At 37.6% G+C, this 72,089-nt stretch overlaps 1 protein-coding gene across 1 annotated transcript; it reads left to right on the top strand.

The window, feature by feature from the left end:
• The first annotated feature begins 31,065 nt into the window (after positions 1-31,065).
• On the top strand, positions 31,066-64,838 carry LOC143878974 (uncharacterized). Its single transcript, XM_077381187.1, has 4 exons — positions 31,066-32,472; positions 32,947-34,902; positions 62,291-63,482; positions 64,471-64,838. Exons 1-4 carry the CDS (start codon positions 31,066-31,068, stop codon positions 64,542-64,544), a joined length of 4,629 nt encoding a protein of 1,542 aa, XP_077237302.1. The 3' UTR covers positions 64,545-64,838.
• Positions 64,839-72,089: the final 7,251 nt, after the last annotated feature.

Here is a 72,089-nt window from a genome sequence, read left to right as displayed (position 1 = left end):
CCATCATGTCTTGCTACTGTAGAAGTTTCAATTCATTTCGAATTCATTTGCAATAATTTCACTTGTAAAATCACTCATATGGTTTAAAACTGATAAAATTCATTGAAAATCCGAAATTAATTAAAAATCATCACAAAGTTTCTAAAGAACCTTAAAATTCTGTCACATATTAATTCCTTAATCCATCGAAACAGAAATTTTAGGATTTTTAGATTTCCCTAGAAAAATGGCCAGCGCATCCACAAACGTATCCCAATTGCAACCGATCTTTGACAATTTGAATATTTAAGCTATAGCATGTTGTTGGCTCCGAGGTTACTGTCCACGGAAATCCTGAGATATGCCAGGCAATAAGATGCTATAACCTAAGTATTAAATTGCACAAGGAAAGAGCGCACGATTCCCTTCCATGGATGCTATTCTGGGCCGAAATTGGTGAACCCTAGAACCATTGGTATTCCTTAAATGTCCAGAAACCGAAAATCCTTGAAATCTGAAATTAATTAACTTCAAGAACTGAAATCGATTCATCTCGTGTCTTTCGGAACCGTTGGATTACGATTTCTGTCATAAGAACCCTTAGAGCCCAATTTAGGAACACTGGTGTCGTGTCTTGTCCTAAGTTTTAGGGAGTCTTAGGTTTTAGGGAGTCCTAGAGTTAGGAGTCCAGCCTCATCACGGATGTTTGCTATGGATAGCAACGGTGCCATAGGTCTAGTTACACTAGTCACCAACTCTTTCCCTAGGACAAGCATAGTAAGCTAGGATGTAGGCGAACCTGCATTAGTCTAAGGAACAACTTGCATTTAGATAGGATCATATAGCATCTTAGATGAAATCCTAGGATAATAAAATCCTCAACTTGAATTAAATAACTTCTCTTAAAACTATTGAAACAGTCAATCCCGTCTAGGTCGGTGTCTTAGTTGAGTTAGGCATAAGTAGCTTAGCTTAGGTGCACCGAACTACGTCGACTCTGATCCCAGTGAGGCTTGGGTACGTAGGCAGCTTGGATGTCTGATGGCATACCAACCGCGAGTCGGCTCCACAACAAATTGTGGGATTTTGTATATTAATTTTCTTATAAATGCTTAATTAAATCACTTAGGATTTTTCCATGAAATTAGAATTTTAGGAGAACTTTCATTTAGATTGAATTCAAATAAATTAAGAAATCAAGTCACACACTTAGGATCTACATTGAAATTAGATTTTAGGATGCATGTCACTTAGTTCGCACATTAACAGAGAGTTGAATGAGCCATTTAAAATAAATTTAAAAGAGTTAGCTTTTGGAATCGAAGACCGATTATCGGGCAGGAATGGTGCATGTGGTGGATAACTCCCCATACCTTCCATTCTCGTAACCAGGTAGCGAGTCTAGATTTCTGGTTAGTTATGGGTCCTATATCCCACATCTAGGTGGCGACTCTGTCAGTCTCTTTTGTGTGGAATTTGGATTGCCTTAGTGATCCCAAGTTCACATAAAAGATGAATTAAAATCAATAATTAAAATGCACACGCCAATCGCGTGGGTACGAGAGACCAAGAGAGAGCGTGGCGGCTCGTGCCCACCCCTCTCGCGGGATCGGGTCCCACAGACACCAAATAGTTGCATCAAACCAGGGGCATTCGCTCAATTCAGGTTCGAGAAAGATGCCCCATCCAAAAAACCAGGCTTGCAAAATGCCATCGCTTTCCTCCACATTGGTTCTTCGTCACCACAAACAACCATTAATACATACCATTGCATTTCATATTGACAGATTTCTGCGGAGGAAACACTTGCCAACTCCAAGTGGTTTTCCATCACCCCTTCAGCCCTGTATTGGAGTCGCCAGATGCTCTCATGGATTATTAAACTCAAATCTTCTTGCAGCTCATTGAATAAAAGGTGGAATCCTAACTTGGATTTCTATTTTTTTCATGTTGATCTGATGATGGTAAATAAATTTACATGTGTTCTTTTAGTTTTCTTTATAAATCTGTTTCGTTGAAGCAGCATACTTTGTTTGTTTTTATAGCCGATATGTACTCAACTCATCTCAACTAAGCCTTTGTCCCAAACTAGTTGGGGTCGGCATATGAATCCTTTACAAAAATAGCCGATATGTAACAATATATAAATAACGGCAAAGGAGCTTGAGTACATATCTGAAGCTTCGTAGAGTTGAAATGAATTAGCACCTAGCTTTTCCAAATCTTCACTACAAATCCATTTATCTCATTCTCCCACTTCACCAAGTATTGCTGATATTTTCCACTGTCTCATACTCATAGTCTTCACCCACATTACTCGCTCAATTTAGTCATGTTTCTTATGAATTTGCTAGTCTATATCATTCACAATCTCAACTTCGAATTTCGACAAATCTCCATGGTAGTATGACAGATCTTGGGTATGAACTAGGGCTGAAGTATTAGGATTTCAGAAAAAAAAAATTCAGGTTTAAGGACTGATAGTAGTTTTCAAAGGGAAACAAATTGTAGGCTGAGGTTTACATCACTGGTGCAGTGCTAAAGTGTAAAGGCTGCAAGGGCAGGGTTTTACGTAAAACGTTAGAATGACAGATCGGTTGACTATTAAGGGGTATGGGCAGATTTTCAACTACAGATTTACAATGGATAAGGATGCCAATGAATTGTTCTCTTTTTTTTTATCTAACGTAGATGTCATCTTCATTCGATTAATAAAATACTTAGAAATTATTATTCCACTTTTTTGAAGCTCCTTTGCTGTTATAAATAATGGCAAAGGAGCTCAACATTTATGTACCAGCACCGTGAGAGGAGTGCCAGAAAATATAAATCATACTTTCATAGTGTTTTTTTATGCATCTTTTTTACTCTCATTTAGGTTCCTCATTAAAGGCATTGGTATAATAATTATCTTTGCATGTTGATTCGTAATAACATAGGGATGTCCCCACAAAAGGGAGACGCCTCATGAATTCTCTCTACTCATATCTTCCTCTTTTACTCCTCATTCTTCCTCTTCCCTTTGTATTTCACATAGTTAACCTTGATACGAGTTCCATTAGAATGCAAAAGAATTTTTTTTTTTAAATACACGTGTTTTGGAAACCATAGCCAATTTTGTTCCATGATGTCATTAGAGAGACAAGCAAAATATCAATAACATGAACCTGTAGTATTTAAAGGACTTTCTTACTAGCTTTATCAACAACTGTGAAATTTACTCTGCGGAAAGAAGCCTTCCACTAATCAAAATTGCTCTTGATCGTAAAATGGATTCCACTCATGAATTGCTGCATACCAAAAAAAATATATCCAACAACTTAAAATTAGCATGACTTTTAAAAATAAAAAGGAAATTAAAAAGATCAGCAAAACAATGCAAAACAATTCAATCCCTAAATGAAAACCTAAACCATTCAAAGCCATTCAAACCATAAATGAAAATATTTACACCCTCTCAAACCCTAAATGAAACCCTTTAAAACCCATAAACCCCAAACCGATTGAAACCCTAAATGAGATCATTGTTCCCATTTAAAGCCCTCAACGAAACCCTTTGAAACACAAAATCAAAGCCCAACCATTGAAAACCTAGAAACCCTATATCAAAATATTTTGTTTCTAACAATTAATGGTTCCAGCTCATTAAAACCCTAAAATTTCTAAATCCATCCAAATGAAACCCCTTGCAAAGCATTTCAAAGGCTTCAAAACTACATACTCATGCAAATCCCTCTCACAAACTACCAAAGAGGTACTTAAAACAGGTTCAGATACCAACAAACATGGTTCGTGGTGTGTGAGATCCAACCCATCACGAAAAAAACCCAAAATAAACAAAACCCTAGATGAAATGTTTAAAAATTACCTTTCTATAGTGGACGAAACTGATTTCCGGCAAGAGGGGATGCTTTCCGGTGAGTAGGTCCTACGTCAGCGAGATTGAAGACGACGTACAACGGTGAGAAGTTTCGTTTCTCCATCGAGAAGAGAGGCTCGTTTGAGAAGAGAATGGTAAAAAAAAAACAGTGTAAAAAGTAAAAAACGAGAGTAAGAAGGAAAACGTAAAATAAGGGTATATTTGTCTTAAAAGACATTTTCTCTCACCTCACACCCCTTATTTTATAATTTTCAAATCACTACCCTTTATTAACAATTTACATAAAACTTTGCATTTTTTAATCATTTTTCCTAGAAAATATCTACTGGTGCACAGATTTAGGTAGCGAAGGTTGAATTCATTGCCGGTGGGGTGGTCAATTCAATCGTTGCCATAAATACGAGTCGCTTCGTTCATCCAATCGTTTTGTTGGTAAGCGGAGTAAATCTTCTATACGTGGTTTCTAGAACTGCTGCATCAGTAAAGATGGTGGTATGTTGTTTGAGGAGACAAGGGCAAAAAAGAAATTCCCCAATAAGGCCAACAATTGAATGGTTTGGATCTTCGAATAAGGTGGCCCTCCCTTTTTTCTTTTCTCAATCTCTCTCAATAAAACAAAATAAAAAATCAAAACAGTACAGACGTGCTCATCCTCGCCAAAAGAGGGTGTTGGGATCCCTTTTTCTCATTGGTGCAAAGCCAAGTCTAGGGAGACATGGGCAAACTAGAAATTCCCTAATGGGGCCAACACTTGAATGGTTTGGATCTTCGAATAAGGTGGCCCTTTCTTTTCTTTTTTTTAAATATCTCTTTATCTCTCTCAATAAAACAAAATAAAAAATCAAAGCAGCACAGACATCCTCACCACTACTACGGATGCAACATGGGTCTTGCCCAACCTGATGGAATAAGCTCGGGTTGGGTTGGCATTTCTTTGGGTTGGGTTGGGGCTAAGAAAAGTCAAAGCAGTTAAATTTTGGGTTGGGTTAGTGTTGACGCCTTGGGCAACTTGACCCAACCCTAGCCCTACACCATCCCACAACCCACCCACTTAATTTTACCATGATTTTATTGCAATTTCAAAATACTAAGTTTTAACTTTTTGGAAAAATTATTAAAAAAATGCAAAGTTTTACTTATACTGTGAACAAAGGGCAGGGATTTTAAATTTATAAAAGAGGGGCTGTCAGGTATGAAATTTTGGGTTTTAGGACAAATATACCCCCTTACATTTCCCACCACTTTTTGAGCTCTAATCTCTATGTATTCTCACCTACTCATTTGACCTTTTTGTTTTCTTCTTCCCTACGCTTTTCCAACGTGAAAACTCCATTGGCAAGTTATTCAAGCTCCATTGCCATTGTAGTTTCCAAGATAAAACTTCATTGCCAACGTTTCCAAGCTCCATTGCCATTGTAGTGTTGAAAAAAAACTCCATTTGCAACGTGATAAAGCCCCATTGCCATTGTAGTTTTGGAAAAAAAAAACTCCATTGCCAACGTGATAAAGCTAGGTTTCTACTGGTTTCCGTCAGATTTCCGACGTTTGTTTCGGACTTCTGACTCAGAAGTCCGAACCAACCTTCGGATTTCCAACGGAAACCAGTCGATTTGTCATTTCAACTGGCTTCCATTCGGAAGTCCGGCCATTGGTTCGGATTTCTGACTCGGAGTTTAAGGCAGGGTTCCCTAGTCGTTCTGGGGTATAAAATGTGGTTCCCTAGTGGTTCTGGCGTAGAAAATGTGGTTCCCTATTGGTTCCGGGGTATAAAATGTGGTTCCCTAGTAGTTCCGGGGTAGAAAATGTGGTTCCCTAGTGGTTCCGGGGTAGAAAATGTGGTTCCCTAGTGGTTTCGGGGTAGAAAATGTGGTTCCCCAGTGGTTCCGGGGTATAAACTGTGGTTCCCTCGTGGTTCCGGGGTATAAAATCTAGTTCCCTAGTGGTTCCGGGGTAGAAAATGTGGTTCCCTAGTGGTTCTGTGGTATAAGATGTGGTTCCTTAGTGGTTCCGGGGTAGAAAATGTGGTTTCCTAGTAGTTCCGGGGTAGAAAATGTGGTCCCCTATTGGTTCCGGGATATAAAATGTGGTTCCCTAGTGGTTCCGGGGTAGAAAATGTCGTTCCGTAGTTGTTCCGGGGTATAAAATGTGGTTCCCTAGTAGTTCCATGGTATAAGATGTGGTTCCCTAGTGGTTCCGGGGTATAAGATGTGGTTCCCTAGTGGTTCTGGGGTATAAAATGTGGTTCCCTAGTGGTTTCGGGGCATAAGATGTGGTTCCCTAGTGGTTCTAGGGTATAAAATGTGGTTCCCTAGTGGTTCCGGGGTAAAAAAGCTGGTTCCCTAATGGTTTCGTGGTATAAGATGTGGTTTCCCAGTGGTTCTGGGGTATAAAATGTGGTTCCCTAGTGGTTCCGAGGTATAAAATGTGGTTCCCTAGTAGTTCCGGGGTATAAAATGTGGTTCCTAATGGTTCCGGGGTATAAAATGTGGCTCGGAAGTCCCCGTCGGACTTCCGAATATAATCCAGAAGCATAACCCATTCTACTGTCTCCGAGTCGGACTTCCGAACAATGATTCAGACTTCGAATCAAAGACAGAAGAATACCCCATTCTACTAGTTCCTAAGTGGTTCCGGAGCCTATGTAATGGTTCCAAAAGATTTAAAACACTCATGATCAGTTTCAAAATACTATTAGAATGTCGCAATCACAAGTAGCACTGTTGGAACCATCATTTAGACTCTTGGAACCACTTAACACCTCCGAACAACTATAATATGGTTCCCAAGTGGTTTCGGAGCCTATGTAATGGTTCCAAAAGGTTTAAAACACTCATGATCAGTTTTAAAATACTATTAGAATGTCCCAATCACAAGTCTGGACGGTAAACTTCATTTTCAAAAATATGGGTGGGGCCTAAATTGGGCCTTAATGTTACTGAACGGAACACACCATAGGATGATCCAAACCATGGACGGTACGCTTCAATTTGAAAAATATCGGTGGGGCCTACGATTGGGCCTTAATGTTACTGTACGACCAACTCCATAGGATTATCCAAACCATGGATGGCTTGGATCATCCTATGTTGTGGACGGGCCTTAATGTTACTGTACGACCAACTCCATACGATGATCCAAACCACTCATTTGATGGGCCACAATGTAAATAGGTTGTGCCCCAAAAATCATTTCAATAGGATGATCACAACCCTACAATCTATAGAGGTTGCATAAGCTGTAGTTTCTATTTAGATCGGAGGGTTACAATCAGCCTATGGAAATGATATTTTGGGACGCAACCTATTTACGTTTATAGCCCATCAAGTGGACGGTTTGGATTATCCTATGGTGTGGTATGGGCGGGGCCTACGTTGTTGAAAGATGGGCCCACCATTTACAATGGGCATTAGGAAGTCTGAACAAAGCGTCCAAAACTATGTTCGGAAGATCACATCTTATACCCAGGAAGTCCGAACAGAGTTTGTTCCAAAAGATCACATCTTATACCCCGGAACCACTAGGGAACCACATTTTATACCCCAGAACTACTAGGGCACATCTTATACCACGGAACCACTAGGGAATCACATTTTCTACCCCGGAACCACTAGGGAACCACATCTTATACCACGGAACCACTAGGGAACCACTAGGGAACCACTAGGGAACCACATTTTCTACCCCAGAACCACTATGGAACTACATTTGACACCCCAGAACATTTTATACAAGGGAACCACATTTTATACCCCAGAACCACTAGGGAACCACATCTTATACCACGGAACCACTAGGGAACCATATTTTCTACCCCGGAACCACTAGGGAACCACATCTTATACCACGGAACCATTAGGGAACCACATTTTCTACCCCGGAACCACTAGGGAACCACATCTTATACCCCGGAACCACTAGGGAACCACATGTTATACCACGAAACCACTAGGGAACCACATTTTATACTCCGGAACCACTAGGGAACCACATTTTAGACCCCGGAACCATTAGGGAACCACATCTTCTACCCCGGAACCACTAGGGAACCATATTTTCTACCCCGGAACCACTAGGGAACCACATTTTATACTCTGGAACCACTAGGGAACCACATTTTATACCCCGGAACCACTAGGGAACCACATTTTCTACCCTGGAACCACTAGGGAACCACATTTTATACCCCGGAACCACTTGGGAACCACATTCCAAGAGGTTACATAGTGGTTCCAACACTCTAAATTGTGGTTCCAAGAGTCCAACCTGTGTTTGGTACATTATAATAGTATTTTAGTAGTTTTAAAAGTCATCATGGGTCTATCATTGGTGTTTAAACCTATTGGAACCATTAAGTAGGCCTCAGAACCACTATTTAGTGGTTAAATAGTGGTTCCAAGACTGTAAATTATGGTTTCGAAGTGGTTGGTACATTGTAATACTACTTTATTAGTCTTCGAAGGGATAATGACTGTATAATTGGTGTTTGGAACATATTGGAACCATTACGTAGGCCTCGGACCACAATTTAGTGGTTCCGAGAGGTTACATAGTGGTTCCAACACTCTAAATTGTGGTTCCAAGAGTCAAACTTGTGTTTTGTACAATATAATAATATTTTAGTGGTTTTAAAAGTCATCATGGCTCTATCATTGGTGTTTAAACCTATTGGAACCATTAAGTAGGCCTCGGAACAACTATTTAGTGGTTAAATAGTGGTTCCAAGACTGTAAATTATGGTTCCGAAGTGGTTGGTACATTGTAATACTACTTTATTAGTCTTCGAAGGGATAATGACTGTATCATTAGTGTTTGGAACATATTGGAACCATTATATAGGCCTTGGAACCACAATTTAGTGGTTCCGAGAGGTTACATAGTGGTTACAAGACTCAAAATTGTGGTTCCAAGAGTCCAACTTGTGTTTGGTACGTTATAACAGTATTTTAGTGGTTTTAAAAGTCATCATGGCTGTATCATTGGTATTTAAAACCTATTGGAACCATTACTCAGGCCTCGGAACCACAATTTAGTGGTTCCGAGGAGGTTAAATAGTGGTTCCAATACTGTAATTTATGGTTCCTAAGTGGTTGGTACATTGTAATAATACTTTATTGGTTTTCAAAAGGATCATGACTTTATCATTGGTGTTTGGAACATATTGGAACCATTACGTAGGCCTCGGAACCACAATTTAGTGGTTCCGAGAGATTACATAGCGGTTCCAAAACTCTAAATTATGGTTCCAAGAGTACAAGTTGTGGTTGGAACATTGTAACAGTATTAAATTGGTGTAATAGCTGATCATAAGTGTATCATTCGTGTTTTAAACATGTAGGAACTATTACGTAGGCCTCGGAACCACTAAAAATAGTGGTTCCAAGAGTGTAAATTATGGTTCCAAGAGCCTACTAGTGTTTGGTACATTTTAATAGTATTGTATTGGTTGTAAAAGTGATTATGAGTGTATCATTGGTGTTGTAAACATGTTGGAACCATTATGTATGCGTCGGAACCATAATTTAGTAGTTCTGAGGAGTTAAATATTGGTTCTATGAATGTAAAGTATGGTTTCAAGAGTCCAAGTAGTGGTTGGTACATTGTAATGGTGATCATGAGTGTATCATTGCTGTGTTAAACATGTTGGAACCATTATGTATGCCTCGGAACCATAATTTAGTTCCGAGGGGTTTAAATATTTGTTCCATGAGTGTAAAGTATGGTTCCAAGAGTCCAACTAGTGGTTGGTACATTTTAATAGTGATCATGAGTATATCATTGGTGTTGTAAACATCTTGGAACCATTCTGTATGCCTCAGAACCATAATTTAGTGGTTCCGAGGGGTTAAATATTGGTTCCATGAGTGTAAAGTAAGGTTCCAAGAGTCCAACTAGTGGTTGGTACATTGTAATAGTGATCATGAGTGTATCATTGCTGTGTTAAACCCCTCCAAACCCCATACCCGAATCCAAACACTACCAAAAACACATTGGGCCCACATTGTTTGGATCATCCAAGGCGTATTTGATGGGCCCTCACATATATAGGGTGTGCCGAAAAAATCAGCTCCATCGGATCATCCTAACCCTTCAATTTGAGGATGTACCATCAGCTCCTAACCCTACTCGGAAGTCCGAACAAATTTTCGGACATCCAAATGGAGTCCAATACAATGCCCATTCTACTGGACTCCATTCGGAAGTCCGAAACTTTTTTCGGACTTCCGAGTCGGACTTCCGAATGGAGTCCAGTAGAATGGGCATTCTATATATGGAGGGCCCATCAAATGAACGCTTTGGATGATCGAAACAATGTGGACCCACTGTGTTTTTGGTAGTGTTTGGATTCGGGTATGGGGTTTGGAGGGTTGTATGGGGTCTTCATTAGCATTGACAATGTTTCAAAAGAGGGGGCCTACCTTATACAAATTGAACCACAGGGGGTTTACTTGTAACTTTCTAAACATTAGGGGTTAAGTTGGATGTGTACAGTCCTTGTACAAAATGGAGGGTTAGGATCTTCATGTGGAGATATGCGGGTACATCCTATATACGTCATGGTCCAACAAATGAACGGTTTGGATCATCCTTTGAAGTGAGCCCCACTGTTTGCAGCATATAAAATTCATGCAGAGAGAGAGAGATGAGTAAAAAGAAGGTTTTTAAAAGACAAGGGTATTCTTGTCATTTTCCGTCCCTGACAAGACCTGACATGAGAGAGAGATGGGTAAAAAGAAGGCTTTTAAAGGAGAAGGGTATTCTTGTCATTTCCCTTCCCAGACAAGACCTGACAGCCCCTCTTTCATTGTTTTGAAATGTCGACCCTTCATTCACAATTTTAAAAAAACTTTGCATTTTTTTAATAAATTTTCCAAAAAATAAAAATAACTGGCCACAAGAAAGATTAAAAAATGGCTTCGATTACTATCATCCATCAAACATTATAGGGAAAATTATTACAAAAATGCAAAGTTTTAGTGAAATTGTGAATTAAGGGTAGACATTTCAAATTCATGAAAAAGAGGCTGTCTAGTACGGTCAGAGAGTGGAATGGACGAAATTATCCTTTTATATTATTAAAATAAGCCGTCACTTTTGCCCTTTCCTCTTACCGAGGCAAACCCTTCCTTTTCCTTCCCCCTCTGTTGATGACGTAGTGTGTCCCCACCCCCCTTGAATCATGTTAGTGCACGTTTCCCACATTTAGACTCTCTCTCTCTCTCCCTCTCTCTCTCTCTCTCTCCACTACAGGAACAGTTGATGGCCCCCAAAATTCTCCCCCTTGGTGCCCAAATCCAACCCCCCACTATGACAGTGTACCGTCCAGACCATAGGATGATCCAAGCGGTCCATTTGATAGGCCACACCGTAAATAGGTTGTGTCCCAAAAAACCATTCCCATATGATGATCCTAGCCCTCAGATATAAAGAGAAATTGCTTATTATGGAAACCTCTATTGATTGGAGGGTTGTGATCATCCTATGCAAATGATTTTTGGGGTACAAGCCATTAACGTTACGGCCCATCAAATGGACGGCTCGAATCATCCTATAGTCTGGACGGTATACTTCAGTTTCAAAAATATGGGTAGGGCCTAAATTGGGCCTTAATGTTATTGTAAGAACCACACCATAGGATGATCCAAACCATGGACGGCTTGGACCATCCTATGTTGTGGACAGTACGCTTCAATTTGAAAAATATCGGTGGGGCCTACGATTGGGCGTTAATGTTGCTGTACGACCAACTCTATAGGATTATCCAAACCATGGACGGCTTGGATCATCCTATGTTGTGGACGGGCCTTAATGTTACTGTACGACCAACTCCATAGGATGATCCAAACCATTCATTTGATGGACCACAATGTAAATAAGTTGTGCCCCAAAAATCATTTCCATAGGATGATCACAACCGTACAATCTATAGAGGTTGCATAAGATGTAGTTTCTATTTAGATCGGAGGGCTAGGAACAACCTATTGAAATGATATTTTGGGACGCAACCTATTTACGTTTATGGCCCATCAAATGGACGGTTTGGATTATCCTATGGTGTGGTATGGGCGGGGCCTGCGTTGTTCAAAGATGGGCCCACCATTTACATTGTTACAACCACTTTAGAATGTTAGAACCACTATTGAACCTCTCAGAACCACTAAATTGTGGTTCCGAGGCCTACGTAATGGTTCCAAGATGTTTAAAACACCAATGATACACTCATGATCAATTTTACAACAATACAATACTATTACAATGTAGGAACCACTACTTGCACTCTTGAAACCATACTTTACACTCATTGAACAACTATTTAACCCCTCGGAACCAGTAAATTATGGTTCTGAGGCATACATAATGGTCCCAAGTTGTTTAAGATACCAATGATACACTCATGATCAATATTACAATCTAGGAACCACCACATTCCCTCTTGGAACCATATGTACACTCTTGGAACAACTATGTAACCTCTCGGAACCACTAAATTGTGGTTCTGAAGCCTACGTAAGATGTTTAAAACACCAATGATACACTCATGATCAATTTTACAACCAATACAATACTATTATAATGTAGGCACCACTACTTGCACTCTTAAAACCATACTTTACACTCATGGAACCACTCTTTAACCCCTCAGAACCAGTAAATTATGGTTCCAAGGCATACATAATGGTTCCAAGATGTTTAAGGCAGCAATGATACACTCATGATCACTATTACAATGGAGGAACCACCACATTCACTCTTCGAACCACTATGTAACCTCTCAGAACCACTATATTGTGATTCTGAGGCCTACATAATGGTTCCAAGATGTTTAAAATGCCAATGATACAGCCATGACCACTTTGACAACCAATAAAATATTATTACAATGTAACAACCACTTTGGAACCTTAATTTACAGTCTTGGAACCACTATGTAACCTCGCGGAACCAACTAAATTATGGTTCCGTGGCCTACATAATGGTTCTAATATGTTTAAAACACCAATGATACAGTCATGATCACTTTTACAACCACTAAAATACTATTACAATGTACCAACTACTTCTTAGACTCTTGGAACCATAATTTACACCCTTGGAACCACTATGTAACCTCTCGGAATCACTAAATTGTGGTTCCGAGGCCTACACAATGGTTCCAATATGTTTAAACAATCATGATCACTTTTCCAACCAATAAAGTAGTATTAAAATGTACCAACCACTACTTGGACTCTTAGAACCATAATTTACACTCTTGGGACCACTATGTAACCTCTCAGAACCACTAAATTGTGGTTTCGAGGCCTACGTAATGGTTTCAATATGTTTAAAACACCAATTATATAGTCATGATCACTTTTACAACCACTAAATACTATTATAATGTACCAACCACTACTTGGACTCTTGGAACCATAATTTACAGTCTTGGAACCACTATGTAACCTCTCAGAACCACTAAATTGTGGTTCTGAGGCCTACATAATGGTTCCAATATGTTTAAAACACCATTGATACAGTCATGATCACTTTTACAACCAGTAAAATACTATTACAATGTACCAACCACTACTTGGACTCTTGGAACCACTATGTAACCTCTCGGAACCACTAAATTAGTGGTTCCGAGGCCTACGTAATGGTTCCAATATGTTTAAAACACCAATGATACAGTAATCACCACTTTGACAACCAATAAAGTAGTATTACAATGTACCAAACACTTTGGTATCATAATTTACAGCCTTGGAACCATTATGTAACCTCTCAGAACCACTAAATTGTGGTTCCGAGGCCTACATAATGGTTCCAATATGTTTAAAACACCAATGATGCAATCATGATCACTTTTACAACAACTAAAATACTATTACAATGTACCAACCACTACTTGGACTCTTGGAACCATAATTTACACTCTTGGAACCACTATGTAACCTCTCGGCATCACTAAATTGTGGTTTCGAGGGCTACGTAATGGTTCCAAGATGTTTAAAGCACCAATGATACAATCATGATCACTTTGAAAACCAATAAGGTAGTATTACAATGTACCAACCACTTTGGAACCATAATTTACAGTCTTGGAACCACTATTTAACCTCCTAAAAACTACTAAATTGTGGTTCCGAGGCCTAAGTAATGGCTCCAAGAGTCCAAGTATACATACGATGTCCATTCAGGCTTCGCTCTATATACAGACAGAGAGAGAGAGAGAGAAATAGAGGGAGAGAGAGAGAGAGAGAGAGAGAGAGAGAGAGAGAGAGAGAGAGAGATAAACATGGTAATAACCAAACAAAGAGGTTGGTAGATACTATGAAAATAAACCAAAGCACAAATAATATGAAAACATGAAAAGGAGATGTAAACCCTATTCAAGTAGAGGAGCATGGACCTACTTGGAGCTATGTTTATCACCCAAGTTCAAATTTGTGACAAGTAATGTTGTTTTTTTTCAAAATACAATGGGATTGGAGCTTGCAAAAGATGGCAATGGCTGCAATGGCTGTTGATGAGCACATTTATGTGTGAATTGTAGGTAGAAAAATCATGTAATTCTCTCATTTAAAGCGGTGCTACTAATGTATTTTCCTTATTTTTTTTGTCTCAGGGTTATTTATGGATTATCGTGGAAAATGGAGCTAAAGCGATGAAATTCTAAAGAAAGATTCAAGAGCGGAAACATTTGTTGGATCAACACCATTGTGGCTCATCATTTGAAGGATTTGGATTATTTTACGATCCACCGATTGGTTGGTTCAAAATAGCCTTGGGAAGTCATTTTAGGAGTGCAACTAATTTAAATGGTGGGTTATAAAGTGGACGATCCAGATTATGCTATGACATGGGCTTGCAAGAATACTCTATTCATTATGGTCCATTAAATTGAATGGCTTGGATTAGCCCACGAAAATGATTCTTGGGGGCACAACTAATTCGCAGGTTGATCCAACAAATGGACGGTTTTGATCACTCAAGAAGTGGGCGCGCATATGCTCATACATGGAACCCATTTGGGCGTGTTTTTTTTTTAGAAGCCACCAACATATGTGTTTGCAAATAAATTGGATGGTTTGGATGACACTAAGGTGCCCACCGCGTACTCTCTCTCTCTCCTCCATATTGGCAATCCACTATTTTCCCCTATTTCGTCTCTGTCTCTCTCCCCCTAAACCAACACAGTTTGCACCGTTTGGATCATCCATGTGATGAGCTGCTAAATGGGGGGTTCGGATTAACAAAATCAATGGTTAGGATCATCTATAATGGGTTGTTTGGATGAACAAAATTCAAGGGCTGTTATTAAATGGGTTGTGCATGGATCAGATGATTATAAAATGGCATACATGCATATTAATGGGAAGGTGACAACAAGGACTTTTGTTCGTATAGAAACTTGTTTTTTATAGCTTGATGGGGGCCCACTATATATATATATATATATATATATATATATATATATATATATATGTGCATGGCATGAATTGTTGCCCAAGTGGAGTTAACCAAGAAGGAAAAATACTATAAATTGCAAGGACGGTGGTAATGAATTTGATACTTTGTTTTCTTCTAAGATGGGCCCCACGTTACTACTTTCACACGGATTGATTACATGGTGTAAAATGGTGGTGCCAATATCGAATTTGCCAAATGATATAAGTGAAGGAATTGTATGTTGCCCACATAGTATTATCATGAGAAGGAGAAGGAGTGTCATTATCAAGAGAAGACAATTAAATTTTGGTTAATTTAGGATGGAGCCTGCCAACGAATTTCTTTTAGAAACTTCTCCACCGAATGACCTTCACTCTTTGTATTGCAATAAAGGGTCATTGCCTATTTATTCATGGTAGTTGGAATAGCAACTAGCCATTTGCTCTCAACTAATAAAAGGAAAACTTGAAATTTCAAAGAAGGCAAGAAGCCATATTCCATAGTTGGGTGACGTCCAGCACTATTTATGAATGTATCACTTCAGTTTCAACGTGGCTGACATAGTGCCTTTCCAACGGCAGAAACGTTAAAATGGAAGTTGCTGAAATTACATAGATGCGAAGTTATTGCTTGGAAGAGGAGAATAGAAAGATTTTTCCTCTTCAAATTGAAGTGAAGAACATAAAAGAACCGACTCTCCTCTCATTCTCTTCTCTCTCTAGAATTCTCTACCACTCTCAAGCTCTCTCTCTTAGGGTTCTTGTTCTCTTTTTCTTTTTCAAGTTTTTATCTCTTCAACCAAGGATCAACCATCCAAGGCTCCACTCCAAGGTGACATCAAGAGACGGAGAAGGACAAGTTGGCCGTTGCTCGAAGGAGAAAAAGACTAAGTGTTCTTTAATTTCTGTTATTTCTTTCAATCCTAGTTAACTGTATTTTTGTTTAATTTTAATTAAAAGAGAAAATACTTTGTGTTTGATTTTTCTTTTCAAGTTCTTAATGGCAATTCTCTTGTCTATTCTCTCTATTTTCTTTGTTTCTTTCCCCTTCTCCATGAATAACTAAATCCATCTACTTGGGGTTTAGATGAAGCCATAGGGAAGGAGAAAGATGATTAATTAAAACCAGTGGCTTATATAACAACTTATGTAAGGATTTGTATTTGTTGGATCCCAATCACGTATGCCACTGGCTTTCCCCACTCGTATAAGTGATTGCCGATAAATAAATATAATTTCTTATATAATATCTTTAAATTGAGTAGTATATTTGATAAAACACTCATGGGCAATGACATCAATAGATCTTATTCCCCATAGACTAAATTTATCAAATACACTATCCAATACAGAAATTGGTTTAATTAATCAATCCAATCCAAACCCATGGTGGATTCTAACCCTGAGTAATCTTTTATATTGAATTAAGTTTTTTACACTATTCCAAATTACTTTCGTAATTTTTCAATTAACTTAGGCCTTTAGAATTTTAGTTTTCTAATTAAATTAGATAAGTAGTTAATCAAGATCATTAGAATTTTGGTACACTTTGCCTAAATTAAGATTTCTAAATCAAGATCGTAGTTGAATTTGATTCTTAGATTGAATAGAATACACGCTTATATATAGTGTTGGCTCCGAGGTCTAAGTCCACGGAAATCCTGAGTCCATTCCAGGCAACATTATATCATAGCTAGTATTCTAATCGGTACAAGAATAGGATTGACAACTAGATTTCTCTTCCCTGAGTTCGACCCGTATTTACACGATCCGTGCACTTGCGGTTATTTTATTATTCAAACAAGTTTTTGGCGCCGCTGCCGGGGAAGAGAGTTGCATTAGAATCTTAATTATTCGAAGTGTTAGATTAGTAGTTATTTTTATTTTAGTTATATTTTTTTGTTTCTTGGCTATCCATCTCTCTTACTTGGTTTTCCTGTGTTTATGAGTGAAGGTTGGGTCCGGAACTCGGCCAATCGACTAGAAAGAGCAAACCGGTTAGAGACGGAGGAAGACATCGAACCAAATCCAAATCAAGTAGCCATGGCGGAAGAACAAGAGCCGCCCAAGAGTTTGCGCGATCGCTTCTATCCGGCCCGAACCGCGCAACCTTCTTGCATTAGATTGCCGGTTGCACAGGGCAATAATTTTGAGCTAAAATCGCAATTTATTTCTTTGCTTCCTCATTTTCATGGCCTCCCTTCGGAGGATGCTTATTTATTTTTGCGTGAGTTTGAAGATGTATGTGCTTTGATTAAGTTGCAACAACTTACCGATGATGCGGTAAAGTTGCGGTTTATTACGTTTTCATTCAAGGATGGAGCCAAAAAGTGGCTCTATGGCTTACCAACGAACTCCATCACCACTTGGGAGGAGTTCGCCGTCGCTTTCCTAAAAAAGTTTTTTCCATTACATAAAACTAATAAGCTTAGGAACGATATTTTACAATTCAAACAAAAGCCATTAGAGTCATTTTCTAAGTTTATGGAGAGGTTGAAAGACCTACTCCAAGAGTGTCCTCACCATGGAATTGATTTGTGGCACTTATGCCAAATTGTTTATGAGGGCATAGATTACCAAACAAAGCAACTTCTTGAATCCATGTGTCCTAACGGTTTTACATCTTTCACGGATGAGGCCGCGGCATGGAACTTCTTACTTGATTTGGCAGAAAAAACAAGAGAGTGGGAATCCACTCAAGACGGTGAGAGAGCCACTTCAAGTAAGGGATTTCTAATAGAGGGTGCCGTGGCAAAAGAGGCCCATCTTGATAGCCTAATCAAAAAGCTAGAAGCAATAGTTGTCAAAGGACCTTCACAGGTCCATCAAATTGCACATAATGTTCCTATGTGCAATTGGTGTCAAGCCACGGACCATGTCATGGAAGAGTGCCCAACTCTTGCTAAATTTGGTAATTCTAATGAAAATGCAAGTGCCATGTTTTTAAATAATCCATATAGTAGCACTTATAATCCGGGATGGAGGAATCATCCTAACTTTTCTTGGAATCAAGGGAATTATCAAGGAGGGCCATCAAATTTCCAAGGTCAAGGCCAATTTGTCCAACCTAGGCCCACCTTCCCTTCTATGCATGTTCGACCACCCCTAACCACAACCCCACCTTTTCAAAACCCAATTTTAAATAATGTTTCAAATCAGCAACCACCGGGTTTTCAAAAACAAGGGGAGTCGGCACGCATAGCTTCCTTAGAAAAGAGCATAGAACTTCTCACTAGCACTTTCATGACAAGCCAACACAATATGGAGAAGCAAATCTCCCAACTTGCCATGGCTTTGCATGAAAGGGAAAAGGGGAAGATGCCAAGTCAACTCGTTCCTAATCCAAGGAACGTGAATATGAATGTGAATCAACAGGTACCGCAAAATCAGTTGAATGTCATTCAACCAATTCTGCCACTGCAAGAGCCCTCCAATGAATGTAATGTCGTATATGCTTTAAGGAGTGGTAAAGATTACCACAATGAGGAGGTCAGATCTGAACCTTCTATAGATCCACAAGATACATCCAAAGAGGTAAGAAAAGACTCCCCTCTGTGGGAGCCAGATCCCGCGAGAGGGGCGTGGGGCGCGAGCCGCCGCGCGCTCTCTCTTGGTCTCTCGTACCCACGCGATTGGCGTGTGCATTTTATTTGTGATTTGAATTCGTCTTTCCTGTGGACTTGGGATCACTAAGGCAATCCGAATTCCACACGAAAGAGACTGACAGAGTCGCCACCTAGATGTGGGATCTAGGACCCGTATTTAACCAGAAATCTAGACTCGCTACCTGGTTACGAGAATGGAAGGTATGGGGAGTTATCCGCCACATGCACCATTCCTGCCCGATAATCGGTCTTCGATTCCAAAAGTTAACTCTTTTAAATTTATTTTAAATGGCTCATTCAACTCTATGTTAATGTGTGAACTAAGTGACATGCATCCTAGCATCTAATTTCAATATGAATCCTAGATGTGTATCTTGATTTATTAATTTGTCTGGATTCATTCTAAGTGAAAGTTCTCCTAGAATTCTAATTTCATGGAAAGCCCTAACTGATTTGATTAAGTATTTACAAGAAAATTAATATACAAAACACCACAATTTGTTATGGTGCCGACTCGCGGGTGGTATGCCATCAGACATCCAAGCTGCCTACGTACCCAAGCCTCACTGGGATCAGAGTCGACGTAGTTCGGTGCACCTAAGCTAAGCTACATATGCCTAACTCAACTAGGACACCGACTTAGACGGATTTGACTGTTTCAACAGTTTTAAGAGGAATTATTTAATTCAAGTTGAGGATTTTATTATCTTAGGATTTCATCTAAGATGCTATATGATTCTTATCTGAATGCAAGTTGTCCCTTAGACTAATGCAGGTTTGCCTACATCCTAGTTTACTAGGCTTGTCCTAGGGAAAGATCGGGTGACTAGTGTAACTAGACCTATGGTACGGTTGCTATACATAGCAAGCGTCCGTGATGAGGCTGGACTCCTAACTCTAGGACTCCCTAAAACTTAGGACACGACACAACACTAGTGTTCCTAAATTGGGCTCTAATGGTTCTTAGATTGGAAACCATAATCCAATGGTTCCGGAAGACTCGAGACAAATCAATTCAAATTCTTGAAGTTAATTAATTTCAGATTTCCTGGATTTTCGATTTATGGACACTTGAGGATTACCAATGGTTCTAGGGTTCACCAATTTCGGCCCAGAATAGCATCCAAAGAAGGGAATCGTGCGTTCTTTCCTTGCGCAATTTAATACTTAGGTTATAACATCTTATTGCCTGGCATATCTCAGGATTTCCGTGGACAGTAACCTCGGAGCCAACAACATGCTATAGCTTAAGTATTCAAATTGTCAAAGATCGGTTGCAATTGGGATACGATTATGGATGCACTGACCATTTTTCCAGGGAATTCTAATGATCCTAAGATTTCTGTTTCAATGGATTAAGGAGTTAATGTGTGACAGAGATTTAAGGTTCTTTAGAAATATTCAGATGATTTTCAATTAATTTCGGATTTTCAATGAATTTTATCAATTTTAAACATATGAGTGATTTTACAAGTGAAATTGTAGCAAACGAATTCGAAATGAGTTGAAATTTCTACAGCAGCAAGATATGATGAAATGTAGCTTACGGAAAGAGTTTTACAGATTTTTACATTAAGCTCATATTTAATTTCGATTTAACAATTGATTGACCAGATTGCACAAATAACACAGAAACCACTAGAAATATGAATCTAAATTCAATGAAATTTCTACATTAATAAGATATAAGTAAAAATAACATACTGAGAAATTTTCATGAATTTTGGAAACCATTTACTATCAGTTTCAGATTTTTTAATTTTCAGACCAGATTATGAATTAACCCTACATCCCATATGAAAACAGATCCAAATCACTTGAAACTTTTACAGTAACTAGAAATGTGAGATTGAAGACTACTGTAAAAATTTTAAGAATTTTAGTTGTGATCTGATGTCAGTAACAATTCCTCCAAAAGCTGGTAAATTTCAAAGAAAGCATAAAATAATATACCAAACAAATTCTCAAAATTCTCAAAATTTCATGGTAGAATGTACTGGTATCATATTAGTTTCCCACGAAATTTCATTAATTTTGGAATTCATTTAGTATATATTTTATTTTCGAAACACTCATGGAGATCATGATTTTGAGCATACATATTTAATTTTCAACTAAATCCAATTAAATACTAAAAATCATGCAAATATACCAAATAATTCTAGAAAAATCTAAAAATTAAGTACCTACCTGTGATCGAAATCCTCGCCGAATCCGAGAGCCGAAAAATTCGAAAATCGCACCGCCGCTTGATCCGCTTCCGCTTTCTTTCTCTTTTTCTTTGTTTTATTTTCTTTTATATTTTTTTTATATGGAACAAGGGAGAGAGATGGGGAGAAACAAATAAGGAGAGAAAGTAGATAATGATAGTGTGAGAGTGAGAGAGTGAGAGATATTGAGGGAGAGAAAGAGAAAACTATCCAAAAACAATGTGTTGTTTTTTTTTTTCCTCCTCTCATCACCTCTCTTTATATAGTGAAAAACTTAGTGGAGAGGTGGAAATAAACAATGAGAATGGTGGGTGTGGTGGAGAATAATGGAAATAAACAATGAGAATGGTGGGTGTGGTGGAGAATAATGGAATATATAATGGTAATGGTGGGAATTGTGGTGGGGAATAATGGAATATATAATGTGAATGGTGGGTGTGGTGGAGAATAATGGAAATAAACAATGGTAATTGTGGGAATGGTGGTGGGAATAATGGAATATATAATGGTAATGGTGGGAATGGTGGTGGGAATAATGGAATATATAATGGTAATTGTGGGAATGGTGGTGGGAATAATGGAATATATAATGGTAATGGTGGGAATGGTGGTGGGGATAATGGAATATATAATGGTAATGGTGGGAATGGTGGTGGGGATAATGGAATATATAATGGTAATGGAGATAATGGTGTTATTTTAAAGGGAAAAATGAAGTTAGTGGAAATGGTAGAGAAAGTTAAGTCATGCTAATGGTGAGTCCCACATCAGCGGGTTCCGCACAAGCGGGTCCCACATCAGCGGGCCCTACACAAGCGGGTCCCACATCAGCGGGTCCCACACAAACGGGTCCCACACTAGCAGGTCCCACACTAGCAGGTCCCACACCAGCAGGTCCCACACAAACGGGTCCCACACTAGCAGGTCCCACACTAGCAGGTCCCACACCAGCGGGTCCCACACAAACGGGTACAAATTCTCCCTAGTTTAGATTTTTCTGAATAATCCTTCTCAACATTTAGCGGGAAAATGCGAAACACGACGGAAATGACCAAAAATATTTAGAAATGTAACAAACGGATGCGGGAAAGAAAGACATTGGAAAACCGACGGAAAACAAACCCTAATTTCTTTATCGATTAAGGTAGAGCAAAATGGGGTGTCTACAGATGCCCCTCTTTGGTAGAGATGACGTAGTCATCGAATACCAAAGTCAAAATGACAGAGCCATTTTGCGTAGCTTTAATCGACAAAAGACTCTACACAAAACGGAGCCTAGACGCAAACATTTACTACCTAATGCAAGACCCTAAATGAAATCCTAGAATTAGAACATAATAAGAAATCCTGATGCGGTGCCGTTCACAAACGGGCAACGAGAGAATGAGATACCAGTTTCGAATGGATTCCGAAGAGAAAGAACAAAGATCGTTCTCAAGCGGTTTTTAAAAGAAAATGAGACATCTTTCACAAGCGGGCTCAAGGAGGATAAGAGACCATTCACAAATGGACTCAGAAAATGAGGTACCGTTTACAAACGGGCTCAAAGAGAACACGGGACCATTCACAAATGGACTCGAGAAACGAGGCACCGTTCACAAACGGGCTCAAGGAGAACATGAGACCATTCACAAATGGACTCAGAAAATGAGGTACCGTTCACAAACGGGCTTAAGGAGAGGACGAGACCATTCACAAATGGACTCGAGAAACGAGGCACTGTTCACAAACGTGCTCAAGGAGAACATGAGACCATTCACAAATAGACTCAGAAAATGAGGTACCGCTCACAAACGGGCTCAAAGAGAAGACGAGACCATTCACAAATGGACTCGAGAAACGAGGCACCGTTCACAAACGGGTTTAAGGAGAAGACGAGACCATTCACAAATGGACTCGAGAAACGAGGCACCGTTCACAAACGGGCTCAAGGAGAATAAGAGACCATTCACAAATGGACTCAGAAAATGAGGTACCGTTCACAAACGGGCTCAAGGAGAAGACGAGACCATTCACAAATGGACTCGAGAAACGAGGCACCGTTCACAAACGGGCTTAAGGAGAAGACGAGACCATTCACAAATGGACTCGAGAAACGAGGCACCGTTCACAAACGGGCTCAAGGAGAACATGAGACCATTCATAAATGGACTCGAGAAATGAGGCACCGTTCACAAACGGGCTCAAAGAAACAAGATAGCTTCAACAACGAAGAATTTAGAGATTTTTCATAAACTTGAATTTGACGTAGGATTGGATTTGATGAATTTTTGATTTTTCAGAAATAAGGCACCGTCCACAAACGGGCTCAAGGAGGACATGAGATCATTCACAAATGGACTCAGAAAAATGAGACACCGTTCACAAACGGGTTCAAGGAGAAGACGGGACCATTCACAAATGGACTCGAGAAACGAGGCACCGTTCACAAACGGGCTCAAAGAAACAAGATAGCTTTGATTGATGAATTCAACAATGAAGAATTTAGAGTTTTTTCATGAACTTGAATTTGACATAGGATTGGATTTGATGAATTTTTGATTTTTCAGAAATAAGGCACCGTCCACAAACGGGCTCAAGGAGGACATGAGACCATAAATGGACTCAGAAAAATGAGACACCGTTCACAAACGGGTTCAAGGAGAAGATGAGACCATTTAGAAATGGACTCGAGAAAAGAGGCACCGTTCACAAACAGGCTCAAAGAAACAAGATAGCTTTGATTGATGAATTCAACAACGAAGAATTTAGAGATTTTTCATGAACTTGAATTTGACATAGGATTGGATTTGATGAATTTTTGATTTTTTGAACTTAATGAAATCGGGGATGTTACAGATCGTGCTTGACAAAGATATCGGAAACTAGGACTTTGACGAATGATGAAACGGCAAACCGTGACGAATGATGAAACGGCAAACCAAAGAACCATTATTAACAAGAATGGATTAGAAACACTTTTATGAAACTTCAACAAGATTTTTCTCAAAGAGACTGCTGGTCTTGTCTTTGGGGATTTGGATGACTGAAACCTTGAACAAGACACTTAAAATTGGTAATCTAGAACAACGGCTCTCTTGGATATAATCATGGAAAAGTGGGACTTGCCTCTTGATAGGTGTTTAGATAAACATTTCTTGACCAAGATAGTATTTAACTAACTGGAAGGAAATTCTGAATTTTAACGGTTCATCTTTCTGAGAAATTGGCTCGACCATCATTGCATCTGAGGCTCTTCCAAGCTTAAGATGCCTTCCTGGAGTATGATCTTTTTACGGAAGCTGGGCTTTCTGATGTTTCTACTTCTGAATTCTTCTGGGTTGATCATCTTTGAAATGAAGCTGTTTGACTGGATTCTCAAGCTCTTTCAGGTACAATCGCAGGGAGCTGACAAAGCCGGGCCTCCTTCACCGAGACAGTTGCATCATTTTGGACACAAGGACGACGATTGACTCTTTTTAAAGAGAAAACTTAGATAAAAGACACTACTCAAAGGATTGAGGAGCTCTGAAGGAATGAACATAGAATAACAACGATTGATTAACTATACTGACAGACACAGTAATGCTTCTGACTTAGTTAACGTTTTATTTGGTAAGTCTATCCTTTCAAGGAATATTTTTTTCAATTGGTAAACACTGGACTTTTTCCTTAAAACAGTAATGCCTCAATGATTTAATTACAACTCCTAGGATTGCTTAGCTCCAATGCCCCCCAGTTTTGAGGATGTCACTTGAATTTGCTTGAACTTCAGTTGATCTTCAGTCCTGATACCGGCTGTAGCCTTCTTACAATGATTCTCTTACCATGACCAAGTCACCTCTTCAGGGTTTTTAACTTGGCGGACCGTGGTAGCCTTAACTTTTGCCTGAACCGCCCTTCTAGGTTTTCGATTCAGCAGGCTATCCCCTTAGCTTTTGCCTGAACCGCCCTTCTAGGTTTTCGATTCAGCAGGCTATCCCCTTAGCTTTTGCCTAAGCCGCCCTTTCGCGTTTTCAACTTAGCAGGGGAACGATCTTAAATTTTGCCTAGACCGCCCTTTCAGGTTTTCAGTCTAGCAGATCTTCAAACTCCGTTCCTTTTTTTTTTCACTTTTTGTGTTTTCGGTACCTAGATCAATAATTCTGAACACTGGAAGGACTTTATAGGTAGGATAGGGTTTTTCAAAGAATGGCTTAAGGCTCGACAAAGATTTCGACCGAACCTATGAATAGGTTGCATACATATCCCAAGATAGGAATCAGGTCGTGTGTAGTTCAGGGCGAATGCCCCTAGTTTGAAGATAAATTGTTTGAAGGTTAATTGATTTTTTCCTTTTTTTCTTTCTTTCTGGAATGATTGACCTCTCTTCTTTTGGAACTGGTCCCTCTTTTTTTTTTTTCTTTTTTTTTGGAACGATTACATTTCTTTTCCTTTTTTCTTTTTTTTTGAATCGACCGAACTCGGTTTAACCGAGCTGCCTACGTACCCCAGTGTAGGGATCAGGTCTCGCGTAGTTCGGGGCGAATGCCCCTAGTTTGATGGGTTTTCAAGAAAATTTTATTTAGGCTCGAAGGGTTTGCAAACCAGTATTCTTTTGACGTTGGGTTCTGATTTTGGGATTTATTCGGCCAAAGGAGGCCTTCCGATGTTCAGATTGGGAGTCGATCTAGTTTACTAGAGTCCCTCTGGTACTGATTATTTTTTTTTTTTATTTTTTTTTTCACGGAGCTTGACGGCATTTCCAGGTAAGATAATGGATCTTCTTCTTTCAAGATTCTAATGCGTGCTTTAGACTTTCATAGAGCGAAACTTGTTCTTTGACATCCTCCATCTATGGATTCGTACTCTTGATATCTGATGATCACTTTTCAATGCTTGCTCTTGAACTTCTTATCTCGAATTTGATGGCTTCATGTTATGAATTTGAGAACCAAGGTCATTGATTGGTAATATGAAAGTTGTTTCCACTCCATGCCCCTTGCATAGCATATGATATTCACTTCATTCTTTCTTGAACCTTCTATCTGGGTCTTTCTCTTGGCATTAATGGTAACACTTACCGGACCATCTTTTTATCCTCAAAATGGGTTTACCAATTCTTCACACTCTTCAGAGGGTAATGTATTTTCAATCGGCATTTACTGGATCAAGGTTTCAGTGCCAGTGTTTACCACTTTAATTTCATCTTTGAAAGGCTGAGATTGGCGCTCCTCCTCTTGTTCAAGTAATCGTTGTGACTCAAGTGGAGTTTCGTCAATTTTGTCCTCATTTGATGAGGGAGTCTTATTTTAAGATCAGAAGCACACTTAAGAAACAGACACCAATGAACTTTTGGAACTGAAATTTTTATTTAAAGAAATGGCTATTACATCTGATGACCTATCCTGAACATTCTTAGGATTCACAACTCTAAATAAAAAAGAGAAGCAGAAGATATCTTGCCTGGACTAGGCATTGACCTTGAAATGTAAGACCGGACTCAACAATTGTACTGACCATGATTACTGATTCGCATAGGGGAACGCCCCTAGTTCAAGGATTATGATAGTGAACTCTGAAGGACTTAGCAAAATATTCTTGAAAAAGGTTGCCCTTAGAGTAAGAAAAGACCAAGGGTACAAGCAAGATTGGATCATCTGGACCAGGCATGATCAGATCATGAGATTGCATAATCGAAAGATTGTGAGATTCTGCTCCTGCCAGTTAGGGGATGGCATGAAGATACGATCGAATCGTATGACAGAAGAATGAAAGACGCACGATCAAGAGATTAGATGAGATAGTATAAGATTGCTTTCAACGGATAGATCATGAATGACTAATCCTATGAGATCTTTGGAAATGATGGGATTTATATCCTAACCCCAAAGGAAAAGTTTTTAGTCTTCGCACATTTTAACAGTGTTACCTGAAGGCATCAACCCTAATCCTAATCTAGCGGAGTGGAGAGAGGATCTCGACTCATGACTTTGTTTGTGTACCTAGGACCGATCGTAGCCATTGGAAGATGGACTACGGCCTAATCTAGACACAAATGGGTAAGATATCCTAAACTAGGCTCACACATGTGGTGCACATGTGTTCGTATACTGCATGCATGTGTGGGTTAATCTAGGGGTAAGGCCAAGAGTCCCCTTAGCGCGAATCCATGTTCGATATACTGTACCAGTGTCCGGCGTATCAGTACGTGAACAAGAGATCCGTTTACGCACCATAAAGGTACTAGGCTAAGGGTGGAATGCTTCTCTAGCACAGAGGCACCAGGTGATGAAATCCCAGTCAACCATGCTAGATAACACTCCGGGTTCCTAAAATAGGACGTGTGTGCATGTGAAATGCAAGGGTTTAGATGCAAGTGATGTAAGTGTGTGCAATAAGTTCGCGCAATCTATGATGCCTTCAGGTTTTGTTAAATTAAGTTCGAGTAAAATGTGATGAGAAAATAAAACGAGACAAACTAATCTAACAAGTATAGAGTTTTTATGAGCCAGTTAAATTAAATTCAAATGAATTATCTTTTGAAATTTTAATGAAGTTAGGTGGTCCCCAGCAGAGTCGCCAGACTGTGGGAGCCAGATCCCGCGAGAGGGGCGTGGGGCGCGAGCCGCCGCGCGCTCTCTCTTGGTCTCTCGTACCCACGCGATTGGCGTGTGCATTTTATTTGTGATTTGAATTCATCTTTCCTGTGGACTTGGGATCACTAAGGCAATCCGAATTCCACACGAAAGAGACTGACAGAGTCGCCACCTAGATGTGGGATCTAGGACCCGTATTTAACCAGAAATCTAGACTCGCTACCTGGTTACGAGAATGGAAGGTATGGGGAGTTATCCGCCACATGCACCATTCCTGCCCGATAATCGGTCTTCGATTCCAAAAGTTAACTCTTTTAAATTTATTTTAAATGGCTCATTCAACTCTATGTTAATGTGTGAACTAAGTGACATGCATCCTAGCATCTAATTTCAATATGAATCCTAGATGTGTATCTTGATTTATTAATTTGTCTGGATTCATTCTAAGTGAAAGTTCTCCTAGAATTCTAATTTCATGGAAAGCCCTAACTGATTTGATTAAGTATTTACAAGAAAATTAATATACAAAACACCACAATTTGTTATGGTGCCGACTCGCGGGTGGTATGCCATCAGACATCCAAGCTGCCTACGTACCCAAGCCTCACTGGGATCAGAGTCGACGTAGTTCGGTGCACCTAAGCTAAGCTACATATGCCTAACTCAACTAGGACACCGACTTAGACGGATTTGACTGTTTCAACAGTTTTAAGAGGAATTATTTAATTCAAGTTGAGGATTTTATTATCTTAGGATTTCATCTAAGATGCTATATGATTCTTATCTGAATGCAAGTTGTCCCTTAGACTAATGCAGGTTTGCCTACATCCTAGTTTACTAGGCTTGTCCTAGGGAAAGATCGGGTGACTAGTGTAACTAGACCTATGGTACGGTTGCTATACATAGCAAGCGTCCGTGATGAGGCTGGACTCCTAACTCTAGGACTCCCTAAAACTTAGGACACGACACAACACTAGTGTTCCTAAATTGGGCTCTAATGGTTCTTAGATTGGAAACCATAATCCAATGGTTCCGGAAGACTCGAGACAAATCAATTCAAATTCTTGAAGTTAATTAATTTCAGATTTCCTGGATTTTCGATTTATGGACACTTGAGGATTACCAATGGTTCTAGGGTTCACCAATTTCGGCCCAGAATAGCATCCAAAGAAGGGAATCGTGCGTTCTTTCCTTGCGCAATTTAATACTTAGGTTATAACATCTTATTGCCTGGCATATCTCAGGATTTCCGTGGACAGTAACCTCGGAGCCAACAACATGCTATAGCTTAAGTATTCAAATTGTCAAAGATCGGTTGCAATTGGGATACGATTATGGATGCACTGACCATTTTTCCAGGGAATTCTAATGATCCTAAGATTTCTGTTTCAATGGATTAAGGAGTTAATGTGTGACAGAGATTTAAGGTTCTTTAGAAATATTCAGATGATTTTCAATTAATTTCGGATTTTCAATGAATTTTATCAATTTTAAACATATGAGTGATTTTACAAGTGAAATTGTAGCAAACGAATTCGAAATGAGTTGAAATTTCTACAGCAGCAAGATATGATGAAATGTAGCTTACGGAAAGAGTTTTACAGATTTTTACATTAAGCTCATATTTAATTTCGATTTAACAATTGATTGACCAGATTGCACAAATAACACAGAAACCACTAGAAATATGAATCTAAATTCAATGAAATTTCTACATTAATAAGATATAAGTAAAAATAACATACTGAGAAATTTTCATGAATTTTGGAAACCATTTACTATCAGTTTCAGATTTTTTAATTTTCAGACCAGATTATGAATTAACCCTACATCCCATATGAAAACAGATCCAAATCACTTGAAACTTTTACAGTAACTAGAAATGTGAGATTGAAGACTACTGTAAAAATTTTAAGAATTTTAGTTGTGATATGATGTCAGTAACAATTCCTCCAAAAGCTGGTAAATTTCAAAGAAAGCATAAAATAATATACCAAACAAATTCTCAAAATTCTCAAAATTTCATGGTAGAATGTACTGGTATCATATTAGTTTCCCACGAAATTTCATTAATTTTGGAATTCATTTAGTATATATTTTATTTTCGAAACACTCATGGAGATCATGATTTTGAGCATACATATTTAATTTTCAACTAAATCCAATTAAATACTAAAAATCATGCAAATATACCAAATAATTCTAGAAAAATCTAAAAATTAAGTACCTACCTGTGATCGAAATCCTCGCCGAATCCGAGAGCCGAAAAATTCGAAAATCGCACCGCCGCTTGATCCGCTTCCGCTTTCTTTCTCTTTTTCTTTGTTTTATTTTCTTTTATATTTTTTTTATATGGAACAAGGGAGAGAGATGGGGAGAAACAAATAAGGAGAGAAAGTAGATAATGATAGTGTGAGAGTGAGAGAGTGAGAGATATTGAGGGAGAGAAAGAGAAAACTATCCAAAAACAATGTGTTGTTTTTTTTTTTCCTCCTCTCATCACCTCTCTTTATATAGTGAAAAACTTAGTGGAGAGGTGGAAATAAACAATGAGAATGGTGGGTGTGGTGGAGAATAATGGAAATAAACAATGAGAATGGTGGGTGTGGTGGAGAATAATGGAATATATAATGGTAATGGTGGGAATTGTGGTGGGGAATAATGGAATATATAATGTGAATGGTGGGTGTGGTGGAGAATAATGGAAATAAACAATGGTAATTGTGGGAATGGTGGTGGGAATAATGGAATATATAATGGTAATGGTGGGAATGGTGGTGGGAATAATGGAATATATAATGGTAATTGTGGGAATGGTGGTGGGAATAATGGAATATATAATGGTAATGGTGGGAATGGTGGTGGGGATAATGGAATATATAATGGTAATGGTGGGAATGGTGGTGGGGATAATGGAATATATAATGGTAATGGAGATAATGGTGTTATTTTAAAGGGAAAAATGAAGTTAGTGGAAATGGTAGAGAAAGTTAAGTCATGCTAATGGTGAGTCCCACATCAGCGGGTTCCGCACAAGCGGGTCCCACATCAGCGGGCCCTACACAAGCGGGTCCCACATCAGCGGGTCCCACACAAACGGGTCCCACACTAGCAGGTCCCACACTAGCAGGTCCCACACCAGCAGGTCCCACACAAACGGGTCCCACACTAGCAGGTCCCACACTAGCAGGTCCCACACCAGCGGGTCCCACACAAACGGGTACAAATTCTCCCTAGTTTAGATTTTTCTGAATAATCCTTCTCAACATTTAGCGGGAAAATGCGAAACACGACGGAAATGACCAAAAATATTTAGAAATGTAACAAACGGATGCGGGAAAGAAAGACATTGGAAAACCGACGGAAAACAAACCCTAATTTCTTTATCGATTAAGGTAGAGCAAAATGGGGTGTCTACACCCTCCAACAGGGTCGATTGTGGAACCCAAACAGGTAAGTGAAGAGCAAGCAGTTTCTCCTGAAAAGGAGAATGTGCCTAAAGCTCCTTTTCCAAGGAGACTTGCTAATAATAAAAAGGTGGATGCCATGGATAAAATATTAAATGTGTTTAAGCAAGTGCAAATTAACATTCCCTTATTAGATGCGATTTCCCAAGTCCCTACTTATGCCAAAGTGTTGAAGGATTTGTGCACACAAAAGCGCACAACTAATGTGCCCAAGAAGGCTTTCTTGGCCACAAATATAAGTTCCATTTTATCTCAACAGATGGTGGCTAAGTATAAGGACCCGGGATGTCCCACTATTTCTTGCACTATTGGTAACACTAAAATTGAGCATGCTCTTTTAGATTTGGGTGCTAGTGTGAACCTCTTGCCATTTTCTGTATATATGCAATTAGGACTAAGAGACCTCAAACCAACCACCGTCACTCTCCAATTGGCGGATAGATCCATAAAGACACCTAAAGGGATGGTTGAGGATGTGTTAATTAAAGTAGGAGATTTTCTTTTTCCAGTCGATTTTATCGTGTTAGATACGGAACCTGTTGCTAATATCAAGGATCAAATCCCTATCATTCTTGGGAGGCCTTTCCTTGCTACTAGCAATGCTCTCATTAACTGTAGAAATGGCCTAATGAAACTCTCCTTTGGTAATACTTCAGTAGATTTTAATGTTTTTAGATTAGGTAAGCAACCCAATTTTCATGAAGATATTAATATGTTGCATGCCTTTCCTGAAGATGTTATAACTAATTTTGAAATCAACTTTGATGCAGGTTATCAAGAATGCTTGGATGCACTAGGAGATGATGGAGGAGATGATTTCTTTTCCAAAGCTTTTGCCATTCAAAACGTAGAGCCGGTGGGACCACTAGCCACATCGCTTCCAAAGCTTTCCATTGAAGAGGCCCCACAGCTAGACTTGAAGCCGCTTCCCTCTACTTTACGTTATGCTTTTCTTGGTGATAATTGTACTTTGCCTGTAATAATTGCTGCGGATCTAACCTCCACTCAAGAGGAGGAACTCATTAAATTGCTAAAAGATAACAAGGAAGCCATAGGTTGGACAATGGCCGACATCAAAGGAATTAGCCCTTCGATTGTGCAACATCACATCCACCTCATTGAGGGTTCCAAACCTTCAAGGGAACCTCAAAGAAGGGCTAATCCTGTGATGAAGGAAGCCATCCAAAAAGAGATTTTAAAATGGTTAGATAATGGGGTCATTTATCCCATCTCGGATAGCCAATGGGTGAGTCCCGTCCAAGTAGTGCCTAAGAAGTCGGGAGTTACCGTTATACAATCCCCCACCAATGAACTTATTCCTACTCGTATTCAAACAGGGTGGCGGGTTTGTATTGACTACCGAAAGCTTAATGCCGCTACTTGGAAGGATCACTTTCCTTTGCCTTTTATTGATCAAATGTTAGAAAGGTTAGCGGGTCGTGAGTATTATTGCTTTCTTGATGGATATTCCGGTTATAACCAAATTCCCATAGCTCCTGAAGATCAAGAGAAAACGACATTCACATGCCCCTTTGGAACATTTGCTTATAGACGCATGCATTTTGGGTTATGCAATGCACCGACAACTTTCCAAAGATGCATGATGAGTATCTTTTCTGACATGGTGGAGACCTTCTTAGAGGTTTTTATCGATGATTTTTCTATTCATGGCTCCACCTATGCCGAATGTTTACATCACTTAAAATTGGTCTTAGAAAGGAGTAGAGAAAAGAACCTTGTCCTCAATTGGGAAAAGTGTCATTTTATGGTAAAAGAGGGCATCGTTCTAGGACATGTGATGTCTAAAGAGGGAATTAAGGTTGATAGAGCCAAGGTAGATCTCATTGTCCATCTTCCACCGCCCAAAAGTGTGAAGGATATTCGATCATTTTTAGGCCATGCGGGCTTTTACCGGCGTTTTATAAAAGATTTTTCTAAAAATGCTAGGCCTCTAACCAACTTGTTAGCAAAAGATCAAAAATTTGAGTTTTCCAAAGAATGCTTCGATTCTTTTGAGTGTTTAAAAAATGAGTTAACTACGGCTCCCATCATTCAAGCACCAAATTGGGCCGAACCGTTTGAAATTATGTGTGATGCTTCTGACTTTGCCATAGGAGCCGTTTTGGGCCAAAGATTCAATAAATTACCGCATGTCATCTATTATGCAAGTAGGACTCTCAATGATGCACAACTCAACTACACCACTACGGAAAAAGAATTTCTAGCGGTTGTGTTTGCATTAGAAAAATTTAGGTCCTACTTGATTGGATCGCATGTGATAATTTATACCGACCATTCGGCAATCAAGTATCTTGTTGGAAAGAAGGATGCTAAAGCTCGCCTCATTCGGTGGGTTTTACTTCTTCAAGAGTTTGATTTGGAGATTAGAGATAAAAAGGGTACGGAAAACTTGGTTGCCGATCACTTATCTAGACTTCCTAATGCAAAGAATGACGAAGGACCAATTAATGAATATTTCCCTGATGAGCAATTATTTGCTATTTTTAGTGAGCCATGGTATGCGGATATTGTGAATTACTTGGCTACAGGTGCTACACCGGATCATTGGTCCAACCAAGACAAATACCGGTTTCACTCACAGGTAAAGTATTTCTTTTGGGATGACCCCTATTTGTTCAAAACTTGTTCGGATCAAATTATCAGACGATGTGTGTCCGATCATGAGCACCAATCGATTCTATCTTTTTGCCATGATCAAGCCTGTAGTGGCCACTTTAGTGCAAAGAAAACCGCGCACAAAGTTTTACAGTGTGGTTTCTATTGGCCAAGTCTTTTTAGGGATGCTTTTGATTTTTGTAAGGCATGTAGATCTTGTCAGTCATTAGGTAGAGTTACTAAGCGAAATATGATGCCCCTCAACCCAATCTTAGTGGTAGAAATCTTCGATGTGTGGGGTATTGATTTTATGGGTCCGTTTCCCAATTCTTTTGGCAACTTGTATATTTTGTTAGGAGTAGATTATGTGTCAAAATGGATTGAAGCCATTGCTTGCAAATCCAATGACCACAAGGTGGTGGTCAAGTTTTTGAAAGAAAACATCCTCTCGCGCTTTGGTACTCCTCGTGCGATCATTAGTGATAGGGGTAAACACTTTTGTAATAGACCTTTTGAAGCTCTTATGAAGAAATATGGTATTACTCATAAGTTGTCTACACCTTATCACCCACAAACGAGTAGCCAAGTGGAGGTTTCAAATAGGCAAATTAAGCAAATTTTGGAAAAGACAGTGAATCCAAACCGCAAAGATTGGTCCATTAGATTAGTGGATGCCTTGTGGGCTCATAGGACGGCATTCAAGACTGATCTTGGTCAGTCTCCTTACCGCCTTGTGTATGGCAAAGCTTGTCACCTCCCAGTTGAATTGGAACATAAAGCTTTTTGGGCTATTAAGAAACTAAACTTTGATTTGTCTTCTGCAGGTGTTCAAAGGAGATTACAACTTTCCGAATTGGAGGAGTTGCGCAATGAAGCGTACGAGAATGCAAAGATCTATAAAGAGAAGACAAAAGCTTTTCATGACAAACATATTTTGAGAAAATCGTTTCAAGAGGGCGAAAAAGTACTTCTCTACAATTCAAGATTGCATATCTTTCCAGGTAAGTTAAGATCCCGTTGGGATGGACCATACATTGTTAATAAAGTTTTCTCCCATGGTGCGGTCGAGATTCTAAATCCAAGCAATGGTGAGATTTTTAAAGTTAATGGTCAAAGATTAAAGCCATTTATTAAGTTTTCAAAGCCGGATATGGAAGAGGTCATGGATCTCCATGAACCTTCCTATTCGAATCATGCCTAAACAAATACGGTACGTACCCTCCTTTCTATTTTTAGTCCTCATATTTTTATTTCTATTTTTAGTGCCTTGAGGACAATGCATAAATCAAGTATGGGGGGGTAGCTTTTGGAAACTTTCTTTTCTAATCTTTTCTATAGTTAAAGTTAGAAATTTTCTTTTCCTTTTGTTTTTAGTATTTTTCTCAAATTAGAAAGAACTTGGTATTCTTAGAAAGAAAGTTGTTTTCCTATTTTAAGAAAGAAAATTAGTGGATATTTTAATTTTGGAATTTGAAAAATTAGAAAGAATACTTTCCTTTCTTAGTTTTGTTTTCTTTTGGAATCTTTCTTTTAAAAGGATTTGAATAAGAAATAGAAATAGAAACTTGCTTTTTATATGGTATGGATAAAAAGGAAAGAAAGGTTGAAACAAAAGAAAGAAAGAATGATTTTTAGAAAGTTTGCTTCTTGATTATAGTTTTGATTTGTAGCCTTTTTGACTTGAGCTATTATGTCTGAAGGGTTTTTATGCCTAGTTCCTTAAAGCCAACTGGCTTGAGAGCAACTGACTGAAAACTCCATACATGGGTCAATTAGAAAGCTTAATAAATCAAAGCATTGCACATAATCAAAGGTAAAGCTTGAACTCATATGCATCAATGTCTATGATATATGCAAATCAAAGATTAGTCGGACACTGCTTAGTAGCCTGGGTGTCTGGTGCATGCCCTGCATGTCATTCACGCCAAAAGCAGTAGATGATTACAAAAAAGTGAGTTCTATTCTTAGAAAGTATGGAAAAGTGAAAAGTAGGGTGGGCCATATAAATTTGCAATTTTCTACGAAGTTTCCGAATCAAATTTCTTTTATGGTACGATTACATTAGAGGCAAGTTTAAGGGAGTAAAGTAGGACAAATTCAAAAGAGGATTCCATGATTAACATATTTTTCTAATTTTTCCAACTTGGGATAGGATGTAAAGTTTTAGTATGGGGGTATTCTTGTTCTTCTATTTTGAGCAATTTATCAAAGCAAAAGGATTAGAAATTTTTGGTTTTATTCTATAGTGTGATTTGGAAAGAAAAGTTTGTTTCTAGAATTTTGTGTGTATATTCTCTACAAACACTCACGAGACAAAACTCGTCCACTAGGGTAACCTAGGGGTTTAAAGGCTTGTTGCACGTGCTAAGTGCAATCGTGATTCCTACGAAAGTGAGTTAGGATTTTGTTTTTGTTTAGTTTCTATGTTTTTTTTTTTTTTTTTTTTAGTTTTTCTTTTGGTTTGCTTGAGGACAAGCAAAGCTTAAGTATGGGGGAATCTGATGAGCACATTTATGTGTGAATTGTAGGTAGAAAAATCATGTAATTCTCTCATTTAAAGCGGTGCTACTAATGTATTTTCCTTATTTTTTTTGTCTCAGGGTTATTTATGGATTATCGTGGAAAATGGAGCTAAAGCGATGAAATTCTAAAGAAAGATTCAAGAGCGGAAACATTTGTTGGATCAACACCATTGTGGCTCATCATTTGAAGGATTTGGATTATTTTACGATCCACCGATTGGTTGGTTCAAAATAGCCTTGGGAAGTCATTTTAGGAGTGCAACTAATTTAAATGGTGGGTTATAAAGTGGACGATCCAGATTATGCTATGACATGGGCTTGCAAGAATACTCTATTCATTATGGTCCATTAAATTGAATGGCTTGGATTAGCCCACGAAAATGATTCTTGGGGGCACAACTAATTCGCAGGTTGATCCAACAAATGGACGGTTTTGATCACTCAAGAAGTGGGCGCGCATATGCTCATACATGGAACCCATTTGGGCGTGTTTTTTTTTTAGAAGCCACCAACATATGTGTTTGCAAATAAATTGGATGGTTTGGATGACACTAAGGTGCCCACCGCGTACTCTCTCTCTCTCCTCCATATTGGCAATCCACTATTTTCCCCTATTTCGTCTCTGTCTCTCTCCCCCTAAACCAACACAGTTTGCACCGTTTGGATCATCCATGTGATGAGCTGCTAAATGGGGGGTTCGGATTAACAAAATCAATGGTTAGGATCATCTATAATGGGTTGTTTGGATGAACAAAATTCAAGGGCTGTTATTAAATGGGTTGTGCATGGATCAGATGATTATAAAATGGCATACATGCATATTAATGGGAAGGTGACAACAAGGACTTTTGTTCGTATAGAAACTTGTTTTTTATAGCTTGATGGGGGCCCACTATATATATATATATATATATATATATATATGTGCATGGCATGAATTGTTGCCCAAGTGGAGTTAACCAAGAAGGAAAAATACTATAAATTGCAAGGACGGTGGTAATGAATTTGATACTTTGTTTTCTTCTAAGATGGGCCCCACGTTACTACTTTCACACGGATTGATTACATGGTGTAAAATGGTGGTGCCAATATCGAATTTGCCAAATGATATAAGTGAAGGAATTGTATGTTGCCCACATAGTATTATCATGAGAAGGAGAAGGAGTGTCATTATCAAGAGAAGACAATTAAATTTTGGTTAATTTAGGATGGAGCCTGCCAACGAATTTCTTTTAGAAACTTCTCCACCGAATGACCTTCACTCTTTGTATTGCAATAAAGGGTCATTGCCTATTTATTCATGGTAGTTGGAATAGCAACTAGCCATTTGCTCTCAACTAATAAAAGGAAAACTTGAAATTTCAAAGAAGGCAAGAAGCCATATTCCATAGTTGGGTGACGTCCAGCACTATTTATGAATGTATCACTTCAGTTTCAACGTGGCTGACATAGTGCCTTTCCAACGGCAGAAACGTTAAAATGGAAGTTGCTGAAATTACATAGATGCGAAGTTATTGCTTGGAAGAGGAGAATAGAAAGATTTTTCCTCTTCAAATTGAAGTGAAGAACATAAAAGAACCGACTCTCCTCTCATTCTCTTCTCTCTCTAGAATTCTCTACCACTCTCAAGCTCTCTCTCTTAGGGTTCTTGTTCTCTTTTTCTTTTTCAAGTTTTTATCTCTTCAACCAAGGATCAACCATCCAAGGCTCCACTCCAAGGTGACATCAAGAGACGGAGAAGGACAAGTTGGCCGTTGCTCGAAGGAGAAAAAGACTAAGTGTTCTTTAATTTCTGTTATTTTTTTCAATCCTAGTTAACTGTATTTTTGTTTAATTTTAATTAAAAGAGAAAATACTTTGTGTTTGATTTTTCTTTTCAAGTTCTTAATGGCAATTCTCTTGTCTATTCTCTCTATTTTCTTTGTTTCTTTCCCCTTCTCCATGAATAACTAAATCCATCTACTTGGGGTTTAGATGAAGCCATAGGGAAGGAGAAAGATGATTAATTAAAACCAGTGGCTTATATAACAACTTATGTAAGGATTTGTATTTGTTGGATCCCAATCACGTATGCCACTGGCTTTCCCCACTCGTATAAGTGATTGCCGATAAATAAATATAATTTCTTATATAATATCTTTAAATTGAGTAGTATATTTGATAAAACACTCATGGGCAATGACATCAATAGATCTTATTCCCCATAGACTAAATTTATCAAATACACTATCCAATACAGAAATTGGTTTAATTAATCAATCCAATCCAAACCCATGGTGGATTCTAATCCTGAGTAATCTTTTATATTGAATTAAGTTTTTTACACTATTCCAAATTACTTTCGTAATTTTTCAATTAACTTAGGCCTTTAGAATTTTAGTTTTCTAATTAAATTAGATAAGTAGTTAATCAAGATCATTAGAATTTTGGTACACTTTGCCTAAATTAAGATTTCTAAATCAAGATCGTAGTTGAATTTGATTCTTAGATTGAATAGAATACACGCTTATATATAGTGTTGGCTCCGAGGTCTAAGTCCACGGAAATCCTGAGTCCATTCCAGGCAACATTATATCATAGCTAGTATTCTAATCGGTACAAGAATAGGATTGACAACTAGATTTCTCTTCCCTGAGTTCGACCCGTATTTACACGATCCGTGCACTTGCGGTTATTTTATTATTCAAACAGCTGTTTTTTCACGTTGGATGGGTTGGGGAAGAAGAAAGAAAAAGGTGAAGTAGGTAGGTGAAAATAGCTTAGGGATTAGAGCCCAAAAAGATGGAGGGAAAAAGCAGGGGGTATATTTGTCCTAAAAGCCATATTTTCTCACCTGACAACCCTTTTTTTATAAAATTGAAATGTCTACCCTTGATTCAAAATATAACTAAAACTTTGCATTTTTTTAAATAATTTTCCCTAACCTTTTTTTTTGTTTTCATCTCCGACCAACACCCCTAATTCGTTCCACCGCCCAACCTGTTTAATAACTGCACTACCATGTACCGAAAGACACAACCTCTCATAGTTTTTAGACATTTTTCATCCCATGTCCCAGTCAACCCCAACCCCCCGAGCCAAAGCCGCGACAGGCACTATATGCCAGAAAAGTAAACCTTATAAGCATGCAAGGATCTTATGTTCTCACAGAGTGTTAGGGGTAAAATTGGTATATCCGGTACCGACCCTCAAAGACATTCTCCACTACTCGACCAGGACAAATCAACCACCACAAGCAACACTCGTTAACGAATCACGCCCTCAACATTTCTCCTTTGTACGCTAGCGAACTTCAAAAGGAGCCAAACACAATCACGGGAATCTCGCCATTATGCGACCAATCCGGGTTACCATTTCACACAAGGCACGACATTCAAATTCAAAACATCCCGCCTAGGCCACCATCCGAGATCTCCGCCTAGAATCACCGGAAATCATATCTCTGCAATCTCATCCTCCATCCATCACGCCCCACTTGGGCTAAATCAAAGGGTTGATTGATATCTTCAAGATCGTGGACCTCCACCCATATAAATAGGAGCCTACACACTCAAGCAAAGGAATTTTTTTTGGAATCAACTCTCCTTCTCCTTCTCCTTCTCCTTCTTTGCTCTGGTAACTTGTCTTGGCCCTCCCCCGGTCCATCGTCCATTTCTGTGATTGTCTATCTTTGACTTGAGTGTCGAAGTGGCCGTCCAGAGCCACAACTCCGGGCCCGCTGACGCTTTTTCTGTGAGCGCAGGATTACAAGTTCTGTCAGGTTAGTACGTGTAGTCAGATTTTGGACGTCATCAGATTGGCGCCATCCGTGGGATCCATCGATGCCAAAATCGAGAGCTCCCTTTCAACCTAACGGTGGAATGGTTACGAGAAGCCAGCCTAGCCAGCAAGACCAAGAACAGCTTGCGGAGATAGGAGAGATGGTTGTCTCCGGCGACGCTCCGGTTACTATGACCACCCTCAACCAGTTCACACAACAACGTGGAGACGTCGCAGCCGCCCTCTAACAAGTACTTCAAAGAATCCCTCCTCAACCGACAGCACCACCCCCGCCTGTAAACCCGCCGGGTGAAGGAACCCCTCCTGCCGAGATTTCAAAGGAGCAAGAATCCTCAGAATGACGAAATCCTCGAAAGCAAAGACCCTGCCAGCATCAGCAAGGATCTGCATCAATCACTAGCCCGCCACCCGACCATCGTCGTGATAATCGTCATCGAAGACGGAATGACCCAACGGTGGAACCAACATTAATAGATTTCACTCATCAGATTGATGGTCAGGTACCTCCACCGAGAAGAAGCCCATCAAGAAACGACCAGGCGGAAAAAAAACCCCACTATCATGGCTGATCTCCAACGCCAGATAAGAGAACTCCAACAGCAAATGAAGGCGCCTTGTTGTAGACACCCTGTAAGCCCAATGGTTTCCACCTTGGCATTCCCATCTTATTTTGATGATTCCAATACACAAGTGATTTATGATCACTAATGTGTTTGATTGTCTAAGTTGTAGATCACATTGGTACTAAGATAACATTGCTTAGATTGAGGCCAAGAAGATCTCATTGGACCACATCACGAAGGCCAAAGACATCGAAGTCCAAAACAAATGAAGACTTGAAGAATCCATTGAAGATCAAGTTATATTAGATTGTAAAAGATCCAATCTTAGTTTTAGATTTTAGAGGCATAATTAAGCAAATAAACAAACACCCTAAATAACTAAGTGATTGTCCTTGTGGAGTTCCAACACCTTGGAACCCTCATAGCAATCCCAACTCGGTGGTAAGTTGGAAGCCTAAAAACATGAAGTGAAAATCTGCTCAGCATAGGCTTCTCGAAACTCCGAGAGAAATTCTCGGAACTCCGAGAAATGGTCCATTAGATTTTTTTTTCAAATTCTGTTTGTATTCTCGGAACTTCGAGAATTCTCGGAACTCCGAGAACACTACAACGGTCGGATTTTTAGCCGTTGCGATTTTTCCTGGAATTACAACAACGCCATTGAACGGTCATATTTGGTTTTTCCTATATATATGGGTATTCCAAACATTCAAACCATGAATCCTAACACTCTTAAACTCCATTTGAACATCCAAAGAGTGAATCAAACTTGATTATGCCTCTCATCCTCTAAAGCTTAGGATTTGGATCATAGGCTAAATTTGTACATCTTCTACAACTCTTGTAAACCCTTGTGAGGGATTTTTTGTTCTTTCTTTCTTACTCAAAGAACTTGTATCGGGCGAGTGTTCGGAGAAGCGTAGCCCACTCTTCGTGGTGAAGATTGCCACCAAGGTTAAAGCTAATCGGAAGTTGTAATCGGCACCGATCTTCGCCGAAGTTAAGAAGATCACATAGTGAAGCCATCAACGAGTTTGGTTGGTGGAGTGGAGTAGGCCTCACGTTTGGAGGACCGAACCACTTTAAATCTCGGGTGCAATCTCTCTTACTCGTGCTCTTTATTTTGCATTTGCACTTTAGATTTAACTTGTGTGCTTGAATTTTATTGTTGCTCTCTTAATTTCCTAAATTGGGTTTGAGTTTTTAAAAGAGTTAAAACTCGTTAGTAACCTAATTTCTCACTCCTCATAAGTTGACGTACTCGGGACCACCCTTGGAATTTCACTTGGTATCAAAGCAAAGGCTCTTAAAAGATTTTCTTTTCTATAAATCTTTGGAAAAATTTTAAAAAAAATTTCAACAAGGGAAAGATCATAAGATCTTTGGCAACTTTCTAATTGTGAAATGGCGGATAGAAATGGAACCGGACTTCCTGAGGGCCATTCCACAACTAGACCTCCCTTCTTTAATGGGTCCAATTATGGACATTGGAAGACAAGGATGCGCATCTATCTTCTTTCGATAGATGTGGACCTTTGGCACATTGTTGAAAATGGATACATGTTGCCTTCCAAACCATTTGAAGAATGAAATGTAGTAGAAAAAAGGCATGCAAATTTAAATTACAAAGCTATAAATTCTTTGTTTTGCGCCTTATCTACGGAGGAGTTTAATCGAGTTGCTCTTTTTTATTCCGCCAAGGTTATTTGGGATACACTTGCCGTTACCCATGAGGGAACATCTCAAGTTAAGGATTCCAAAATAAACTTGTTAAAGAGCAAATATGAAATGTTTAGAATGGATCAAAACGAAAGCATTTCCAAAATGTATACCCGTTTTTCTAAAATTTCTAATGAACTAGCAAATCTTGGTAAATCTTATCCTACTGATGAGCTTATGAGTAAGTTGCTTAGGTCTCTTCCTCCATATTGGGATCCAAAGGTAACCGCCATACAAGAATCAAAGAATCTCAAGACGCTAACCATGGAGGAACTTGTAGGATCTCTCATCACACATGAGATGCTCCTCACTAGCCGACAAGAGGAGAAGAAGCCGAAAGAGAAAGAAAAAGAGAGTCGATCTCTAGCTCTTAAAGCCTCTAAAGCGAACTCATCATCCTCTAGCGAAGCGGATAGCGATGAAGAAGAATCTTTAAGAAAATTTAAAAGCTTATGGAGAAAGAAACATAAAAAGGATAAACCGAAGAAGAAAGAAGAAAGTGAAGTAGAAGGAGGAATAAGGTGCTATAATTGCAAGAAGACCGGACACAAAAGACCGGATTGTCCACTTCTCAAGTCATCTTCCTCAAAATATAAGGGAAAGAAGGAATGGAAGAAACATAAAGCTCTTGCCGCCGGATAGGATGCTACTAGCACCTCGGGAAAGAGTTCAAGCGAAGGGGAGAAAAGAAAGACGATCTTTGCTTCATGGCACTCACCCATGAAGATGAGGTAGACTCTAACCCCTCATGTTATTCATCTAGTAGTGATAGTGAAAAAATATCATATGATGAATTGTGCTCAACCTTGCACTCTCAAATTTTTAAAAATAAAGTTCAAAAGAAATCCATTTCAAAATTAGAAAATGAACTTAATTTTTTCAAAAATAAATCTTCTTCCAAATCTCAAGCACAACTTGAAAATTTTAAACTTGAGATTGAAACCCTTAAGGGTTGTTTGGATGAGAAAACTTGCCAAATTGCAAAACTCCAAGATGTGGCAAGCTCTTTCAAATCTTATGAAGATGAATTTAATATTTTCTAAATCAAATAACCCATCTTCATAATGAAAATGAAAGGTTAAAATTATGTCTCCATGGATTCTTAAATGGTGACAAAATTATTGACATAATCTTAAAGAAGACTAGTCAAAGACCTAAACATGCATATGATAGGACTAGTTTATCTAACCCTCATGTTAGATGCCATTATTGTTTCCGGCTAAGGAATGGGAAATCTTTCTCCTGTTACATGAATCAAATGTTTCATTTCATCCGGGAAAAGCCATCTCTTTCTCAAATGAAAAAGTGGTTTCTAGAAAAGAAAGGAATTTGCAGGAATTCCTTTGTAATAAGATTCGAATTCCTTTGTTACCAAAATTATCTTGTCATACCCCAATTAGGTATTATGGGGTACCATAATGGGGTCTTTGACCCCTGGAACTGGAAGGGCATAATGCGGAAATTAGGTGGTGTTTTTTTGTGGATCGCCATTTCCAGTATTGCTCCTATTGGACTTCTTATGTCAGGATATGGATCGAATAATAAATATTCCTTTTCAGGTGGTCTACGAGCTGCTGCTCAATCTATTAGTTATGAAATACCATTAACTAATGTGCATCTAAGATTAGGGATAATGGTGGAACCAAGAAATCTTGGGTTCCCAAAGCCCCCATATGATTTTCATCATTTATGCTTAGATTAGGGGCTTTTGCTTTAAAATTGAATATCTTTTTCAAAGTTAATTAAATATCCCCTCTTATATTGAATAAAAATTCTAAATAGGGGGAGTTCTAGGTTTGTCTTTTTCCTTGAAAAAGGTGGAGCTTTAAATTGAATATTTCATCCATTTGTTTCTCTTTTACCCCAATCTTTTTTATTGATGCTAAAGGGGGAGAGAATTCTAGTGTAAGGAAAATATGAATGCTTTTATTGGAAAATCTCTTGTGCTTGTCATCATCAAAAAGGGGGAGATTGTAAGCCCAATGGTTTCCACCTTGGCATTCCCATCTTATTTTGATGATTCCAATACACAAGTGATTTATGATCACTAATGTATTTGATTGTCTAAGTTGTAGATCACATTGGTACTAAGACAACATTGCTTGGATTGAGGCCAAGAAGATCTCATTAGACCACATCATGAAGGCCAAAGACATCAAAGTCCAAAACAAATGAAGACTTGAAGAATCCATTGAAGATCAAGTTATATTAGATTGTAAAAGATCCAATCTTAGTTTTAGATTTTAGAGGCATAATTAAGCAAATAAACAAACACCCTAAATAACTAAGTGATTGTCCTTGTGGAGTTCCAACACCTTGGAACCCTCATAGCAATCCCAACTCGGTGGTAAGTTGGAAGCCTAAAAACATGAAGTGAAAATCTGCTCAGCATAGGCTTCTCGGAACTCAGAGAGAAATTCTCGGAACTCCGAGAAATGGTCCAGTAGATTTTTTTTTCAACTTCTGTTTGTATTCCCGGAACTCCGAGATTTATTCTCGGAACTCCGAGAACACTACAACGGTCGGATTTTTAGCCGTTGCGATTTTTCCTAGAATTACAACAATGCCATTTAACGGTCATATTTGGTTTTTCCTATATATATGGGCATTCCAAACATTCAAACCATGAATCCTAACACTCTTAAACTCCATTTGAACATCCAAAGAGTGAATCAAACTTAATTATGCCTCTCATCCTCTAAAGCTTAGGATTTGGATCATAGGCTAAATTTGTACATCTTCTACAACTCTTGTAAACCCTTGTGAGGGATTTTCTGTTCTTTCTTTCTTACTCAAAGAACTTGTATCGGGCGAGTGTTCGGAGAAGCGTAGCCCACTCTCCGTGGTGAAGATTGCCACCAAGGTTAAAGGTAATCGGAAGTTGTAATCGGCACCGATCTTCGCCGAAGTTAAGAAGATCACATAGTGAAGCCATCAACGGGTTTGGTTGGTGGAGTGGAGTAGGCCTCACATTTGGAGGACCGAACCACTTTAAATCTCGGGTGCAATCTCTCTTACTCTTGCTCTTTATTTGCATTTGCACTTTAGATTTAACTTCTGTGCTTGAATTTTATTGTTGATCTCTTAATTTCCAAAATTGGGTTTGAGTTTTCAAAAGAATTAAAACTCGGTAGAAACCTAATTTCTCACTCCTCATAAGTTGCCGTACTCGGGATCATCCTTGGAATTTCACACCCCCATTTTGCTACGCTTTAAAAAGTGAAAGATTCGGTAGTATCATCGAGTCTTGAGTTCGTATTCAGCATTAGATTAGGCATCTATGCATTTTAGGGTAGATTTCACCTCATTATGGGAGTTTTGAAGTTGATTATCGATCCTGAAGATCTCTAGGGGGTTCCTTTGGCCTCTGGAAGATGAAAGTTTAAGTTTCCAAGCAAATGAAAAAACCTACTATTTTTAGAATTTTCGGGGTTTCCCTCATTTTTGCCTATTTTGCACTGCAGGGGTATTTTGGTCATTCCCGATGTGTCTCGTTTGACCCCCGAGTTATATTTGAGAAATCTTGAGTTATTTTAGAAATTTTGAAAAAGCTGCTATTTTTAGAAACTCATGAGGCTTCCACATTTTCATCATCTTATGGATACTTCAATCATTTCTCATATGTCCAAAACCATCTCGAAGGTACGGCTGATGGATTAGGAGTAATTTCGTAAGATTTGGGAAACCTGCTAAATTTAGATCTCTCAAGATTTTCTCTTAGTCTTGCACTTCGGGGGTATTTTAGACATTTCCAAACATATCATATTTAGTCCCTAAGTTGTGTCTAAGAAATCTTGAGTCCGTTCATAAATTTTCTTGAGTCCCAAGGTTTTCCCTAGTCTCGCCAAATTCTAGCACCTCGGGGTAATTTGGTCTTTTCCTGTGTAATTCTTTTGATCCCCGAAATATGTCTGAGAGATTATGAATGATTTCCTGAATTTTGGAAAAACTGCTAAATTTAGAATTTCTCAGGAGTTTCGCTTAATTTGAAAATTATAAGTGTTGATGGCATTTTGGGTATTTTCAGGGGATACCAAATGATCCTGTTTAATATTGCTCACCGAAAGGACCCAATTTTAAAAGTTTCTATTTTTGAAGTTTGACCACAAAGACTTTCCATTTTTAATTTTTTCCTTTAGGGGTGAACCAATCTGAGGGTATTTTGGTCGCATTTGGATGTCTAACAGTCAAATAGGAGCATTTTGGTCCGAAAAGTTATTTTTTAAAAAAGATGCTCCGATCATGTGTGAGTGATGCACCATAAATGTCAAATGGGTTGGGTCCATATATAGAATGTTGAATTTAGAAATATTTTATTGATTTTTTATGGAAAAACCCGAAACCCGTGTGAAATGGCCCATTGGGCTAAAGCCCGCAAAGATGGAGCTCATGTGGGTTCACCCATATGGGTCAACCACCATGGTAGGCGGCCCACATGGTTGACCCACATGAGTTGAGCACCCAACCTTGATGATGTCACAATGGTGACATCATATTTGTTAAAAGAAAAATAAAAAGAATAAAAAATGAAAAGAAGGAAAGAAGGAAAAGAGGAATGATTGCTTAAAAAAGTTTTCTTCCAAAGAAGCAATGTGAAATGAGAATAGCATGTCTTGATTGACAAGAAATTAAGATTGGAATCAAATCCAATTTGGAAATAAGAAAGAAAGCAAGAGGGGAAAATTGGAAACAAGCCAAAAAGGGAGCTCTCACATTGGAAATTACTATTTCTCTCTTAACCTTAGCTTTTTTGTATAAAAATCAAAGTAAACAATGCTAGAAAAGAATTTGAAAAACTCCAAATTCATCCTTTTTCTCTCTCCTCCCAAGAATTTTTTTTTCTCTTTAAGTGTAATCTCTCTCTCAAGTGTTCTTCAAAAAAGAAATTCTTGAATTCCTTCTTCTTCTCCAAGGCATCACACAATCAAGAATTATTGGAGTGTTCTTTCTGCCTTTTTTTAGCGTATAAAAGGGTTGGACAAAGCATATATCTTGGATCACCAACCCTAGAGACAAGGATCGCGATCAACGGTATGGATTCCTCATCTTTGTGAAGTAGAAAAAGCATGCTAGGGTTTTAATTTTGATGGATCAAATCACCTAATTTTTCTTTGAAATTCTAGTATGTTATAATATAGATTATGAGTTTTCAAAATCCAAAATTTGATCCAAAAATTAATTTTCCTCAATTTAAAAATGGTTTTCTTTTATTTTTTATTCAATATGGATTTAAATTAGATTATCAAAGCAAGTGTTTGAAAACATGGTTATTTTTAAAAAATGATATTTTCTGGGTTTTATATAAAATACAAAACTACTGGAAACTTAATTTCCAACCGCGGTTCAGCCGTTTTATTTTTCAAAGAATAACCCCGAAAATGGTTATTTCTTGATGAATGGAGCCAAAAGTATATCAAATCATGTCCAAATTTAGTGAAAGTTTATTTCCAGTAGTTTTACAAGGTTTTTAGATCACCCAAAAAATTTTATATGTTTTGGAGTTTATTTAATCGGATTATTAATTATTTTAAATTTCGGCTATTTTTAATAAATACCAAATCATTTTAAAAATTGATGAAACTTTCCAGAATTAAAGCTTAATAATAAATGGAAGTTTTCATTAAAAATAGTTTAAAACAAATATGGTTTTTACTGTTTTCTAATCCCTTCCCCGTTTTACGTGCCATAATTCTTTTTCTTATTAAATTAATATATTTTTAAAAATTTTCTTTACAAACCAGTAAATTTGGTTACTGGAATGTTAGAGAAATATTTTCAATTAATTTTGCAAAGATTTGATAAGATTTTACAATTTATTTTAATAAACGGGTTTTAACGCGTAGGAAACAAATTGATCTCTTATATTTAAAAACCAATTTTATGGAGGAGATTTAAGTTTTAAGTTTTGAAATTTTGATAATAAATTTTATAATCTATTATATATCTACTGAAATTTTTCATTTGATTTTAGGATACCATTAGGTTTGCTTTTAAGTAATTCTTTGGTTTCATCTGATTTTTGTGTGAATTTAAATGGGCATCAAATCGTCATAAAAATCTATGAACGTCATACAGTAGTCTAATTTCATGATTATCTTTATAGTGTAAGAGTTTAAGTTGATTTGAAATTGATATGCTATAGGTTACTGTGTTAATCTATAATCTGATTTGAATTTTGAAAAATTGGATATTGGTATCTAATCTTAATGATAATTCATGCAAATTTTTCAGTAAGCTTCAATCATTTATATATTTATTTTTTAAAAGTTTGGAGTAATTTAAAAGTAATATGATATAGGTTTCTGTGTTAATCTATAATCTGATTTGGATTTTCAAAAATCGGAAATTGATATCAAATCTTAATGATAATTCATAAAATATTTCCAGTAAGCCACAATCATCCATATCTTGTTACTGGAAAATTTTCAACTGATTTGGAGTTCGATTGCTTAGGGTTACTGTCTATTCCTAGCAATCTGGTCTTAATGATATTAAATCACAATTTAATAGCAAATCAATACAAAAGTCAGTAAAAATCTCCAAAAAAACCTTAACTTTTCATCATAAATTCAATCCCTAACTTTTTGAAATAGAAACCTTAGGGTTCATAGATTGCCTTTGTAAATTGGCTATTCTGTGACAATTTAACTGCCGAGATCGCAATCGTAATCGTATACTAATTGCGATTAATCCCGCATAATTGGAGTGCGTAAATTATAGTATGATATTGGCTCCGAGGTCCACTGTCCATGAAAATCCTGAGAATTATGCCAGGCAATAAGATACTATAATTTACGTGCTAAATTATACAAGTGTTAAGAGCACGATTCCCTTCCATGGTTGCAATTCGAGGCCGAAACTTGCGAACCATAGAGCCTTTCGTATTCCTTAGATGTTTAGGAATAAAAAATCCTCAAAAATTGAAAATCATTAAGTTCAACAAATCAAATTAACTCGATCCGTGTCTTAGGAGCCGTTGGATTACGGTCTCCTATCGTAGGAACCTTTAGGGCCCCTTAGGAACACTTACGTCATGTTGTGTCCTAGGTTTTAGGGAGTCCTTGAGTTAGGATTCCAGCCTCATCACAGGCGTTTGCTATGTATAGCAACCGTCCCATAGATCTAGTTACACTAGTCACCCAATTTTTCCTTAGGACAAACCTAGTTACCTAGGATGTAGGTTAACCTGCATTAGTCTAAGGGATGTCTTGCACTTAGATAGGACCATATAGCATCTTAGATGAAGTCCTAGGATAGTAAAATCTTCAACTTGAATTAAATAATTTCTCTTAAACTGTTAAAACAGTCAATCTAGTCTAGATCGGTGTCCTAGATGAATTAGGCTTAAGTAGCTTAGTTCAGGTGCACCGAACTACGTCGACTCTGATCCCAGTGAGGCTTGGGTACGTAGGCAGCTTAGATGCTGATGGCATACCAATCACGAGTCGACTCCACACATAAGTGATGGGGTTTTGTATATTAGTTTCCTTATAAATTCTTAATTAAAATATGTAGGATTTCCCTCAAATTAGCATTTAGGAGATTTTCACTTAGATTGAATTCAAACAAATTAAGAAAGTCAAGATACACATTTAGGAATCACACTGAAATTAGATCTTAGGATGCATGTCACATAGTTCGCACATTAATATAGAGTTAAATGAGCCATTTAAAAGAAATTCAAAAGAGTTAACTTTTGGAATTGAAGACCGATTATCGGGCAGGAATGGTGCATGTGATGGTAACTCCCCATACCTTCCATTCTCGTAACCAGGTAACAAGTCTAGATTTCTGGTAAATTATGAGTCCTAGATCTCTCATCTAGGTGGCGACTCTGTCACTCTCTTTTGTGTGGAATTTGGATTGACTTAGTGATCCCAAGTTCACGAAAAAGATAAATTAAATCACACCTTGCTAGGCTCGGCGGCTTACCCCTGCCCTTATGGGTACTGGGTTGCACGTTTGTTTGCACCCTATGGCTTGGTTGCTGCCTGCTTGGTTGGGTAATTAAAATCAATAATAAAAAGCACACGCCATTCGCGTGGGTACGAGAGACCAAGAGAGAGCGTAGCGCCTCGCGCGCTCGCCACCCTCTCGCGGGATCGGGTCCCACACTTGTGACCAGGACCTCCTGGCGGAATGGGATAGCGAAATCGCTTCTCCGTTCATCCCAAGAATCGCCGAACTCTAACATGCCTCGTTTGGACCTCTATGACGGGTCGTCCGACCCTCTAGAGTTTCTTCAAGCTTACCACCATGCGATGGTGATTCGGAACACTTCTGATGCCATAATGTGCAAGGCCTTCTCCGCCAACCTAAAGAAAGATGCTAGCAACTGGTACAACCGATTGAGGCCCAACTCCATCGAGTTGTTCCACAAACTAGGAAAAGAGTTTGTTGCCTACTTCGTGAATAGTCGGCCCCAAAGGAAACCAGCTGACGCTCTTCTGACTTTACTGCAGGGAAAGGACGAAACGCTCCAGAAATTCATTGGTCGCTTCCTCGCAGAACTTCACCAAATCAACGAACTGAACTTCGATATGGTCCGTGCCATGCTTCGCCACGCCATTCGGGACAGGGACATGAAATTAGCCCTGAACGTAGACCATCTCTGAGACACCCGAGAACTCATGGCCACTGCGGAACGGTATATCAACAATGAAGAATCATTTGTCATGGAGAGAGAATTGGAGAACTCCCGAGGGAGCGAAAAGACGATTCTAGGGTGGTATCGAGTCATAAGCAAGCAAGACACAACGCCCGGCAGAATCGTCGCGTCCCGAATCCTAGTTTGAAAGGGTTAACTATACTCAGTTAAACAACACCGTGTCGAATATCCTGTATGGAATCTGCGATAGAGAGCTCATATACTGGCCCGAAAGAATGAGAAACACAGGAAAAGGAAAAAATTCCAGTAAATACTATCATTTCCACCAAGATCATGGACAAACCACCGATAATTGTTACCACCTTGAAATTCCACTTAGCAACCCAAGAGGGGGGTGAATTAGGTGTCTTTTGAAATTTTAAGGATTTAAAAACTTTGTTTGCACTAGTTTTAATTTGATTAGAAAATTAAGACTAAAGTTCAAAGATAAGAGTTAAGCACTTACCACAAGAGAAGAGAGGAAGTGATAAGAATATTGACACAAGGGTTTTTATAGTGGTTCGGTCTTAAACCCAAGACCTACTCCACTCTTCTCAAGTTTGTCTCCTTGAGGTATCCACTATCTTCTTCCCAAGGAATTTAAATACGGTGTTCCTTTCACCAAGTACAATCCGAGCATCCAAGCTCCAGGGGTCTTTTATGACACCCTTTGTTGCCAAATACAATAAAGAGTTGAAGATGTAGCTTGGTTGCCTAACGTCTTTGTAGGCTGATTACAAGTAAATAACACTCACTCTCACACAAGAAAAGGATGAACAAATAAAAGCTCTAAGGTCTCTTAAAAAAATCTAAAGTCAAGGCACAAAAGAGAAGGAGAAAGTGTGAATCTTGGTAGAATGCAGTAAATATGGTCTTTAATGCTCAAAGAATGTTACGTTTAACCATTTAGTTAGTTCCCAAAGGCCCCAAGGTTCATATATATAGGGGAGGTCAAGATATGCCTTTTTAGGCTCCCCAACGGTCTTCTCGGAGTCTGCGCATGGAGTTCCGAGTAGACCGTTACATGTTTAATTTTGAACCTGGAGCATTTCTCGGACCTCCTAGAATAATTCTCGGAGTTCCGAGTAGGCCATTTTCAGCAGGATTTCCTATTATGTAAAATTCATTACTCACTCGTTTCTTATTGGATTTTGACGTTCTTATACTTGATTTGAATGGAAATGATGAGATCTTTCTGTTAAAAATATTTTCAAAAATATTTGAAAATATTTTAAACAAGTTTTGATTGGATTTAGTTGCTGGTCCAGGTTGGCATTCAGAACTCGATTTTTGTTCAAATGTGATGGAATGCCATATGGATCCCAACATGTTGGTACACCACCATGGCCATTCACTTATCCATTTAAGTCATTCTTTAAGCTTATTGATCTCTTTAAAAAATATATTTTTAGGGGTTTTAAGATGTGCCTTGACTAGAGAGAACACAAGAGAGATAGGTGATACAATCTATATTTTTTACCACTCTCTTGAATGAACTCTTGAGGTAGCCATTGCTTGATCTTCTCTTTGAGTGCATGGCTTGCTTTGGGATCTTCAAGGTTGAGCTTCTTTATTTGACACCTTCCAAGGATGATGCCACAATTTGGTTCAAGCTCATTTGCAAGTTGTTGATCCACAAGCTTTGGCCTTTATTGATCTTCCTTTGTTTGTTCAATGCTTTGAGATGACTAATTTTGAGCTTCTCCTTGGTTGATCCTCCAAGGTATGATTGATCCAAGTATGCTTTAGCTCCTTTGCATTGTGTTTGGTCTATCTTCAAGCATAGGCCATCAATGGTGTGTGCTAGCATGGATTGACCTGTGAATTACCTGTCTATAGCATAACACTCAAGGGAAACGATCAGTCCATAAATGACTAATCAATTTGAGTTTGTTAATCATCAAAACAAGATGATTGAATGAACCCATGAGAACCCTTGGGCTAATAATCTCCCTCTTTTTTATGATAACAAACCAAATTGATTAGAGAGGAGAGATGAACCTCTTATGAGGATTAGATAAACAAATATAAGCATAACTACTCCCCCTCAATATGCATAAGTTAGATTTACCAATTTATAGTATAGAATGCATATGAATTATGAACATCTAATCAATTTCATAATTCTCTCCCTTTTGGCATAAGCAAAAAGGAAGGATTAACAATTAAGCACAATACAAAGCATGAAAAATATTCAATGAATATAGACGCTCTTCATAACTTCTTATCATGAATACAAGATAAACAATGTATAGATGCCATGATAAGAGCATAACAACATAGAAACAAGATACCAAATGTAAATCAAGTCTATGTTGGAAAAAAAGCAAAGAGAGACATTACATTTTAGCTCAAATTTGTAGGGTATATGAATAAAACCAAAAATTGAATAACCCTATAACCCATAAAACAATAATAATATGAGAATTTAAAGCTCATGTTATACTTATCATGAAAGAAATAAAGCGAGTTTAAAGTTTAGCATGATAAGCCCCCAATTGTTTTTTGTTAAGATATGCAACATAAAGCACAATTGGTGGGAAAATGATGGAATGGATAATGTAAGAATCTTATAATGATCCATACAAACATAAATATAGCAATAATTAGCTCTCCCCATAAAGATTTGTCATTGGCCTTAGATGAAACCTATGAGGTAAGGCATGACAAGGCATAACAGGCTAAAATATAAAAGAGAATACATGCAAATAAAACTTATCATGAATATATAGGATAAATCACTTTACAAGCACATAATAAGGAGATCTTTTCATAGGGAATAGGATAGACAACTATGAGAATGTCATATGAAAGAGATTCTAGAGCTCTATCTTGGATAGTTATCTAGAAGAGAATACTTATCTTTGGAATAGATGATACCAAATTTAAGATCTTTTCAATTTTACTCAAGTGGGTTTCATATATTGAATCTAGACTCATTTTGAACTTCCTTATAAAATGTGTTCTTATATGAATCTAGGGAATGATCTAAGGATTCTAAGGATATACTCATTAAGTGATAAACACCTTGGACACATGTATTCCAATAAAAACTATCATGACTACACATAATATATCTAAATTTCAAAATTCATATTAGTCATGAGAGGATATACAATATAAGCTTTTGGAACACATACACATATAACTCATCAAAGACTTCATATTACATATAGTGATAATCATTTAGCACATAATAGAAAAGTCTTGTGAGGGGGTGTAAAGGACAACGAAGGACATGGAAATAGACATGTTTTCTCACGTAGGGCATATAAGATGTCTAAGAAATGATCATTTTCCTAGACATGGCATTTAATTTCTTAGTTTTGCTAGAAATGATATATAAATGCCAAATAATCTACGAAAAGCTAATTTTGTCCAAACTAGAGTTCAAGTATGAAAGATGTAAAATTATGAGTTTCACATGAACTCATGGACAATGGTGAGGTTGTGTGGGACCCGATCCCGCAGACGGGCGCGACCTGCTTCCCTTGGTCTTTCGTACACACGCAAATGGTGTGTGCTTTTTATTATTAATATAAGTCATCTTTTCCGTGAACTTGGGATTACTAAAGCAATCTAAATTTCATGCAAAAGAGAATAATCAAAGTCGCCACTTAGGTAAGAGACCTAGGACCCATAAGTGACAATGCAATGATCTGTGATCCCAGAAGTCTAGATTCGTTACCTGATTACGAGAATGAAAGGTATGGCGGATTACCACCATATGCACCATTCTTGCCTGATAATCCGGTCTTCAATTCCAAAGATTAACTCATTTAAATCTCTTTTAAATTGCTCATTTAAACTCCTTTGATGTGATCTATGTGACATGCACCATAAAAATCTAATCTCGATGTGATTCCTAGATTCGTCTTTTGATTCTTTTAAATTGGTTTGATTCGATCCATGTGAAAGTTCTCCTAGAATTTAATTTCAGAAAAAATCCTAAGTGAGGTTAATCAATTTAATTTAAAGTTTGAAAAATGATAAAGAAATAAACAAAATAAAACCCTAAAAACCCTTCTGAAGTGTGTAGGGCCGACTCATGCTTGGAATGTCATCCCGGCATCCAAGCTGCCTACGTACCCAAGCCTTATTGGGATCAGAGTCGACGTAATTCGGTGGCCTAAACTAAGCTACATGCATAAGACATCTAGGACACCGATCTAGACTGGACTGACTGTTTCAACAGTTTAAGAGAGATTATTTAATTCAAGTTGAGTAGATTTTATTATCCTAGGACTCCATCTAAGATGTTATATAGTCTTATCTAAGTGCAAAACATTCCCTAGACTAATGCAGGTGGATCCTACATCCTAGGTTAACTAGGCATGTCCTATAGGAAAAATGGGTTAACTAGTGAAACTAGTCTAAGGGTCAATTGCTAATAAGGACAATTGGCCGTGATGAGGCTGGACTCCTAACTCTATGATACCCTAAAACCTAGAATACAACATGACGTAAGTGTTCCTAAAGCGGCTCTAAAGGTTCCTACGAGGTGGGACCGTAATCCAACGGTTCCAAGATCAATTTGAACTTGGGTTTGCCCAACCCAAATTTATTAAGTTTAATAATTTTTCTGTTTTTTAAGGGTTTCTAACACCTAAAATTCAGGAAAAATCTAAGGCTCTAAAGGTTAACAAGATTCGTGCTTAGATTGCATTCATGGAAGGGAATCGTTCTTTCCATCCTTATACAATTTGGCACATAAGTTATAATATATTAATGCCTGGCATATTCTCAGAATTTCCATGGACAACGACCTCGGAGCCAACAACATATTATAATTTAAATGTTTAAACTATTAAGGATTCATCAAAATTAGGATACGATTATGAATACAATCTTTGCATCTAAAATAGCAAGTTTACAAAGGAGATTAATAATTCCTAAAGTTTATGTTTCAGCCACTTAATAATTACATGCTTTCTCAAAAATTATGATATTCTAAAAATTTTCATGGTATTTAACATTAAATTCAATTTTTAATGATTTTCTAACTTTATGCCAAATTAGCACTTTGTGAAGGAAGTTATTGATTTTTAAGGTTTCTGTTTAAGTGGCTTAAGGATTACATGCATACTAGAAAGCTAAGATATTCTGAATTTGTTTTACAATTTTTTGAATTAAATTCAATTTTTAATGATTTAATCAAAATTAGGCCAAGTTGTTGACATTACCAAACATCGCATGGCAAACGTGCACAAAATCAGTTAAACATTTTACAGTAACTTAATAATAATAATAAAAGCTTACTGTAAACTGTGGGACCTGATCCCGCGAGAGGGGAATGAGGCGCGTGAGGCGCCACGCTCTCTCATGGTCTCTCGTACCCACGCGAATGGCGTGTGCTTTTTATTATTGATTTTAATTACCCAACCAAGCAAGCAGCAACCAAGCCATAGGGTACAAACAAACGTGCAACCCAGTACCCATAAGGACAAGGGTAAGCCGCCGAGCCTAGCAAGGTGTGATTTAATTCATCTTTTCCATGAACTTGGGATCACTAAGGCAATCTGAATTCCACGCAAAAGAGAGTGACAGAGTCGCCACCTAGATGAGGGATCTAGGACCCATAATTGATTAGAAATCTAGACTCGTTACCTGGTTACGAGAATGGAAGGTATGGGGAGTTACCACCACATGCACCATTCCTGCCTGATAATCGGTCTTCAATTCCAAAAGTCAACTCTTTTGAATTTCTTTTAAATGGCTCATTTAACTCTATATTAATGTGCGAACTACATGACATCCATCCTAAGATCTAATTTTAGTGTAATTCCTAAATGTGTATTTTGATTTTCTTAATTTGTTTGAATTCAATCTAAGTGAAAGTTCTCCTAAAATTCTAATTTCATAAAAAGTCCTAAGTGATTTAATTACTTTTAATTTAAGCATTAATATACAAAACCACACCACTTATGTGTGGAGCCGACTCGGGCTTGGTATGCCACTCAAGTATCCAAGTTGCCTATGTATCCCATCCTCACTAGAATCAGAGTCGATCGTAGTTCGGTGCACCTGAACTAAGCTACTTATGCGTAACTCATCTAAGACACCGATCTAGACTTGATTGATTGTTTTACAGTTTAAGAGAAATTATTTAGTTCAAGTTGAGTAGATTTTATTATCCTAGGACTCCATCTAAGATGCTATATGGTCTTATCTAAGTGCAAGACATCCCTTTGACTAATGTAGGTGAACTTACATCCTAGGTAACTAGGCTTGTCCTATGGGAAAAAGGGGTGACTAGTGTAACTAGATCTATTGGCACGGTTGCTATCCATAGCAAACGACCGTGATGAGGCTGGACTCCTAAAACCTAGGACACAACGAGACGTAAGTGTTCTTAAGGGGCTCTAAAGGTTCCTTACAATAGGAGACCGTAATCCAACGGCTCCTAAGACGCGGATCGAGTTAATTCGATTTGTTGAATTTAATGATTTTTGATTTTTGAGAATTTTCGATTCCTAAACATCTAAGGAATACCAAAGGCTCTATGGCTCGCAAGTTTCGGCCTCGAACCGCAACCATGGAAGGGAATCGTGCTCTCAACCCTTGTATAATTGAGCACATAAGTTATAGTATCTTATTGCCTGGCATGTTTCTCAGGATTTCCGTGGACAGTGGACCTCGGAGCCAATAACATACTATAATTTACGCACTCCAATTATGCTGGATCGATCGCAATTAGTATACGATTATGGTTACGATCTCGGCAGTTAAATTGTCACAGCATAACCAATTTACAAAGGCAATCTATAAACCCTATGGTTTCTGTTTCAAAAAAGTTAGGGATTGAATTTATGATGAAAATTTAAGGTTTTTTGGAGATTTTTACTCACTTTTGTATTGATTTGCTATTAAATTGTGATTTAATATCATTAACACCAGATTGCTAGGATTAGACAGTAACCCTAAGCAATTGAACTCCAACTCAGTTGAAATTTTTCCAGTAACAAGATATGGATGATTGTGTCTTACTGGAAAATTTTTATGAATTAACATTAAGATTTTATATCAATTTCTGATTTTTCAAAATTCAAATCAGATTGTAGATTAATACAGTAACCTATATCATATCAATTTTAAATTACTCCAAACTTTTACAAAATAAATATATAGATGATTAAATCTTACTGAAAAATTTGCATGAATTAGCATTAAGATTAGATATCAATTTCTGATTTTTTAAAATTCAAATCAGATTATAGATTAACACAGCAACCTATAGCATATCAATTTCAAATCAACTTAAACTCTTACAGTATAAAGATAACCATGATCTTAGACTACTGTATGACTTTCATGGATTTTTATTACGATTTAATGCCCATTTAAATTCACACAAAAATCAGATGAAGCCAAAGAATTACTTAAAAAGTAAACCTAATGGTATCCTAAAATCAAATAAAAACTTCCAGTAGATATATAATAGATTATAAATTTTCTATCAAAATTTCAAAACTTAAAAATTAAATATCCTCCATAAAATTGGTTTATATATATAAGAGATCAATTTGTTTCCTAGGAGTTAAAACCCATTTATTAAAATAAATTGTAAAACCTCATCAAATCTTTGCAAAATTAATTGAAAATATTTCTCTAATATTCCAGTAACCAAAGTTACTGGTTTGTAAAGAAAAATTTTGAAAATATATTAATTTAATAAGAAAAAAAATTATGGCACGTAAAACGGGGAAGCGATTAGAAAACAGTAAAAATCATTTTTTTAAAATATTTATTAGGCTTTAATTCTGAAAAGTTTCATCAATTTTTAAAACCATTTGGTATTTATTAAAAATAGCCAAAATTTAAAATAATTAATAATCCGATTAAATAAACTCCAAAAAATATAAAAAATTTTGGGTGATCTAAAAACCTTGTAAAACAACTGGAAACAAACTTTCACTAAATTTGGATATGATTTGATATACTTTTGGCTCCATTCATAAAAAAATAACCCTTTTCGGAGTTATTCTTTGAAAAATAGAATGAAAAATAAAACGGCCGAACCGCGGTTGGAAATTAAGTTTCCAGTAGTTTTGTATTTTATATAAAACCCAGAAAATATCACTTTTTAAAAAGAACCATGTTTCAAAGACTTGCTTTGATAATCTAATTTAAATCCATATTGAATAGAAACAAAAGAAAACCATTTTTAAATGGAGGAAAATTAATTTTTGGATCAAATTTTGGATTTTGAAAACTTATAATCTATATTATAACATATTAGAATTTCAAAGAAAAACTCGTTGATTTGATCCATCAAAATTAAAACCCTAGCATGCTTTTTCTACTTCACAAAGATGAGGAATCCTTACCGTTGATCGCGATCCTTGTCTCTAGGGTTGGTGATCCAAGATATACGCTCTGTCCAACCCTTTTATACGCTAAAAAAAGATCCAAAGAACACTCCAATAATCCTTGATTGTGTGATGCCTTGGAGAAGAAGAAGGAATTCACGAATTCCTTTTTGTAAATAACCCTTGAGAGAGAGATGAACACCCTTCAAGAGAGAGGAGGTTTTTTTCTCTTTTTTTTGGGAGGAGAGAGAAAAAGGACGAATTTGGATTTTTTTGGATCTTTTCTAGGGTTGTTTGCTTTGATTTTTTTACAAAAAAAGCTGTAAGCCCAATGATTTTTACCTTGGCATTCCCATCTTGTTTTGATGATTCCAATACACAAGTGATCTTTTATCACTAATGTGTTTGATTGTCTAAGTTGTAGATTATGATAAAGTAAGATCAAGGATGCTTGGATTGAAAGCCAAGAAGCTCACATTGGACCACTAATTGGAAGGCCAAAGTCATCAAGCAAGAAGTCATGAAGACTTGAAGACATGAAGAAATTCATAATAAAGACCATTTTTGTCTTTTAGAATGTAATTGAACCAAACCTAGATTAGGCTTTAAGAGGCATAATTAAGTTAATCTCACACACCCTAAAAATATATGTGATTGTATTTGTGGAGTTCCAACACCTTGGAACCCTCATAAGCAATCCCAACTTGGTGTTAAGTTGGAAGCCCAAAAACAGAATTGAAAATCTGCTCTTCATAGGCTTCTCGGAACTCCGAGAGTTTTTCTCGGAACTCCGAGAATTATTCTCGGAACTCCGATAAATGGTCCAGTAGACATTTTTTCATCTTCTGTTAGAATTCCCGTAACTCCGAGATTTTTTCTCGGAACTCCGAGAATTATTCTCGGAACTCCGAGAATTATTCTCGGAACTCCGAGAACACTATAACGGTCGGATTTTGAGCCGTTGGGAATTTTCCAGAAATTACCGTAATGCCACTGAACGGTCATATTTTGTTTTTCCTATAAATATGGGTGTTCTAAACATTCAATTACGGAATTCCAATACTCTAAAACTTCATTTGAATATCCAAGAGTGAATCAAACTTCAATTGTGCCTCTCATCACCATCTTTAGGATTTGGATCATAGGCTCAAATTTGTACATCCATTTTGTAACCCTTGTGAGGGATTTTTTCATTTCTTTCTTTCAACCTTCGAGTGTTGTATTCGGGCGAGTATTCGGAGAAGCGATGTAACAACCCTAAAAAAAAAAAAAAAAAAAAAAAACTCGGAATTCCGAGAATAATTCTCGGAACTCCGAGAAAATAACCTCGGAATTCCGAGAAATCGGACATTAGTTTTGGAATCCGGTTCTCGGAACTCCGAGAGCATTTCTCGGAACTCCGAGAAAATGCCTCGGAACTCCGAGAATGTCGCGGATTGAGAATCCGAGAGTTTCCAAACTCTCTATGAAGTGCCGATTTCCGTCCTTTTTGGGTGAGTTAACACCAAAACAAACCCTAAAAAGATTCATGACTATATATATACACTATCATAACCTAATGTTCTTCATAAATCAAAACCCTAAAACCTAAGGAGAGTAAGAAAAGGAGAATTCAAGGAAAGGGAGAAGAAGGAAGGGCTTTCAACTCCAAGATCCATCAAACTTCATTCAATTCTCTCAATTCAAGTAATCAATCACATCAATCAAACCAATCCATTCAAAGGCAAAGGCAAGATTTCGGATTATGTTTTGTAATCTACACTATAACTAAAATTCTTGAAAGTTTAGATAAAACCTCTTATGATTTTGTTTCTTATTCCTGAATCCAAATCATGATTTTTCATTGAAAACCAAAACCCTATAATGGAGATGATTAAAGGCCATAATTTCATATACCCTTGATACCATCTCACTCGTACCCGAAAAGGGACGAGAAGGTCAAAGAACCACGTGAACTCCTCGTACAAAAACAGTGCGAAAGGTATCCTCGTACAAAAACAGTGCGAAGGTTATAATTCTACATGGGTATCATTGTGTATAGGAATTAATGGGGAAGGAAAGGGAAGAGCATAGACTCTAATGATTTCATAACAGTAGTTTCTAACGATTCTAAAGCAATAGTCTCTAATGAATTTCACATTGAACAAAGTGTTCTACCCTACCAATTGCATGAAAAACCCATACTCTGAAAATTTATTCAAATTACTTGAATTCCTTTATATTATTGATTCACATTAAAAGCCAAATATCATATTCTTGTTTCGTACTGCAAATTCTTTGATATCCTCTAACATGAGATGATTATATATTTAAATCTTTCAATTGACTTAGTTAAGTTTTATTACACTACATAACCGTTATTCTTGCATCCTGACTCTTAAAATTGTTCTACAGACTTTAACGGTGATAACCTGGAAAACCAGCAAATCGATCAAAACGAAGGAGCATTTGCTGATGAACAGACCTAGGCAAAAAGGGATGGGAAGAGATGTTAGAGTTTAGATTGTTATTTTCTTTTCTTTTAGTTTTCTTTTAAAAAGTCCTTTGGACTCAGAGATATTATTTGGTAAATTCGTGGATGTTATTATTAAAGGTTAATGGAATAAAATTTATCTTCCCTTATTTCTGTCTCGATTTCATTAAATAAATGATTTGTTTTTAACTAAGACTTCCGCTGTATGAAAGAATGAATGTGTTTTGTGCCTCTTTTATTTTTTTGAGAGGCGTAGCAATCCGGATTTTCGGGGCTCGTTTGCTCTGTTTTATAAAGAGCTAGGCTCAGAATTGCCTCAAAATTTAGCCTGAGAATCCGGGTCGTTACAGAGGTGGTATCAGAGCTTATCTAGGTTAGTCAGTGAGGAACCTAGTGCGAGTCTGGGTATATGTCTAAGGTTGGGTAGTTGAACCTAATTAACTAAAGTACAACCTAACCACAATTTACATGATCATAATTAAATTAAGTAAATTAGAATTCTTATGAACTAACAATTGTGTGTTCTTTTGACAGATGGATCAAAGAGAGTTGCGAGGTAATGCTAGGAGAGGTCGTGGTGGTGCCCATGTTGGTGAAGGAGCAGATCCTTTACTCATGATTGCTGATCTCCTTAGAGGTCAAGCTCAGGCACAGGCTGCTACTCAGACAGTCATAGCCCAAAACCAAGCAGCTAATCAGGCCGCTTTGCAGAACATTGCAACCACTCTAGCAGCTCGCCATGCGCCTGCAGCAGATCCGACTAAGCTGCACAGGCAGTTCAGGGACTACAGGCCATCGGAGTTTATAGGAGTGGGAGACCCTTTGGTTGCAGACCACTGGATTTTGGAAGTGGAAAGCATATTTGAAGTAATGGAGTGCAGCGATATTCAGAAAATCCGTTTGGCTACCTTTTTACTAAAGGACCAAGCAGGAGTGTGGTGGAGATCCTTACTGCAAAATTATCCTTATGCTAAGAATGAGACGTGGACCGAATTCAAAGTACGGTTCAACAACCAATTCTTTCCTAACCATGTTAAGAGGGAATTGGCATCTCAGTTTGCGTCTCTGAAGCAGGGATCTTTGACTGTGGCTCAGTATGGAGCCAAGTTTAGGCAGTTGTCGAGGTATGCACCTGGCTATGCCTCTACAGAGGAGGATAAAGTTTCGAAGTTTGTTGACAACCTTCGCCCATCTCTTATGGCGAAAGTTGTTCTTCATGAACCTCAGACTTTGGTAGAAGCTTGCGCGAAAGCCGAGATGGCTGAGCGTAGTGAGAAAGTGATTATGGCCGCCAGAATGCCGCCATCAGGGAGCAGGAATCAAGTGCCGCCGCCTAAGAGACAGAGAATGGAAGATGGAGTTCCTGCAAGGGTTCCTTGTGCTATTTGCGGAAAATTTCATGCTGGAAGGTGTTGGAAGACGATGAATGTCTGCCACAACTGTGGAGACCCGAGTCACAAGATTTTGGAGTGTCCTAAGCCTACATTTAGGGACACGAGACCTCAAAGGCAGCAGCAGAATTTTCAGCCAGCAATGAATCAGGGGAACCGAATTAATAATAATCAGCAGCAGCAGAAACCCCCAGCGCAGCAGCAGCAGCAGAATCAGTGGAAAGGGTATCAGAATCGCCAGCAGAATCTGGAGAAGAGTGCATCTCAAGCACCTGTCAACCGAGTCTATGCGCTTAATCAACAAGACGCTGATGCCTCCGACGCAGTCATTGAAGGTCAGCTTTTTGTTAATAATACATCTGTGCATATTCTTGTAGATTCTGGCTCTACCTTGTCATTCATATCACCAATTTTTGCGAAAGAACTGAATTTGACCCCTATTACTCTAAATTTCCCTTTGAGAATTATTACTCCTTTAGGAGATGATGTAATTACAAATTTAGTGTGTAAGGGATGTATTATAAAGATAGGTGGTAGAGAGCTTTTGGCTGATTTAGTGCTATTGGAGATGAACGATTTTAGAGTTATCCTTGGTATGGATTGGCTAGCAGCTTATCATGCTAATGTGGATTGCTTTCATAAAATCGTGAAATTTGCAATTCCTGGAGAAGAAGAAATCATTTTTGAGGGAGTGAAGCGCCCTATGAAGAAGATTAAAGTAATTGCAGCTGTGAAAGCTCAGAAGTTGATCAATAAAGGATGTGAATGCTTTCTGGCTTTCATGGAGAAGGAAGAAGTCAGTATTGAGTTGTCTGTTTCAGACATCCCTGTGGTGAGGGAGTTTCTGGATGTCTTTCCAGAAGACTTTGAATTACCTCCCCACAGAGAGATCGACTTTACTATCGATCTTGTGCCAGGGACCGAGCCTATTTCTAAAACACCTTACAGAATGGCCCCGGCTGAATTGAAAGAATTAATGGGGAAGGAAAGGGAAGAGCATAGACTCTAATGATTTCATAACAGTAGTTTCTAACGATTCTAAAGCAATAGTCTCTAATGAATTTCACATTGAACAAAGTGTTCTACCCTACCAATTGCATGAAAAACCCATACTCTGAAGATTTATTCAAATTACTTGAATTCCTTTATATTATTGATTCACATTAAAAGCCAAATATCATATTCTTGTTTCGTACTGCAAATTCTTTGATATCCTCTAACATGAGATGATTATATATTTAAATCTTTCAATTGACTTAGTTAAGTTTTATTACACTGCATAACCGTTATTCTTGCATCCTGACTCTTAAAATTGTTCTACAGACTTTAACGGTGATAACCTGGAAAACCAGCAAATCGATCAAAACGAAGGAGCATTTGCTGATGAACAGACCTAGGCAAAAAGGGATGGGGAGAGATGTTAGAGTTTAGATTGTTATTTTCTTTTCTTTTAGTTTTCTTTTAAAAAGTCCTTTGGACTTAGAGATATTATTTGGTAAATTCGTGGATGTTATTATTAAAGGTTAATGGAATAAAATTTATCTTCCCTTATTTCTGTCTCGATTTCATTAAATAAATGATTTGTTTTTAACTAAGACTTCCGCTGTATGAAAGAATGAATGTGTTTTGTGCCTCTTTTATTTTTTTGAGAGGCGTAGCAATCCGGATTTTCGGGGCTCGTTTGCTCTGTTTTATAAAGAGCTAGGCTCAGAATTGCCTCAAAATTTAGCTTGAGAATCCGGGTCGTTACAAGCGAAGCCCATTCTCCGTGGTGAGGATAGCCACCGAGGTTAAAGCTGTTGGGGTGAGGATAGCCACCAAAGTTAAAGCTATTGTAATTGGCATTCGATCTTCGCCAAGGTTAAGAAGATCAAATAGTGAAGCCATCAACGGGTTTGGTTGGTGGAGTGGAGTAGGCCTCGGATTTGAGGACCGAACCACTTTAAATCTCGGGTGCACTCTTTCTATCTCTTTGCTCTTTTATTTGCATTGCACCATTAGATTTAACTTGTATGCTTGAATATTGATTCCTGATCTCTTAATCTTAAAATCGGTTTAAAGGTTTTAAAATTGGTAGATTCTATTTCTTAAACAACCATATTCCCCCTCCTCGTTGTGTTGCCAATCTAGTATAACTTGGGACCCCCCTACATCGGATTTTCACTTGGTATCAGACCCTTGGCTCTTAAAAGATTTTAAAATTTTTGTGAAAGTTATTTCAAAATCTAACTAGGGAAAAATTTTATTTGGCAACTTCTATTTGTGAAATGGCACACCAAATTGGAACTGGACTTCCGGAAGGCCATTCCACAACTAGACCTCCTTTCTTCAATGGGTCAAACAATGGACATTGGAAAACAAGGATGCGCATCTATCTTCTCTCGATAGATGTGGAACTTTGGTACATTGTTGAAAATGGATACAATGTACCTTCCAAACCATTTGAAGAATGGAATGTGGTAGAGAAAAGGCAAGCAAATTTGAACTACAAAGCAATAAATTCTTTATTTTGTGCCTTAGCTACCGAGGAGTTCAATCGAGTTGCTCTTTTTGATTCCGCCAAGACTATTTAGGATACCCTTGCGACTACCCATGAGGGAACATCACAAGTCAAGGATTCCAAAATAAACTTGTTAAAGAGCAAGTCTGAAATGTTTAGAATGAGTCCAAACGAGAGTATTTCGGAAATGTATACTCGTTTTTCTATTATTTCTAACGAACTGGCTAATCTTGGTAAATCTTATCCTACTGATGAGCTTGTAAGTAAGTTGCTTAGGTCTCTTCCTCCACATTGGGATCCAAAGGTCACCGCGATTCAAGAATCAAAGAATCTCAAGACACTAACCATGGAGGAGCTTGTAGGATCTCTCATCACCCATGAGATGCTCCTTACTAGCCGACAATAGGAAAAGAAGCCAAAGGAGAAGGAGAGGGAATTTAGATCCCTAGCACTCAAGGCTTCCAAGGAAGACTCATCAAGTGAAGCGGATAGTGACGAAGAAGAAGCTTTACGAAGATTCAAAAGCTTGTGGAGAAAGAAGCATAAGAAAGATAAGAAGAAGAAAGAAGAAAGTGATGTTGATGGAGCCTTAAGATGCTTCAATTGCAAGAAGATTGGACACAAAAGACCGGATTGTCCACTTCTAAAATCAACTTCCTCTAAGTACAAGGGTAAGAAGGATTGGAAGAAGCATAAGGCTCTTGCCGCCGGTTGGGATGCGTTAAGCACATCGGGCAAAAGCTCAAGTGAAGGGGAAGAAAATAAAAAAGATGATCTTTGCTTCATGACATTCACCCATGAAGATGAGGTAAACTCTCACCCATCTTGTAAATCATCAAGTAGCGATAATGAAAAAATATCTTATGATGAATTGTGTAACACTTTGCACTCCCAAATTTCCAAAAACAAAGTTCTTAAAAAATCAATTTTAAAGTTAGAAAAAGAACTTGAATTTTTGAAAATTGATTTATCTTCTTCCATATCTCAAGAACAAGTTAATCTTGCAAATCATAAACTTGAGATTAATACCCTTAAGGGTAGTTTGGATGAAAAATCTTGCCAACTTGTAAAATTTCAAAATATGGCAAGCTCCTCCAATTCTTATGAAGATGAAAGAAATGAGCTTTTAGTTCAAACATCCCATCTTCATAATGAAAATGAGAGACTTAGATTATGTTTACATGGATTTCTAAATGGAAATAAAATTATTGACATAATCCTACGTAAAACTAGTCTTAGACCTCAACATGCTTATCATGATAGGACTAGTGTCTCTAACCCTCTTGTTAGATGCCATTTTTGTGGAATGAATGGTCATTACCAATTCCAATGTGCATCCAAGAGTAGGGCTAGATGTGGGACCAAGAAATCTTGGGTTCCCAAAACCCCCATATGATTTTATTCATATTGAGTAGATTAGGGGTTTTTGAACATTAAAATTGAATATATTTCATTTGTATGGTTTGTGATAACCCCTCTTGTATTGTAAAATTATTTTAACTAGGGGGAGTTAAAATTGAATTTTTCTTTGAAAAAGTTGTTTTTTTCTTACCCCTTCTTTTTGTTGATGACAAAGGGGGAGAAGAATCTAGAGTAAAGTCTCTAGAGTAAGAAAAATGTGAAAAGAGTATATGCTTTGATTTGTAAATCTCTTGTGCTTGTCATCATCAAAAAGGGGGAGATTGTAAGCCCAATGGTTTTTACCTTGGCATTCCCATCTTGTTTTGATGATTCCAATACACAAGTGATCTTTTATCACTAATGTGTTTGATTGTCTAAGTTGTAGATTATGATAAAGTAAGATCAAGGATGCTTGGATTGAAAGCCAAGAAGCTCACATTGGACCACTAATTGGAAGGCCAAAGTCATCAAGCAAGAAGTCATGAAGACTTGAAGACATGAAGAAATTCATATTGAAGACCATTTTTGTCTTTTAGAATGTAATTGATCCAAACCTAGATTAGGCTTTAAGAGGCATAATTAAGTTAATCTCACACACCCTAAAAATATATGTGATTGTATTTGTGGAGTTCCAACACCTTGGAACCCTCATAAGCAATCCCAACTTGGTGTTAAGTTGGAAGCCCAAAAACAGAATTGAAAATCTGCGCTTCATAGGCTTCTCGGAACTCCGAGAATTCTCGGAACTCCGAGAATTATTCTCGGAACTCCGAGAAATGGTCCAGTAGACATTTTTTCATCTTCTGTTAGAATTCCCGGAACTCCGAGATTTTTTCTCGGAACTCCGAGATTTTTTCTCGGAACTCCGAGAACACTACAGCGGTCGGATTTTGAGCCGTTGGGAATTTTCCAGAAATTACCGTAATGCCACTGAACGGTCATATTTTGTTTTTCCTATAAATATGGGTGTTCTAAACATTCAATTACGGAATTCCAATACTCTAAAACTTCATTTGAATATCCAAGAGTGAATCAAACTTCAATTGTGCCTCTCATCACCATCTTTAGGATTTGGATCATAGGCTCAAATTTGTACATCCATTTTGTAACCCTTGTGAGGGATTTTTTCATTTCTTTCTTTCAACCTTCGAGTGTTGTATTCGGGCGAGTATTCGGAGAAGCGAAGCCCATTCTCCGTGGTGAGGATAGCCACCAAGGTTAAAGCTGTTGGGGTGAGGATAGCCACCAAAGTTAAAGCTATTGTAATTGGCATTCGATCTTCGCCAAGGTTAAGAAGATCAAATAGTGAAGCCATCAACGGGTTTGGTTGGTGGAGTGGAGTAGGCCTCGGATTTGAGGACCGAACCACTTTAAATCTCGGGTGCACTCTTTCTATCTCTTTGCTCTTTTATTTGCATTGCACCATTAGATTTAACTTGTATGCTTGAATATTGATTCCTGATCTCTTAATCTTAAAATCGGTTTAAAGGTTTTAAAATTGGTAGATTCTATTTCTTAAACAACCATATTCCCCCTCCTCGTTGTGTTGCCAATCTAGTATAACTTGGGACCCCCCTACATCGGATTTTCAAAAGCTAAGGTTAAGAGAGAAATAGTAATTTCCAATGTGAGAACTTTCTTTTTGGCTTGTTTCCAATTTTCCCCTCTTGCTTTCTTTCTTTCTTGTTTTCAAATTCGATTTGATTCAAATCTTAATTTCTTGTCAATCAAGACATGCTATTCTCATTCCACATTGCTTCTTTGGAAGAAAATATTTTTAAGCAATCATTCATCTTTTCCTTCTTTCCTTCTTTTCATTTTTTATTCTTTTTATTTTTCTTTTAACAAATATGATGTCACCATTGTGACATCATCAAGGTTGGGTGCTCAACTCATGTGGGTCAACCATGTGGGCCACCCACCATGGTGGTTGACCCATATGGGTGAACCCACATGAGGTCCATCTTTGCGGGCTTTAGCCCAATGGGCCATTTCACACGGGTTTCGGATTTTTCTGTAAAAAATCAATAAAATCTTTCTAAATTCAACATTCTATATATGGACCCAACCCATTTGACATTTATGGTGCATCCCTCAAACATGATCGGACCATCTTTTTTGGAAAATAACTTTTCGGACCAAAATGCCCCTATTTGACCGTTAGACATCCAAACGCGACCAAAATACCCTCAGATTGATTCACCCCTAAAGGAAAAAATTAAAAATGGAAAGTCTTTGTGGTCAAACTTCAAAAATAAAAACTTTTAAAACTGGGTCCTTTCGGTGAGCAATATTAAACAGGATCATTTGGTATCCCCTGAAAATACCCAAAATGCCCTCAACACTTTGAATTTCCAAATTAAGCGAAACTCTTGAGAAATTCTAAATTTAGCAGGTTTTCCAAAATTCAGGAAATCGTTCATAATCTCTCAGACATATTTCAAGGATAAAAAGAATTACACAGGAAAAGAACAAATTACCCCGAGGTGCTAGAATTTGGCGAGACTAGGGAAAATTCTGAGAAATTCTAAAAATAGCAGATTTTCAAAAATTTATGAACGGATTCACGATTTCTTAAACACAACTTAGGGACCAAATATGATATGATTGGAAATGTCTAAAATACCCCCGAAGTGCAAGACTAAGAGAAAATTTTGAGAGATCTAAATTTAGCAGGTTTTCCAAATCGAAATTACTCCTGATCCATCAGCTGTACCCTCGAGATGGTTTTGGACATATGAGAAATGATTGAAATATCCATAAGATGATGAAAATGTTGAAGCCCCATGAGTTTCTAAAAATAGCAGCTTTTTCAAAATTTGTGAAATCACTCAAGATTTCTCAAATATAACTCAGGGGTCAAACGAGACACATCGGGAATAACCAAAATACCCCTGCAGTGTAAAATAGGCAAAATTGAGGGAAACCCTGAAAATTCTAAAAATAGCAGGATTTTTCGTTTGCTTGGAAACTTGAACTTTCATCTTCCAGAGGCCAAAGGAACCCCCTAGAGACCTTCAGGATTGCTAATCAACTTCAAAACTTCCATAATGAAATGAAATCTACTATAAAATGCATGGATGCCTGATCTAATACTGAATACGGATTCAAAACTCGATGATACTATAGAATCTTTTACTTTTTAAAGCGTAGCAAAATGGGGGTGTCTACATAAACATTTCATCAAATTTTACTATGATTTGCTACCAATTTAAAATCTAACAAAATCTAACTGTTTTGAAAGAAAAATCAAAAACAAATAATTACTGTAATCATAAAATCATGAAAACTTCAGAGATGATTAAATATGAATCATATTATTTTTCCTCCAAATTGCAGCCTCTGAAGATCAGTAGATTTTTTAAAACTCAATTTTCAATGAAAAATCAATGATTTCCTAAAAACTTTAAACTCAAAACACCATAAAAATTTGAAATTTAAATCAGAACTTTGTGAAAATTAATTAAAATTTTTCTACATCATCACAGTAACATAAGTAACTGGTTTGAAAAGAAAATTTTCGAAAAATCTCAGTTTTACATGGAAAACCCTAATCGCACGTAGAAAACAATGAAGAAAAGTGATTTTTCAAAAACAATTTCCATAAAATCCTCCAGATATATTTAAGATATTGATCTATAAAGTTTCGTCGCCTTTTGAATTCGTTTCGTATTTTAATAATTTACTCAATTTTAAAATAATTTTTAAAGGTATTAAATTAAATCGAAAAATCTCAAAAACATTTGAGTGGTCTAGAAATAATAAAAAACTACCGGAGTCAAAATTTCAGCCAATTCCAACTTGTTTTGCTATATATTTGATTTTTTTCTTCGAAAAATTATCCTTTTCTGGGCAGTTGCTCGAAGAGCGAAATCGGCGTCAAAACGAATCAAACTTGGCCGGAAATTTTGGTTTTCAGAAGTTTTTAATTATGTTTTAATTTCAGAAAAAAATTGGTTTGAAAACCCATTGATTCAAATCACTTGCTTTGAAAATCGAGTTTAAACCCATATCGAAAGAGATTTAAAAAAATTGATTTTAAATCAAGAAAAACTAATCTTCCAGCAATAATTTGGATTTAAAAATAATATGATTCATATTAGATCAGATCAAAAATTCAATTAGAAACACATCCATATGCATCATGAAACCAAAGAAACCAAAAATATAATCTAGCAAGCTTTTCTAAACCTAAGATTGAAAAGAGAAAGAACACCTACCGTTGATCGCAAATCCTTGTCTCTAGGGTGTGTAAATCCAGGATATTCGCTTTGTCACACCCTTATAAAAGTTAGAAAAACCCCAAAGAACAATCCAACAAACTCCCATATCTTGAATTTAGAAGAATGATGGAAGAAATAATATGGAACTTTGAAGAAGATGAAGTGTGTAAGATGATCTCCACACCCCAATCAAGATGGGACATTTTCCTAAGGAGGCTAAGTGGACGTTTTTGCCAGCTGTCCCCCTAGGGCTGTGTCTCTGTGTATATAGAAAATCAAGAGTTTGAAATGAATAAGAAGTTTTCTTTGTGAGGACTCCATATTTAGTAGGTTTCCAATATTTTTCTCTTTCTTTGTTTCCTTTACTTTCTAAAATAGAGTTGTTTTCTAATTAAGATTCCTTGCTAAGCAAGAATTCCATTCTAATTATACCAAAAGAGATATTGCAAGATTATTCTAAAAGCTTTCATATATGGGAAACACACCCTTTTATGAAATATTCTCGTCAAAAAATGACTGCCCAACATTGGAGCTCATTTATTACCTATGTAGGGGCAGAATTAGGCAAAGTTGTAAACAACAAAGTTGTAGCCCTTTGAAAAACCTTTCCAACGCATATTTACACTTTAAATTTGGCCAATCTGTTAAAGAGTTATGACAATTTTGGTGGGCTGGAATTCCCATCCAAATGGCACTGCCTGATTTAAAAGCTCGTTTTTGACATATTTCGTGGAAGAATCACGAGAAGTTGTAAACTAGAATGTTATAGCACTTCTTGAGACATTTCCAACAAGTATAATAATGAATTTTTCGGATAA

Source organism: Tasmannia lanceolata, unplaced genomic scaffold (genome assembly GCF_043159265.1).
Source record: "Tasmannia lanceolata isolate RefF3 unplaced genomic scaffold, GAP_Taslan_0.1 ptg000006l, whole genome shotgun sequence".
Lineage (NCBI taxonomy): Eukaryota > Viridiplantae > Streptophyta > Magnoliopsida > Canellales > Winteraceae > Tasmannia > Tasmannia lanceolata.
Note: the sequence above shows the minus strand (reverse complement) of the source record. Positions and strands in the feature narration are given on the sequence as shown.

Coding starts and splice junctions, on each gene's coding strand:
- LOC143878974 (XM_077381187.1), top strand. CDS start 31,066: ATGGGGTGTCTACACCCTCCAACAGGGTCGATTGTGGAACCCAAACAG. Junction 32,473..32,946: donor GTATTCAAACAGGGTGGCGG/GTTTGTATTGAC, acceptor GAGGGAATTAAG/GTTGATAGAGCCAAGGTAGA. Junction 63,483..64,470: donor CTCCGACGCAGTCATTGAAG/GTCAGCTTTTTG, acceptor ATTGTTCTACAG/ACTTTAACGGTGATAACCTG.